At 35.7% G+C, this 72,089-nt stretch overlaps 1 protein-coding gene and 1 long non-coding RNA gene across 3 annotated transcripts; both read left to right on the top strand.

Annotated features, from left to right (window-relative positions):
* Positions 1-37,293: 37,293 nt before the first annotated feature.
* LOC134542887 (uncharacterized) lies at positions 37,294-40,837 on the top strand. Its single transcript, XR_010076865.1, has 3 exons — positions 37,294-38,261; positions 39,661-39,858; positions 40,685-40,837. It is a non-coding gene; the product is annotated as an uncharacterized LOC134542887 (long non-coding RNA).
* Positions 40,838-40,878: 41 nt separating this feature from the next.
* On the top strand, positions 40,879-62,404 carry LOC134543013 (uncharacterized). Of its 2 annotated transcripts, XR_010076877.1 has the most exons (5): positions 40,879-41,024; positions 41,106-41,443; positions 43,735-43,869; positions 47,328-47,403; positions 61,084-62,402. XR_010076877.1 is itself a non-coding variant. In XM_063387686.1 (4 exons), exons 1-4 carry the CDS (start codon positions 41,225-41,227, stop codon positions 61,293-61,295), a joined length of 642 nt encoding a protein of 213 aa, XP_063243756.1. In that variant the 5' UTR covers positions 40,879-41,224; the 3' UTR covers positions 61,296-62,404. The 2 variants fall into 2 exon arrangements, 1 of the variants encoding a protein (XP_063243756.1); XM_063387686.1 differs by having other exon boundaries at positions 40,879-41,443; positions 61,084-62,404.
* Positions 62,405-72,089: the final 9,685 nt, after the last annotated feature.

The raw sequence follows: 72,089 nt of genomic DNA, 5'->3' as shown, positions 1-72,089 counted from the left end.
CCAGATTGAGTACTCCACCATTGATAAACCACGAGACAGGTTTTCATAATGGTTATCCGGATTAAACGACATGTTTACTCGACCGAGGCTCACTCCACACTGAGCTGAGAGTCTGTTTGTCTTTTAGCAATTATACGTATGGCTTCCATAAATAAACTTGCAATGTATTCACAGAGGGTGTTACAACACGCTGACTCACAACAGTTCATGGTTTATTTATTTATTTTATTTTTTAGAAAAGTTTATGTTTCGTCGATAGCTTGAATCCGACATATGGCGCAAGAGGTAATGATTTAGACACTGAAAAGTTTGACTCTTTTATTACTTTTGCACGGTAAATAGAACATAGGTGTCCTACACACGGTGTGTTCAGGTCGTCATCGTCTCCCAACAAAACATCGTACGTTTTCTTCCGACAATGATCGGTTCCGGTACAGCGCTCTATGAAAGTTTCATCATTTTTAACTCTAGAGGTCCTGAGTTCATCAACGGTTGTTGGATGTTTAGCCAGCGGATGGCATAAGTGCACATAACAGTTCTTATCTTCACAGTGAAATGTTGTTAACAGTCTCATGGTAGTATATGGGAATGATTTATCCCAACACATGCAATAATGGATATTATCGCGACACGATTCAAAGTATACAGGCAGACGTTCACAATCCTTCTCAATGTCGTAATATCTAACACGGTATTCGACACAGTGCAGGCTAGAATGCACGTAAATATATTTAGTTTCTTGACAGTCATACATTAGCTGCAGTAAATAGTGAGTTAACCTAGGATCCGCTATTCTGTGTTTCTTCGCTTTTTCTCGCCATCGGCGTGAAGCCAAAGAAATAGGAATGTCATAGAAGTTTCGGTCACTTTGATTATCACTAAAACCATCATCTGACAATTGTTCTGGGTTCGTATCTAAATAACGAACATCCTCGAACAGCGGCATGGGAACGTTCAGATGTTCACCGGAAGCTAGTCTTAAGCCTGCGGGATACGGCCCGCGGATGTGTCTAGACTTTTCCCTCTTGGTCTTGATGGGGTCTCGGCCCCAGATGGGTGGGAACATGGCGGACGTCACTCACCGGAGCTGTTAAAGGCGAAGACGGGCGGGTGGCAGCTGGCGGGCGTGCGGGTGGCAGCTGGCGGGCGGGTGGCGGCTGGCGGCTGGCGGCTGATGTCTAGCCGCGACGGCGGCCGTCCTCCTCCTCCTCGTCGTCGGAGCCGTCCGCAGTGTGCAGGTCGCAGATGTCCGGGTTGCACGGCACACTCCACGAGTGGTTGCCCCCGTCGAGGAATGTTGCGTGTGTGAACGAATCACACGATTCACTCCAGGCAACCACCGTGCCGTTGGGACGAAGCACCTCGAACTCAACAAAACCTTGCTCCTGGCCGGGCCACACCTGCACCACCTCATCTGCGGCCTCGACGAGCAGAGTTTCCGGAGAGCATGGGAGGTGTGTGTCCGGCCGTAGGAGTCTTACGCTGCAGTTTTGCTGAGTGCAAGGCAGCTCTATCACTTCCTTGTCTGCGTCCTCGCGAACCAGGTGTCCCAACGCTGTGCACACGTGCAACCACTGCCGACCGTCCGCCGTCTCGAAGTTCACGCGACCGCAGCCGAGCAACACATCCCGATACAGCGTTTCCGGATTAAACTGCATTTGTACGAAGAGTGGCTTGGAGGGTGACTAGGCTCCCCTACGAACGACGCGTTACATTTATAGCACCGAGGGTGGCCACCCCACCGGGCTCCCCCTCCCCACGAGCGACGCTTTCAATTTATTGTATCGGGGGGTAAGCAAGCAGGGTCTGGCGTCGCTTGGCAATTCTCCAACGCCCAAGCCCTAAGCAGCGCGGCGTTATGTCGTGATGTAACGGGCCGTGCACGGCTATTATCTTGCGTATACATTTTATTCAGTTCTTTCAGTGACGGACATCCGAGCTCGGTCTGAGCATCCTGAATATTAACATGTTTTTTACACAACTTTGCAAGCCACCTTTTTTGCTCTACGCCTGCCACCATTACGGTTCCGCTGATGTGTCCTGACAGGATGTTTTGCAATGAAGTATACGGAAACAGACCGTCATCCCAATGGATGCCGTGGAAATGTCTAGTTAACCAAGAATTTGTTCTCTGGTAATTTCTGTGGAGGTACTTCCACGAGTATGGCAGCTGAAATGTTCTCGTAATTATCTCCCCTTCGTCATTAGCCAGGCTTATCTCTTTTAAGACGAAACCGTGCTGAGAGTAGCATCCCTGGAGGTTGGCATACAGCATGACGTCCCAGGGAAGACTGCATTATCACTTACATTACATTAGAATTTTAATAGATTTGTCTCTCGGGTTATACGAAACCAATCGATCATGCAGAATTAGTGCGAATGCTTGAGTGCCGACGGGAATATTTCTCGTTGTGGTAATTTCTTTTCTACAATCCACGACTCCTCCAATCATCTTATCGTTCTGTTTAGAAACATCAAACACAAGGAGAGGAGCCATATCTTTAAATTTCTCCGGATCGAGAAGTGGTGATGATTGACGACCGTAATATGAGTCTTGAAATTCCGCGTACATGTTATACACCAGCAGATAGCTATCATTAGGAAAATTACTATCCAGGTTTGTGTACGGATAGGATTCCGAATTCAAAAAAACTTTCACATTCTTAATGTCAACATGATCAAACTTTGATTTATCACCGGCGACGTTGTTTTGCCTACCCGTGTGAAATGCGACTATTATATATCTAGGCTTTTCCGTATTAAATGATGTTTTCATGGACCAATGTACCGATTGAGATTGCGGCAGGGCTGGATATGTTTCGAGGCTCCAGGATCGGAAAGCAATGTCTATGTTTTTTTCCTTTTTCAACCATTTTAAGCAAACGAATCCTCTGTGCGGTAGAAACGGTTACATGAGGCATTAGCCAATCGATGTTCGTGAGTGTTAGTTTCACAGGCAACGGTTGCGCTGCCGTGTCTAACACCGCGTTGTTCTGAGAGTTTGAAACAAGTAACACTAATTCTTGTCGAACGTTAACTAAAACGTGTTTATAATCTTCGAAAAATCCCATGAGACGACTCAAAGGCACGCATATTTCAAAATCGCCGTTTGCATTAATGGGTACACTATAGTCTTCAGTCAAGCCCCAGCCGGCCATCTTGGAAACGGCTTTTTCACTGGGCGTTAGCGAAAGATAGTTTTTAATCGTAGTGACTAATCCAACGTCGCGACATTCATCTATCTGTAAATTATTTACCTCGTACGCAATTCTGTTAAACATGTGTAAAATTCCATTTCTGAAAATTTTTGCGTATGTAGCGGCCTGGCCATCCGGTTTGACGAATTTTCCGCGGATTCTTAACAGGCTTTTGCAAGGCAGACAATAAATATCAGAATTCTGGATTGCGATATACGTATCTCGGAATTTAAATCATAAGGACCCGAAATGAATGGCCGGTAGCTATGTATTTCCGTTTTCGTGATATCATTTTCAAATTGAATTGGCTGGTCGACTTGGAGAATGCTGGAATCCATTTTGGAATACTTTGAATCCTAGTTTCTTGAGAAAGCGTATATTTTTACGTGTTAACCGCTTGGCGTCTCGCTGACTACTGGGTCTGCCTTCGAAACCGCCGGAGCCTTTATGAATGCCAAAGTAATTCACTCCCATATTTTTTTTAAATGCAGACGTAACGTTATTTCTTCGCCTCTAAAATCGATGAGCTTCCCGTTTTGGTCGACTATCCTCACAGACAACTCGTGTATTCGTTTAACGATCACCGGAACGTATATGACAGATTTAGGTACTTCGATGACCTTATAACCAGGCGGGACGCTGGGGTAAAACTCGTGTATGCTCAAGCTAGGTTGTCCGTTTAAATAGCTGGAGCCCACGATATTTGTATCTATACGTATGACCGATACAGGGAAAATATTGACCGGTTGTGTTGACTCATGCATTCGACCTGCCACGTAAATTTTAGGTTCAAAACCGAGCATTTTTCCGATCGTATCGCTTCCTGTAAAATTGATATCGTAATTACTATGCATATTACATTGCAATGTATTAGGGTTGCCTCTCAAAATAAATGTCGCATCGTGTGGTAACAGATCTCCGATGTAACTTTCCAAATCTGAAATTTCATAACTTCCGACGGGAAGAATAATTTGAGACACAGGACCATTGTTTTTCGAAAAACGGAATTTGCTGTTTTTTTCGTCAACGTTCAGAATGTAATGGTATGTTTGAAAGTCGATTAGCCCAATCTGCCACTCTCCATTCGTAAGGTCAAGGGGTGGAAAATATACGGACCGTAATTCAGAATTTTTTCCCGTTAATATAAGTGAAATTGACATTTCAGGTTAGCTTGCACTACAGTATGGATCACCAGGATAGGTTGCACTCTGGTATAGACTGTACGCGTCAAAGGCTGGTGTATCTGTGCTGTTTGAAATTATTTATTTTGCTTCTTATACGCGGACACGAGAAATCTTAAACATAAATGACCGCAATTCCACGATTTGATCGTCTGTTGTCTATCGTAATTGTAACTTAACATCGTGCCTTTCAGATACTTTCTTACTGCCGGAGGCGGTCTGAGGTCGCCATAGCTGTCATAATACAGCGCAGTGCTGCCAGACTTTTTATATGCAACCCAGTGAGTTCCTTTTCCTGTCGATACGTCTAGATTAATTATCCCGCACTCGTACTGTTTCGGTTTTAAAGGTAAGTTATCTCTAATGAAAACACCTCGGAAATATTTGATTTTCAACTTGAATACCGCATTTTCTAAATCCGTCGTAGTTAGCGGTCTGTGAGGCAAGGCTAAAATCACCCTTTCCTCATTTTTTTTTACTGCTTTCTTAGTCGCTGCGGCGAGAGCGACCCTTCCCCGCGTGAGGTTGTGTGGCAGGAGGGTTAATAGCGTCCCACCCTTCCCTTTCCCCCCTTTCGCTTCTGGCGGCTGCGGCGGTTGCGGCAGCTGCGTCCTCCCACGCCTCCTCCAACGGCTTTGAATGGTCGTAAAAATATCCCCGCACCATTTTTGCTTCGATTTGTTAAGGCCTGAATACGTCTGTGATGTTGTGCATTTTGTTGCAACAATTTAGTCTGATTATTAGCGGTTGTCACGCTCTTTGCGATTCCGGCTGCGCCTCCGATCAAAGAACCGAGCGCTGCCAGAGCTGGAAATAGAAATGGTATAACACCGCCCTTTTTATCACGTTTATTTTTCTTATTTTTTTTTCTTTGCGATTCTTATGCCGGCGCCTAGTTTACGCTTAACACTCATTATTTTACTTACGCTCCAAGCCGCGATCTTTTCACCTAGCTTAGTTTGAGGGTTCTGTGCAATTTGTTTAGCTTTAAGTGTTAAAATACGGTCCGCTTGATGTCTGTTCTCCAAATCGTTACTATTTGCGTATGAAATATCGTGTTCTTTGCACGCTCTATCTAATTGATTTTTGCCTGGGTCTCCGCGTGCTAAACGTTTTTCAAGTTTTGTACCGGGCCCACAGTACTGATAAGTTGGCAAATGTAGCTCGAAAGGTAATTTATTTATGGCAGAGTTAATAAGACCTTTACCCTTCACCCTCCTTCCAGCACGACGCATATCAGCTTAATGACTTTGGAGGGTATAAATAAGACGGTTTTATACTTTTTACACTTCAGTTGTAACGATGGAAGTAATCCCTCAACATGACAGTCTTCCGATCGAAATTATTCACGATGATTTTATAAGCAAACGGGAACGCCATGGACCGCTGTTGCCGAATACCATAAGATGTATAATTGCCGGACCTTCAAACAGCGGGAAAACATGTATTTTACTTTCGCTTATACAACATCCTAACGGAGTGCGTTTCGAGAATATTTATTTGTATAGCAAGAGCATAGAACAACCAAAATATAAACGTTTGGCGCAGGTATTGTCTCATGTTCAAGGCATTAAATTTTTTCTATTTCGTGAAAATGAAGAGGTAGTGCCGCCAAGCAAAGTGCTACCCAATTCGATTATAATTTTCGATGACATCGGGTGCGAAAAACAGGCAATAGTTCAACAGTATTTTTCCATGGGGCGACATTTATTGTGCGATTGTTTTTATTTAATTCAAACGTATAGCCAAACCCGAAAACAGTTGGTTCGGGATAATGCTAATTTGATAATTTTATTTAAAATGGATCTTCTAAATCTTCAACATGTTTACAACGAGCACGTCACAACCGACATGTCATTCGATAAATTTAAAGATGTTTGTGCTCGCTGTTGGAATAGCAATGATGGTTATGGTTTCCTAGTAATAGGTAAGGATTTTCCTCTACAAAAAGGTCGTTATCGCTGTGGCTTCGATCACTTCATAGTGTTACCTTCGTGAAGAATGAACTTGGGCATCTCCAAATTTGGGAGCGGTGGTAATAAACGTCGGCGACAGTCATGTCTGACTCTTACGGAAGATGGGCACTGTCAGGTTGGCGGGAAATGTTTGCGCGGTGTAGGCGATCCACGTGACGCGGCAGATGCTGCCACAAAGAATTACGTAGATGTAGCTTCCGGTGCCACCGCACATGCAATTAGTACGATGGCGAATAATTTAGAAAAAGACTTTGGTCTACTAAAAAACAGTCTCTCATACGCACAGGATCTTAATAACAATTTGCTAACGTATCTACATCAGTTTGAAAAGAAGAGTACAGATGTTTTAGATAAAATTCGAGGAAATTTACCCGAGAAGGAAGTTTTACACGAGTTGAAAAATCTGGTATCTGTAAGTAGTGATGAGCTGAAAGTTATTTTTACGGATGTGAAGGATCTCGTTAGCTCGTCACGTGACTTGCAGAGGGGAATGGGAAGTTACTTGCGTCAGGCAGATAGCGATACGCGCGAGTCATTTGCCAATATTCTAGAGCTGTTGAAGGCTCTGTTAAGTGGTGGTTGCAATAGGAACTTTAGCGAGCTAAAGAATCTTTTTCTGACTAAACACAACGAGGATTTATATATACACAAACAAAACTTTGAAGCAATCAAAAATGCTTTGGTGTCTACAAACGAAAAACAATCTGATACGACTGCGTACCTAAGGCAGGTTGATGCCACGGATCGCGCGACGTTTACAGAGCTTTTAACACTCGTGGGCGAGCAACCGAAGCTTGTAAGTAAGGAAATAGTGTCCGGTATGGAATTTCAAATTAATACTTTGATGAGTTCTCTACGCGAAGATACTGCTAAATTTATTAAGGAGTCTCTATCGAGTTTTGAGCATAAAGTTGATAGTCTCGTTAGTGGAGCTAATTCATGTTCTCAGTTTCCACATATCGTTAATCAAAGCTTGAATGCAATGATAAATCGTCTAGACCTATTGTATAAACTATTGGGAAGGAAGCTAGCGGACAGACCTGAAAACCAGCCGGCACAGTCACCATCTGTATCGCTTCCGGTTTTAAGAGGTTCGTCGGTGAATTTGTCTGGTGTAAGACCATCTTCAAATCCGCTTCCGCATATTACCCTACCGGTTGAGCTTCCCATTATACCCACTACAGCTACTGAGCTTCAAAGGCATAATTAATGTATAAAAGCCTCTATTTACACTGACATGAGTCAGTCATGGCTTCAGAAGCAAGAAAGCTCCATCACGTCATACAAAACATTCGTGAAAAATATTTGCTGGCCAAACGCGCGCGCCTGGCGCGGGATGCAGTTAATGAACAGGTATTCAAACCGATCACATCGCATCTCGAGAGTTCTTCTGCTGCCGCGGATAATTTATCGGCCGAGGTGAAAAAAGAATCCGCTACACCTATCGCTAAACCTGAGATTAAGACTTTCTCCAGCGAAGGTGAAGAAGATGATGATGATGATTTACCACTGATTGTTCATTCCGGTAAACACTCGGCTGCGTCACGTGAGCCGTTGGGTGAGGAAGCCCGGTCCTACCTAACCGCATTCAATTCTAAAATAAACGATACGACCTACGGAATTTACAAACGCAAGAATCGCTGGTTCTTGGGAAATACTGAAGTTTTTTTCCTACCTAATAATTTACTTCGCATAGATGATGAACTAATACAACCTTCGCCGGGATTATATGAGCTATTGTTTTCGAAAGAACCTAAGGTGTATTCAGAAGCTGCATTGTGTCAATACACACGCTTGCTGCGGTCTACTAGCGCGTGTTATAAGAGGAATGATGCGTCATCTAAACGTTATAAAAACACCGATCATGAAAAGTTCGGGCTCATTAAGGATCTTTGTCCTGTCATTGCTTCCCATGAAGGCAGTGGTTTAGTTGAAAAACTAGATTTAAATCGTCGAAAGGAATATGTTTACTGGAACTCGGTAAATGAATAATGTGATCGGCTTAGATTATTACTTGCATCGCAACAATCCGGGAACACGAGCCATTCCAATGAAGTGTTGGCCATACTAGAAGAACTCATTGAATCAGGCTACATTAAAAAAAATTAAGTAAAAAAAAATGACTGCCAGACGCGGTATTGCGTTTGAACTTCACAAAAGCGCACGCAAAGTCTTTCCTCGGAGACGTGTAATCACTAATGGTCTCGGCGATCTTTTACAGATCGATTTGGTGGAAATGCAACCTTATCACCATGCGAATAAAGGATTCAGATATATATTGGTTGCGATTGATGTTTACTCCAAGCGGGCTTACGCGGTTCCGGTACTGAAAAAAACTGCGGAGCTTGTGGCTTTAGCTATGAAACGTATTCTAAAGGATTCTGGAGGTTTCACTCACGTGCACTCAGACCGCGGTACCGAATTTTATAACAGAAGATTTCAGACATTCATGAAAGAACACGGAATCAACCATTATTCAACCAACAGCGAGCTGAAGGCCTCGGTAGTTGAACACTTCATTAGAAGTTTAAAATCGCTTTTGTTTACGGAAATGAGCGCTCAGGGAAACTATAAATGGCTACTGCATGATTTAACGTAAAAATAAAAGTTTGTTTCAAGTTGCCTCTCAAAGTATATGCAATCTATCATGATTTAACGTAAAAATAAAAGTTTGTTACAAGTTGCCTCTCAAAGTATATTCATTGTATCCTGATTTAACGTAAAAATAAAAGTTTGTTTCAAGTTGCCTCTCAAAGTATATTCATTCTATCCTGATTTAACGTAAAAATAAAAGTTTGTTTCAAGTTGCCTCTCAAAGTATATTCAATCTATCCTGATTAAAAGTAAAAATAAAATATTCCCCTGTTTTTTAAAATTTATATAAATCGTCCTCTTGATAGGATGCCTGAAATTTGTGTGACGTTCTACAGATCTCCCCAACCCCAAGACAAATGGAACGGATACCATCAGCATTGGCGGCCTCTTTCTTCGAGGAAGAGGTGGAGGAGGGTGGGGGGACCAGTATACCAGCTGACATTGCGGCGGCCTTCTTCGCAGAAGACCTGCTGGAAGGGCCGTCGTCTCCCCCTCCTCCTCCTCCTCCTCCAACACCGCCGGCCAAGACTTCGCCGCTGCTGTTGGTGGCGGGCCCCTCTGGGACATGTCCCTGGGGTCGGCCGCTAACAGCCGACGAAAAAAGAGGGGTCCGGCTACCTGCTACGAAGCAGAAGGTGCCGGCTCTGCCTAGCGGCGAAGTCGTGGCCAAACTGATGGCTATGGACGCCCAGCGGGGTAGGGGAGGGGATAAAAATTATATTTTTATTTTAAACTAAGTAATATCGTTGTGTTGACTACATTATTTCAATACCCATTATGTGTTACTTGTGGCTGGTAACTTAGTATGCAGAAAATTGGTAATACGTGTAAAGAACTATGCGGTCATGGTAGACTGCTGTTAATGTTTAAAACTCGTTTTTGTTTGGAAAAATAAACGTACTATTTAATATAATTTTGTAGCAATGCACTACTCGTAAAAAAAAAAACTGCTGTGTGAAAAAATAATATATACATACATACATACATACATACATTATAGTTGAACAGAAACATTTACGTAAACGAGACTATGGCAAAATATTATTATTATTACAAGTTACTTTTACCTGGTATTAATCAAATGGCAGGTACAGGTAACTAACACACCAGGTAGACGTAATATTTTCCGAGACTATGGCAAAATATTATTATTACAAGTTACTTTTACCTGGTATTAATCAATTGGCAGGTACAGGTAACTAACACACAAGATAGACGTAATATTTATTTTAAGTGTTGGGGAAAAAAATATATATTTTAACTTTGGAAGAAATTACATTTGTATACAGTTCTCTTCGGCTGCGGCGGCCGCCACCCCTCTGCGAGTGGACAGCTGCCAGTGTATGAGTCATTATTTAAATAAAAAAATTGACAATGGGGGACGAAGGGTTCGAAGCCGTCTTCGGTTGCAGCCGCCACCCCTCTGCGAGCGGCGTCCCCTATGCGGACACCTGGCTGTCTGAGTCATTATTTAAATAAAAAAAATTACACTGGGGGGGACGAACGAAAGGGCCGTTGGGAGTACGCGCCTTCGTCGTCTGCGCGGCTCCAACACCCCTTGGGAAAACATATATTTTAATTTTTTTTTTAAATATATAATGCCTATAAATGCACAATACCTTTTCTTTTAAATGACAAGTGACGTAATAAACATACTTTTTTCTATCGATCCTATCGAAGTTGGCTCACAATCGATTAGTCAATCCCAATCTTGAGCCGGCAACCGGTGGCGCCATACATACTATAATATTTTCACCTACTACACACAAACCCCCCCCCCCCCATCCTAGTTTTAATTCGCTGAAATACGTAAAGTATAATTTTTTTTATCATCATGCTATAAGCATTAGTAATGCCTAAAGCTTTTTTTATTTTTTATTATTATTATTATTATAGACAGACATGCTACACACCAAATTAAGCATACTATAACTATACTGGTCTAGTACTATAAGAAAACATGGCTACACTTCAGTGTGTGTGTGTTTTTTTTTCAAAATTTGGCATCTACTACTACTACTACTACTACTATAGTCATAGAGTAGTGGCTAACGAAATAATACTTTCTTTTATTTTCGAACTTGAGAGAAATGCACAAAACAAAAACAATGACTATAAATGGGGAAGAAAAAAAAAGATGGCGGCCTGGTATGCTGTGCTACAAGATGGCGGCCTGGTGTGCTATGCTACAAGATGGCGGCCTGGTATGCTGTACTACAAGATGGCGACTTTCAGCAATCGATTGTCATACATATATATAATATTATTTAATTTTTTTCCAAAGTTGGCTGTTCTGGTTACTTCCTAGCAGTCGAAATTATTATTTTTTTTCCAATGTTGAAATAAACATGGCGGCCGGCCCGTTTTTTTTAAATTTCCCGCTTAGCACTATAAAAAAAATAAAACATGGCGGCCGACTAGCAGCTGACACTATACATATATTTTTTTTAAATTTCCCGCCGTTTAAATTGGCCGACTAGCACTATAAAAAAATAAACATGGCGGCCGCATAGCAGCCGATGCGCCTCGTTTTAAATTTACTGCTTAACACTATAAAAAAATTAACATGGCGGCCGCCCGTTTTTAAATTTGCCGACTAGCACTATAAAAATATATATATATACCTTCTCTTTAAAAAAAATATTTTATAAGCATATATATACAACATCTGAAATTATTTTCTCCAATTTGGTCTCGTGGTCCTGTAGTTAGCATGACGGACTAACGATCCAGAAACGAAGGTTCGAATCCAACCGTTGCCACCGCTCACAGTTTTATACTTGTAAAAATAATTCCGGCGCGCGACACTAGCGCTACCTACCTCCCTCATTTAGAAACATACACACACCCTCACCCTCTACCTCCCCCTCCGCAACGAACACGCCCGAAGTTACCCGACGAGATATAGCGATCCTACCGAAGTTGGCTCACGATCGATACATCCAACCACCCTCCACGTGACGTCACCTACCCAGACAAGCACCTGTCAGAAAAACACCTGTCAGAAAAACATCTGTCAAAAAAACATCTGTCAGAAAAACACCTGTCAAAAAACACCTGTCACACCTGCACCTGTCGGACAGGTGCACGACAGGTGCACAACAGGTGCAGGTGCACCTGTCGCTTTGTTTATAGTGTCCCAGAACCGGCGTGCTCCCCCTACTTCGGTTGAGTAGTTAAGGCGTGAAAGCGTAACAAACAAACAATCAAAATCAAATTTGCATTTATAATATTAGTAGGATGAATGAATAAAAGTGCTAATTGAACGGAACAGGCCTGTGTTTATTTTTCATAGTCGTTTACCTATATTTGTTTAAGTCATTGACATTTCTTTCAATGAAATTAGATATGTGCCTCCCGAAATCAGATACTAAAATAAAAAAAGTTAATTTAGTTTTGTTTATGAATAGGTTGAACGAATATTTATGCTTGTGTATACGAGCACAGCGACTGCTTGTTGTCGACGGAAATGTTTGCAGGTTTTACTGTATGGCTAGTCATTGTGATGCCTCAGTGGGGCGCCTGAGATCCCGAACTCAATGTCGTAGGGTCTTTGGAGAAGAATACCTGAATTTCTATGTTATGACAGTTCTAAGTTGTGTGTTTCTATGTTATGATGTTTCTAAGTTGTGTGGTTCGGCGTTGTGTGTTTCTACGTTACGTGTTTCTAAGTTATGACAGTTCTAAGTTGTGTGTTTCTAAGTTGTGATAGTTCTAAGTTATGACTTTCTACGTTACGACATTTCTAAGTTATGTGGTTCGGCGTTACGTGTTTCTAAGTTACGTGTTTCTAAGTTATGACAGTTCTAAGTTGTGTGTTTCTAAGTTGTGATAGTTCTAGGTTATGACTTTCTACGTTATGACGTTTCTAAGCTGTGTGTTTCGGCGTTACGAGTTTCTAAGTTACGTGTTTCTAAGTTATGACAGTTCTAAGTTGTGTGGTTCGGTGTTGTGTGTTTCTACGTTACGTGTTTCGAAGTTATGACAGTTCTAAGTTGTGTGGTTCGGCGTTGCGTGTTTCTACGTTATGTGTTTCTAAGTTATGACAGTTCTAAGTTGTGTGTTTCTAAGTTGTGATAGTTCTAAGTTATGACTTTCTACGTTACGACGTTTCTAAGTTGTGTGGTTCGGCGTTGTGTGTTTCTAAGTTACGCGTTTCTAAGTTATGACAGTTCTAAGTTGTGTGTTTCTAAGTTGTGATCGTTCTAAGTTATGACTTTCTACGTTATGAAGTTTCTAAGCTGTGTGGATTTAGAATGGTAACATGCGGTTTTGTATTGTGGCGAATGTTTTCATACGGTCTTTCATTCTGTCCCTACATAGTTCACGTCTTGACAGCTAGGAAGAGATGAGTAACTCTCTTCACCACTAGTGCTATCTATTGGTAACTTAAAATACTACATTTTAAAACCTTGATATTTTATCAACTATGGCATTCCTGCACAGTATGTGCATTTTACGATGAACCTTTTTATGAAAAATACATTTTATCTTGTATATCAATTACACACATGAAAAAATTGAGCTTGTATCCAACCAAAAAAAAAGAACCTAAACGTTAACTAGTAAGCCTATTATTTGAAGGGAAATCCAATAAAAATAATATGCTCTGAATTAAAAAATGAATTTTTACATCTAAATATAAATGTGGAGGAAATACCGCTCATTTTACTAGCAAGTGACTTATTAAAATAGAATTGGTGAACTTTGAACAAAGAACATAAATATTTCAGCAACTCAAGCTTACTGATTATTTTCATTGCATGGTTTTTTAAACTGGAAAACATACTTATGAACCATCTTATGAACTGAATGATACTTTAACTATTAAAACTGCGTTATTCAAAGAAATATTTTAATGCTGTTTTTATTTCTTTTATTTGAGAATGTTTCGCTAATTTGGTCATTTTCGAAGGGAAATTATTGTACATAATTCATTGTTCAATAATATTTTTGTGCGCTGAAATAATACTCGCAATGAAATGAATTCATGACTATGGTTAGTTGCTACGTTATAGTAAATGCATAATTATTCCATAAAACATTGAAAGTTAGCCATTTATGTATGAATATGTTACGAGTTTATATTCTGACGAAAGTTTGAAAGCAACATGATTAATATGCCTTTAAATAAAAAATTATGTAACATTATCTACTGCAGGATTATATAATCATGCAAATTGAAATTTTTATATTTAATAGATTTTTAGTTTAACTATACAACACAACAAGACATTTCTTCAACAAATTGTTATTTGTAGGTATATTAATAAAAAATAGCATAATATTTTTGTTAAATTCGTAAGTGTTTTCGGATGGTATGTGATCGTGGCTTGGAATATTCAATAAAACATGCATATTTTATGATTAGAGTTTCGAAATTATATTTGACACTGTTGTAGCGACCAGGCATTGTCTTTATGACATTTTTACATAAGAGATTGTATTGTTTAAGAGGGTCAATAATTTAGAACTAATTTTCCTAAGCTGACTTATACTATCCACAATTCATTAATGCTTCAGAATTTTATTTTAATAGTTAACCCTAGACTCGTTATTCTGTACTCACACATGAGACATTTGGTTTTCATTTTATATGAAAACTAGAATGTAATTAATTGTAAGAAGTTTTTGTTTACGCAACCATAGAAAATAATGATTTTTTTTAGTATTATATTACATTCAACGACTTAAATTGCATTAAACTAACTGTAGAATAATTTTGAGTATGTCTTGCAACCGTTGAACAATATACACGTGCAATATTATATACGGTTGAGGCCATTGTTAAAGGGTGTCAACCACTAAACATTCAATATAGAAAATTTATTTTCAAGGGCGTATTTATAAATAAAAATTTATTTTAAAATATTTGTTTTTTAATGACATTATGGCGCTTGGAACAATCGGTTTTAGAAAGTGCAGAATGAATTTTTTCCAAGGCAAAAATCAATTAGGCCAGATTATATTAACTGAATACATTTCTGTATAGACTGATTCATACGTGCTGCACTAAACAAAAATGTGCGTTTTTGTAGTAGGTTTTATGTGCCCTTATTATTAGTGTAACTTCTCTAGACACAAAAATTTTGTACCGGTTAATGTAACATCATTAATAAAAATAATGTAAAAATTCTAAGCCAAAAAAAGGCCTACGCATTTTAGGTAGAATTCGCAGAGCGAAGGTACCTATTGAGGAATTCCGCGAGTCACGACATACAGAAAATTTCACTATATTTTCTCCGATCTAGGTCCCCAGACCCCAAAAATACCCTCCGTTCAAATCTTGTCCGCAAACTTTCAGGCGTATTTATCAACGGATCAAAATGAAATTTGGCATATACACTCTTTGGGTCGAAGATGGGCCGGATAAGTTTTGTAGTTTAAAATTGGCGGAGTAGTGAATTTTTGGAAAAGTCGTAATTATCAACTATTCAAAATGAAATATGGTATACACACACTTTGGGTACATATCTCAGTCGTTTTCTAAAATGGGCCGGATCGAGTTTGGTGTTTAAAAAGAATACCGGTGGTGAATATTTCGAAAATATTTAACAATTTCTAATTGAGGTAAATATGAATGTCTAATGTATTGTTGGATTGGATTTATATCCCATACATATTGTTGAAGCCACAATTAATTAGCAATATAATGTTAGGTACATTGGATTTTCTAGAAATATTCATAAGAGTTTACATTGTTATAATTCTGGAATTTTTCAGAAAGTTTTTTTTTTATATTGGTAGGCCATACTGCAAAATTTACCTTTCCGACTGGCTGCCATCGGGAATTTTTTTTATTCATACAAATGAATATTTTCAAAGTGACTTTTCTGCATGTATATTTGGATTCGTTAACAATAAACAAAAGTGAATACAATTAATTAGATTTAAAGGCGTAAATGCGCATCCCGTCCATTTCACACTTATCTTATTCGTCACATGGGCGCGCGAAAACTAAAGTTTACGCTTTTGTTTTACAAATACAGTAGTCTTGATTCTTTTTTTACCACCTGAAATTAAACCTGATTCATATGCAAAAATAATTTTCATTACGTCAGAAATAATTTTAACTGTCTTGTTCCCAGCCTCCGACTTTAAATAACTTCGCGGATGCATTTCGCTAAATATACCTAATGAGTCACTCTCTGCTTTTGTTTTCGTTTGGCGAATAGAATGATTTTAAATAACTACTTGCGGTAAAATTTTGTTCAGAAAAAATTTGTAAATTTTTATTTACCTTGAAACGTATTGATTTTTAGTAACAAGCCACTACAATAATAGTTGATGAAATGGACTTCACGCTAGTAGCTTGCTATAAAGCTAGGCCCTTCTTAATAATTTATGTATTTTTAAGCTCCAATAAGTAATCAGTTTTTCACATTGTTATGTACACGCGTTTCTTTACATTTGCGAACACGTTATGCGTCACCCTCTAATGTACATATTGTTACGAACATGAGACACGGCCAGCCGGCCAGCCTTGGTAGACTTGAGAATTCGTCCCGGCCCTGGCTGCACCCCCCACCCCTCTTCCTCACCAACAGCCGCGTGCCAAGGGATGATGTGTGTCGTACGCGAGGATACCTGCGCTCCCCCTCCCTATTGTGCCGTGCCACTCCCCTCCCCCTGTCCCCAGCCATTGTGTGAGCTGGCGTTGCGCGAAGGTTCCCTGACCTCCGTGAAGCACCCCCAGGTGACAAAGGCACCGACGAGAAGCTTCGCGCTACCGACAGCGCCGGAATTTTCGAGTTCGCAGCCGTGGGAGTATGCTCGGCGCGGCTGCCCCCCAGCAGTCTTTCGGAGGGCGACGGCCCCAACTGGCGATAAAGGCGATAACCGCGCGAGGTCGGCGCGGAGTCCAGGCGAAGGTGTGAGTGTTTCGGCAGTGAGTCGGGAGTCTTGGCGGGCAGAGCCCCAACTGGCGATAAAGGCGATAGTCGCGTGGAGTCGGTGCGGAGTCCCGGCGAAGGAGTGAGTGTTCGGGTGACGGGTGACAGTGCGGAGTTCCGGCGTGAAGGCGGCGAGAGTGGACGGCGCCGGCGATAGTCCTGGCGGCAGTGCGGCGCGAGAGTCTGCGAGGGATCGGCGCGACACCGGAGCGGCGGCGCCTGGAGCCCCTGTGTTGCAGCGGCCGAAGCTTCGGTAAGGACAGCAACGTGCGGAAGGGCGAGCCACTGGGGAGTCAGACCCCAGTGTGCAGGAAGAAGTGACTCGGCAGAGACGTTCGGTTATTTTTAGTGGAATGCTATCAAGAGTTATTGTGTCGTGTTTTCATGTAACTAAGAGTGTAGATAGTAGTTCTAAATAAAGACAGTTGAAAATTAATTGGGCTATCCTTACGAACCCCTTCCCACAACAGGTGGTCGTAAGAATATTTATATATGTGTAGACGTTCTTTGATAACCAATTTTTACCATACGTCAATAAGTACATATGTACTGCAATGGTGGCTATACTAAGCTTGGAGGCTGTGATGTGATACATAAACCTATTATCACCAAATATATGGTTTATTGTGTTTAACTGAATTTTAATATACCTCGGAAACATTTATAGTGTGTAGAACCAAGAATGTGTTTTACTACAGAAATATAAGTATTCCAAATCTTCTCTATCACTGTGTTGTATTGTGTTGTAAATGAGAAATGGTATTTTATATAATCACGGGAAAATTCCTAACTAGGGAGTGGTTTTCAGTATCAATTATTCAAATTTAAAAAATTCACATTAATCACTAATAAAACCGTAAGGGCACCACTTCGTTAACATAAACGAAGGTATTATTCTGGAATAAGAAAATTATTTACCAAACTGGTTTCACCACGAGACCGTGAACAACACGTAATCTAACAATATTTCTCACAGGGTTACACAACAGAACATGTGCAATGAGATATTTTTAAATACGGCTAATTATCACAAGTGCCATTTGGAGTAGGACACAACTGAAGTAAGGAAAGGTACTCACGCATTATTTTAGGTAACAATAGAATATTTCTTGTTTTAGATCAACATTACTTTAAATCATTTTATTTAATTTCGGCTAGTTTATCAGGTTTTATTTACCATGGAAGACAATTCCCAGACCAATAGTTTCATACGAATGGAACTAATGTTACTCAACACTTAACGATCTAAAATATTACATGAAATATCGGTTTTGATTTTTAAAGTAATAGATGATTGTTCACTCATTCTTAATTGCAATAATTCATGTTCGTTGCGACATGTATTTGCCTGTAAGCCTTATGAGATTTGCCGGCTTACATTAGGAGCTGTACTTCACTTACAACTTAACACACCTCTGCTCAAATTGTCTTTAGATATCTCCCTATGTAACTATTTATAGGGCTTCCAGACCAACACTTTTCCATATTACGATGGTTGATGTGTAGCTAAATATATCACTATAGCTGGATAAAACTTAAGCGACACTATTTCCATTCAATATGGACGCTGCCTCAAAGGAAATTTTTTTTCATTCAATTCGAACATAGTTCAACTTTATTGACGCCAGTGATGTCATACCGTAGGTTAATTAAGATCTAACAATTTAAAAAAGTAGTAATTAACGACATTATTTTTGTACAATCGCAAAATTAAAGCAAGAGTTTCTGACACTGTTTCAATTCTTATAGAAAATTTATATTTAAATCAATGTAAACCGTCAACAGACTTGCTTATAAGTAAGTGACCATGCTCTGGGTTGCATGTACACAAAACAACCGTAACCCTTTCCAACGTTTTGTTTGACTCAAATACATAGGAATAAGTTTAATATATTTTGATAACAATACGAATGTAGCAGTTACGTCTTATTTTCATTTCGAACGCCTATTTACGGGCTACACCGTACAACATAAGTTTTAATAGAAATATTTTATTCAATAAACGTTCACCTACTGAAATAAATTCAAATCTATATTCGCTAAACCGCACGAGTCATTCAGTGGTTTATGCTTTTTTTGCAACAAAAAGACGTCGAACGTGCCCTTGTGCGTAAAATCAGTTTGTTTGTCGGATATGCAAATAATGTAATAACTTAATATCCTAGCAGTAAAGTAAATAATTTTTTGCAAACAACATCGATATTGGACGTTGCGCTGGCCGCTTAATGACTCAATCTATATTAGCTTTTTTTGACAACGAAAGGTCCTTAATTATAAAGTATCTATATGTTCCGTGGGTGTCACCTATTTAATTTAATAACATTTCTTACTAACGAATCCTAAAACGTCGTATGAAACTGCAAAATAACCGTTATGAAAGTGGATAAAACTCTATTTTAAACTACACGCTATTTCGATTTATCCGCAGCATTGTCTCGCGAATATGATTTTTCTCTCCAATTTAAAAATTTTTACTAAACATTTTAAGAGAACTGATTTCTTAGTTTTAAGTGACGTAGTATCTGAAGAAAAGATATTTACATAATGGTGAATTTTAAGTCAAGAAAGTCGCTGTAGAGTTCAGAAAGGGTTAAAATTGATTTAAAATAGGATATTATGCATTTCATTTCGGTTCCTAAACCAGCATATAATTTCATGTTACAAAATATAAAATTAACTGTTTCTAAATCTACCAATATATACTTACGAAAAATACCTACGATAAGATCTTACGTGATTTTAAGCAGTACCTAGTGGTTTTCATGCTATTTATGCTAAATATGTAAAAACATATTGCTACGTGCAACGTGAAAAGCTCAAGGACACCTCGCTCAAGGTCACGGCCCGGGCAGGGCGCCTGGACATGAGCCGACCTGACCTCCTCCTGGGTCCCTTACACTCATCGGCAGCTACTGTGGTCAGCATAGTCCGTGCTTCCCCCCTTCCCTCCTTCCTGCACTCTTCATCCTAGCCGGCTGTCCCCTTGTCGGAACACATTGTTTACACTCTAAGTTACTAGCATCCTCCATAACCGCTGAGTGTAACCGTGTTATTCACCGCCAGGTGACAGACGACGCCCATCGAGAAGGTTCAAGGTGCCGACACGCGGGGAACGTTCGAGTTCGCGGGCGCGAGACCTATTTAAGCTTGGCGCGGCCGCCTCCGAGTAGTCTTGGTGGGCGAGAGCCCTAGCTGGTGATAAAGGCGATAACCGCGCGGGGTCGGCGCGGAGTCCCGGCGAGCGAGTGGAGTGACGGGCGACAGTTCGGAGTTCTGGTGTGGAGGCGCCGACAGTGGGCGATACCGGCGATAATCCTGGCGGCAGTGCGGCGCGAGAGTCTGCGAGGGATCGGCGCAACACCGGAGCGGCGGCGCCTGAAGCCCCTGTGTTACAGCAGCCGATGTTTCAGTAAGGACAGCGACGACTGGAAGGGCGAGCCACTGTGGAGCCAGATCCCAGTGTGCAGGAGGAAGTGACTTGGCAGAGAGAACTGGTTATTTTTCTTGGACTGTGATCAAAATCTAGTGTGTCGTGTTTTCATGTAAATGGGTGTGTAAATAGCAGGTTAAATAAAGACAGTGAAAATTAATTGGGCTATCCTTACGAACCCCTTCCCACAATAGGTGGTCGTACAATATAGTATGATACACAGATAGTGTTTTCCAGGTTTTTGCAATAATATATTTGCTTGATGAATATAAGCATTACCCAAAACGTCATAATTTATTCAAAGGAAGCGGGCTTATCTTACCTAAATTCATAATAAAAATAGCCTATATACTTTCTGATATTTTTGCCACTGATAGATCTAGTGAAAACCATAACCATTAAAACATTAAATCCGAACTCGGATTTTTGCAATTGGGAAAAGTGGCGGCCGTTTAACTCTGGTTTTCCCGCTTCGCTCCATTCCGCACCTCATACCACCTCATTCATGTGGAAGTGGTGACCCCACCATAATAATAGCCTATAAAATGCACCATCTCATCTATGCAGTACCCTGCCTCGGCGGTCGGCGTGATAGGTTACGTGTCCATTTTCATTATTCTCACCACAAGTTTCGTTTCGTTTACTCCATTTTACCAAATCTAATGTACAATAACTTTTTGTGGGTTTATTATTTGAAACATATTATTATTAGCAGAGTCCCCCTCCCCCTTCCTACACAGCCATTCTGTTTGTTCATGTAGGTAATGAAATAATGCATCTACCTTCAACCACAGTCTGGAAAAGCATTTTTGTAACACTTAGCATGTTTACTTCACGTCTTACCTACTGCATGAATCTGTTTGAGAAGACGTAATACTAGTGTAAATGTTATGCCACTTTTTTCCCTTTTTAACACGCTTTCATTAGCTTGGTATGTATCTATGTAACGGAATAATTGAACGTGATTTTCACCCACTTCAAAGCGTCTGATTAAATTGAAACTTCGCACACTTATCGAGGGCTGATGACAATACACTAATTTAAAACATTTGTCCGATTATTCTGATCAGGATCGTCAGGATTAACGATTTACCACGGAATCTTTTAACTTAATTTCCACCCACATCAAAATGTCAGATTAAGTTGAAATTTGCACATTTATCAAGGACCGATTACAATACCAGAATTTAATAAGTTTGAACAGGATCACCAGGATTATATTAAATTTATAATTAGGTAATTTTTTTTGTACTGCACACAAGGTAAATTGTTTATGTATTCTTTTTGCTTAATATGTACCTAAGACACATGTAGAACTTAGTCGCGTAAGGTTTCTGGATGGTATTCGTATTGAAGAACTTGATTGTTTAAAGTTGACAGGAAGACTCCAATGTAGGCCTAATGGTGATGCACTGTATTAAATGTTGAGATTACGAAATGAATCATAGAACTACATGATGACCTGTTTTCACATATGATGTATTAAAAGCCGCTTCTTCCTTACTATGAAATTATCGTGTTTAAAGATACATAAATACAAGTTTAAAACCACTCTTTTGTATCTAGCTGAACTAAAAGCTATAAACTAAATAATAATTTAAAAAACTCGAAAAGACGGCGGACCCACATTATAGCCTACATCATATATAGTTACTGCTTTCGTGAGCATCCAACGAGCAAAATATTAAAACTTTAAAAATATTCCAACTATCCGTTAATATTTTATGATATAATTAAAAGTAATGAAATAAAATATGACAACTTAATAAATATTATAAAATCCTGGTATTACAATTTTTAGTTCGCATTGAAATTTAGTGATAACGCAGTGAGAATCATACTGTAAATTCGCCAATAATTGTTAGCTTGTATATATTCGACGCCATGTTGAATGAAAGAATTTTGTGTTGAAATATTTACTGTTAAATCTCTAATATTTAATCAAATCAATAAGGTTAAGGGTTTTTTGTAGGAAGTATTACCCACCAGACAGGCTTCTGTCCTTTAGGCAAAAAAATGTATTTAAATCATTGATTTAGGGTTATAATGTGTTTGTTTTAAATGTTTTGGGCTAATATTTAATTTTTAAAAACTCTACATTAAATTCAGTGTCCAATATTTGTATTTTCAACATGAGAACACATGAATATGGTCGTTACCGAGGTAAGTTTTTTACACATTGCTAAAAGACTCACTCACATTTTATTTTTAAATATTACATGGTAATATTCTGTGTACATTTTAATGCTATCTATACCATCATAAACTTTATCTTTGTTATGTTAAAGTGTTTAGTTTCTAATTGATTATGCAATATTAGTTAATTTATATATGTTACAAAGTAAAAGAATACGCAACACCTAACTTTGACACCTATAAAGGCGTTAAACTAAATAGGCATTTTATACAAGCTAACGTTAGACGATGTTTTGGACAGCAGTGAGGTAGGTGCTAGTCAGACCGGATTATCGCATGCTCGATGTCTTGTGTAAGAGGTTGAGCCGGATGCAGCATTTCACAGAAGACAGAAACCCCAGCAGATGCGACACACCTCGTTATTGCTACTACACTGCTGTGACAAGTCGACGCCTCACCTCCCAGCCCTCTCCCTTCCGGTCCTTCAACCTTTCTACTCATTCTCGCTATGTTTTTGACCTGCTTCGTTAGGGAGGGGGATCCCAAAATTCCTAAGAATGCAAAGCTCCTTGCGCCCAAAACTCTGAGAATGAAAAGATCAAGGTGGGTCGTAAAACCACCCAAAAATAAAAGATGTTTTTGGTTGGAAAGAGGGCGGAAACCCCCACCCCACCCCACCCCAACCCTTCCAAATTATGAATGTGGATTTCCCAGGGGGTTACCACCAGATATATAGTAGGATGCATTATGATTAAATAATGTGTTACGTCTCAAATGTGAAGTAAGCGGGCGATCCTCGGCAAACGTTTGTGTTCAAACAGAAGGGTTTATATAGATGCCCATGTGTTTGAATGTAACAGTTAATTCTTAAAATATTTTATTTGTTAAAAAATTGTACATACATTTTTGGGGTTTTTATATCTACCACTCAAAAAATCCATAGCATGTGTATTGTAAGAGCTGGGAAATTATGCATATGTTTATCTTGACTTTATGACGCAAAATTAGCCTGATGTAGTCCAAGATTATCGACGAACAAAAACGTTAGTAATTATCTAATAACATCGTTTAATAATACTTAAATTTTTTTAAAGGTTTTTTTAGGTCATGAAAGTACGAATAACACAATATTTTATCAAAACCTATAAATTTAATAAAGTACCCAGATCCTGAGGCCAAGGAAATCAATAAGTAATCTTGATTCTAATATTGCTCGGTAAAAAACTAAATGTCTTTGATTTTATACTGTGGGATTGGTAGTGTCAGAATCGTCTGTGCCCGTTTGCAGAGAAACTAATAAGGCATTATGATTAACCTGGCCGTGACATTTCTGTTAACTTTAATTCCTACGTATGACACGTTCCTTATGGTTTATAACATATGGAACGTTTGCCGCCGTATATCTTTGGCGTCATGCCAGTAACGTTGCGGATTGTTAAGTAAAAAGTCAAGTTTATCCCTGGCTAAGGTTCCACAACATTTTTTTTGGCTACCCAGTATGTTGTAATGATAATCACAATAATTCATTTTAACCCTCATGGTGTTTACTCATTTACCTAAATAAAACATCAACATAAGCTATGAAACAAATATAAACTCAATTTTGCAACTAAACTACGAAGTTGACGAACAGAGAGCCAACCAGGCAGCACAACCGATTGCTTCCAAAGGGACTTGAACCCGTGTTACTGAATCTCATTCTTTTGTTATCTACCGCATTGTCCTCGACATAACGTGGGTTCGGGTCCCCGCTGCAAAAATACCTAATCATTCGACTCAAACTCTCTTTAAAGTCATTTGACTCCCTTTAATTTATACCACAACCAAAAACTTAGTTTTCATTATCTTAACGCAGGAAGTGAGGCGGCATTCTGCAGCCTGGAACTCTCATCCGGCCGGCGGCTCCATGCTCGATTCTACCATTTGGTTATGAGGCTTGCAACTGCTATAATTAACTACATTACAGTTGCAGATTACTCTGTAGCGATATAGCCTGATCAATCAACAAGTCTGAGCTAAGTCCTAGAAAACTGTTTTTTATTGTTTCATTAAAACAATCCTTAATGCATTTACACATATAGACTGTCGGAAAACGTACCTATTCGATACTACCATTTTAAAAATTACTTAAAAGAAAACACTGAAGATAAAATGTAAATTGAAATAATCAGGAAATACTTAGTTTATTTCATCTCAGTTTAATAATAGTTGTTTATGGAGAAAGCTGTTCTATTTCACTAATTTATAAAGCACAAATATACAATTACTTAACGGCCAACATAACTGGCATTAGGGTGTGATTCTAAATAATCTGTTAAATTGTATTAAACTTCAGATCTAAGACTTGTTTGATATTGTTGAATGAAATATAACCTTCTACCTTCTATTCTCACATACATATAAACTATCCACTACATTATATTGTCACTGCATGTTTGATTAAACTCTTTGCGTTATCTATATTTAATAGAAGTGTCAGCGGACCTGACATGTGATAAAAAAAAATGTATTTCGAAATGTTAACCTCAATTCTTAACTGTTTCCTGAGCTACTGCAGAAAATGATGAATTGTGTTTACAAATGTTTTCAAAATATTTTTTTCTGCCCATTTATAGAGGTTTTATTTCAATTAAGTCTATCATACAATGATTTAAATATTTATTTCGAGTCAAGAGAGGTAAAATTTTTGTTCCCTTATGTCAACATGAAATAAATCCACAATCAGAAGCATAAAAAAATTTTGAAAGACATTCAGTGTGCATTTAAATGTACCTCTCGAAATAATTTCATCATTTGCATTATAAGGTAGCATTTGACCTATTAAGCGAATATATATCCCTTCTTATTTATGATTCGCTCCGACCCATCAATGTTATATGCCGAGGTATAGTGGTTGTAGGGGCGAATACCTTTAAGGAAAAAACTGTAATTGAATGAGTGAACCCAATATTAAACAGGGTTTAATATACTAAATGTTCAATGTCCTATTTCGAGTCATAATGGAATTAGGTTCGAATAACTGAATTAATAAGAAAATGTATGTATAAAGGTCATTAAAATTATTGAAACCACTTAATATAATGTACTTCCTAAATTTCTCAACTTAAATAGGCTGGACTCAATACGCATTGTTGTTGCGCAAAAGAGATAGATTATAGTGAGCAAGCTGTATTTAATATTTAATGAAATAATGAATAGGCGAGAATCAATTTACTTTGATGCTACACATTATTGTTTTTTTACAAAAGATGAATATTAAAAATATCTGTATTTCAAAAATATATAAGGCAAACTGTTACAAAGTAAACAACAGCGCGACTGACAAGCAATATAAACAATGAAAATATTTTTTTATATTCCACAGATAAACTGGGTTATTTCTACTACGTGAAAAAAAATCCGTTTTCCATTCATATGAATAAAGCAGTCACAATGCGAATACATGTATTTGTGTTATTTAATCAAATACATTTATAATGCATATTATAAATGAATGTTATCTGTCTTTACTCCTTCTTGTGAACTTTAACTATGCGAAATTTCTCAATTCTCAGTGCTCACATACTGTTTAAAAAGGTGTAAAAAAATTTTCCTTCACGTATATTAATATAGTAAGATCAATTTAATTTGTTTGTTTGAAACTACTGATCCGATTCTGACAATTCTTTCAATATTAGGAATCTACATTATCCCTCAGTGCTATGGGCTATTTTTTATTCCGATAAAGACTTGTTTTTTAGTAATAAATCACAAAAACTGTAATTGAAGTAAGAAAAATTCATCTGGTAGAGTGATATTTCTTTATGACCAACAAGCCAATTCCTCTTTTTCATATCTATTGTCTCCATGGCAACAGGCTTTTGCATTGTATCCATTACTATTGTCAAGGCAGTGGCGCACCCATGAGGAGGGGCATGTATAATGAGAAGTGCAAGAGTGTTCTGCCTGTAAACATCAGCAGCGAAGCACGGATACTCCAGATGGCGCTGCGACCTATCAACTTATATACTGGTCAACCTATCACCATGAGGCGATGAGCGGGGTACTGCTTATTTAACAGAAATGTGATATTTTTAATGTATCTTCCTCTAAACTCAAGCTTATATCCAACGAAGCGAGCGGGTGAAGAGTTAGTATACAGATATATCATACTGTTATGGACACGATAACTGCCATAATTTTGCACAATATCACAAACATCATACATACTGATACATAAAATATAATAATGGAAATTCTTGGTTGAGTTCTGTAATGGGCAATGTACGACAATTTGTCTTAAAATGGGGAAGTATCTTTGAAAAACAGAAAAATTGCAATAATTTACATTACACGATTAATATCGCGGCCGTTTTAACCAATAGGACTTGCAGGAGGAATCCCTAAAAATGTTGTCTAAATAAATTTTTGATTAAACCAAACATTACTGTATAGGGGTAAAAAAACAAGGGTTGAGGAATAAAAAAATTCATAACTGTCTCGGTAGGCACGCTATAAAACCCGTTCAAAATTTATATAAATCTTATAACTGTTATAGAAAACTTTTGCCAGAAACAGTTTTTAATAAGACGAACTATTGCTGCAAGAGGTTGAAAAACAAGAGTGTTACTTTAAACCAATTCTTGATCTACTGACTATGTACACTATTGAATCCTTTCGTACTTGTTTCAACTTGAAATCTTTTTACAAATTTTTTAAATTCAATTTTTTATATCACCTACCATTACTCCAATGGTAAAAAGTAAGGCTGAAGAACAAAAAAAAATTCATAACTGTCGATGTAGACACCCTAACAAATCCAAACAAATTGTTTTAAACCTCTTTGAAGGATACATAAAATCACATTTCCTTTATTATTTTCCAGAACGTTTTCGGAAGAAATAATTATTTCTAACCTTACCTTCACCTGTAGGCTGTGCCAAACAGTTTTTTTTAGCTTAACTTATGATTGATTTTAAAGTATTTAGTTTATTTATAAAGAAAGATATAATGGGGATACAAGAACGTACTAGCTTTACTTACTTCCTGACATGTTTGCAGACATTTCCTAAAGTGTGTTATGGTATTCCAATGGCTGATCAGTTATTTACTTTTTTAGCTAGTTGTTAGGTTAGCTGCTGTGTCATACGTATATAGAAAACATTAAATCTTAGAGAAAACCTGGAGATCCGACAAATATAAGATGAATACTCAAACACACACAAAGAAAATCAAGCCTGGCAGTATTTTGTTCCAATTCCTTGCATATAATTCGTTGTGCTGTCAGTGCATTCAACATTTGCTGATTTTGGCTTGGTTTTCTGTGTGATTGTTTGTTTAAGTATTCATCTTTAGTTTGTCGATTCATCAGACTTTCCCTGCAAACCACTTCCCCCCCCCCCCCCTCCTTGGCGACGCCATTGGGAGTGTGCAAGGGTTTCTTTCGTTATTTCTTAGTAGGATGCATTTAGAAATATGGGTACTGTCGATAATCACCAATGGTACGTCTGCTACAGTTTCCAGATTTCGCCAAAAAAATTATTAGGTATCCCACCAAATTTGTGTGGTGTTGCCAGTGGTTTTAGTCATGCGTGAAAAATACAACAGCTCTTTCTGGAGCCTCCATGACTGTTCTCCGTTGTGCCTGATGCCCGAGTTCTCACAGATTGCGGCACAAAGAGATTAAGTTTCACGGCCATCGTGGCTCTGTTTTGTATAAATACTTAAATTAAAATACAAATGTAAAAGTCTCAAAGTTTCTCATGAACTAAGCCCTAGCCTCACTTGTTACCAACTCCTACACATTCAATTTTTGGCTGTATCAACATTTGACACCTTTATATAATTCGGATTAAAAACTATGTAACTTTCAAGCAAGACCTAGATGATTTAAGAAATAATAAAAATGAAGGTAGCGAAAATAATTGAAACTTAAATCAAATTAATTTTTCATTTTCGGATCAACGCCCACTGTTCGCAGGCGGCCACAGATATCGCTACTGAAAAAAAGTGCCAAAGCTCAAGAACATTTTGAGGTAGTATAATCGATATAAGGTAAAAGTTGCTTGTGCAACCTTACTATTGGTGGCTGGCCAAATGTCGCGGAAAAAACGATGAATAAGGTTCACAAACGTCGTTTGTAGCTGGAACTTGCGAGCTAGGAATTTCTGAGAAAACTGTATGGTAGATAAATTTGACTCGTGTCACTTATAATTACTGAATGTTGTAACACCGAAAAGAAAAAAAAGTATATTTGAATTTTGCGATAGCACGCAAGACGAATTGAAATGTTATGATTTCCCAAATAAACTGATATTCTCCGATGAAACAACTTTTTATTCATAAGGACGAGAATACTATGTACTATGTAGGGTAATATAGTTCGCTATAAAACTGTGAAGTAAGAAAGATATTCAGGGATCATGAGTTTATTTGCATTGCCACTAAGAAAATAGTATGTACCAATATTTTTCCCAGCTAAAAAAACAACAAAACGTCGCAATTAGGTGAAAATGATGCAATTGTGGTTAGGTATTTCCAACTGAGTGAGGATCGTATCAATACTGTGATTCAAAATGATGAGGACCCACCCATTGGGCTTTGGATTCGACATTGTGAACTGAAGTATGCCATTGCCTCTGTGAGGCACACGACATTCTCCGGCTGCCATATTATTATTATATTTTTCTTGACATCTACTGTTCTAAAAATCACTTCTTGTTATTCATTGTAATTTTGTTTAGTTGTATCAAGCTCTAGTTCATGAATCACATTGCTGAGAAACCACAATGAACTTAAAGAACGCATTAATGCAACATTACGAACAGTTACCAGTGGAACATTACAAAATAGGTGGAACAAACTCGATCACAGATTACATAATTGTTTCGTTATGAAAGGTTCACAAATCGAACATCTGTAACTTTTAATAATCAATGGGGAATGGTTTTTTAACAGTCACTAAAAAAAACATGACCCGTTTTCCTTATTTTCCATATTTACTTATTATAGTATGTGTAATGGTAGTTACTGTTACTTATATTATATGTAATGGTTTTGAAAACATATTTTTTTTTTAAAATCTGGTCTTTCGGTTATGCTAACCATGCGTTGAGGCTTTATAAAAAAAATTTTTTTACTGATCAGGACCGACATTAAGTTATTTGTACGATACAAGTAGCCAATGCCGAAAAAATATAAAATATGACTACCGACTGCGGTAGAGTGCTTCGTAGGCGGCACTAGCATGTTACAGCTCACCAAAAAACGCAGTATGTGGATGTACTGATTATATAAATACTTAGTTAAGCCGAACCTAATGCAAAAACACTCGAGAGATAAATAATTTTGAAGTTATTTTGATTAACTTCTCTTTAACCATTTTACGATCGACTAATTTAAAAATAATCCCAGCTAAGTAGCAACTTATCTTAGAAAGTGAGGCCTTATAAATAGTTTTATTAATTTATAGACTTCATAACCGCGAGATTAGTTTATTTTCACTTCTTGGATATTATCAAATATATTGTTTCTCAATTTCAATGCTTATTTTTTTCATAGTGTAAAAAGCAGACAATCTTTAGTGTCTACTATATTGAGTTTGCATGCGTCTAGCAAATAACACTTCAATTATCGATAGTTATAATTATTACTACATTTTTTCTGGTGGTCCAGAGAATATTTTATTTCGAAACATAAGTAGATACAGAAGAAAACATAAAAATATTCTAATAATTAAATACTTTCCCATAAAGCATAATTAGAACATTAAGATAAGACTAGCGAGAACACACATTCTCATATTTCCAGTTGATGACATGCCATGAAAGTTTAAGAAATATGAAGTGAAAGATTATTTAATATTTATTAAGTTCCATGCTCTAGTTTTTCCGTTGAAAATGTTTTTAGGCTTAGGTCTGTGACGTTCCGATAGGTTTAAGTTTGAAAACTTCTAAAGATGTGTAATCATTATTTACTATTGCTGCTAATATGCACTACAGAATAAACTTGGATAGAAAAATTATCTTCAATTGAGCTATTTCTACCTCCCTTCCTTTACTCAACAAACAAAAAATTTTTGTCTCGCTGAACACTGTAAAAATTACTAAGAAGCAATAGTCGGCTAAAAATAATGAAATCATTAAGGTAGCCTATACTAAAAAAATATCAGAAATATACATATGTCTGGGGGATTCTCTTGTAAAAACAGCAACTGAATGATTTTTAATTTAAATGAAAAATTAAATGTAACTGGGTAATAATTTTATTATACAAATAGGAGTATTTTGCCAAGTACATGAGAATTGAGTATCCAGCATATGTATGTTTATTTTCTGCCGGAGCAAACATATTGGAAAAAATAAAATATACAAGTAAGAGTTGAAAGCTCGGCTCCTGAAATTCCACTCGAGAAGATTTCATTCGTGTACATGGTCATTCTCTGCCAGTTCAGGTAGCTGAACAAGCCTAATCCCCGAAGGGTGGGGGAGAGGGATTTTCCGAGCAGACAAGCGGTGTATATAAGGCCCTGGAAAACCATTGTCGAGACAAAATGGAAACACTGACAGGTCACCGGGCAGGTTGTGTGACATACGTCCACGAGAACTACGAATACGTCAAAGATAAAAATGTTAGGGACATTTCGTATTTGCGCTGCAAAGATAAAGGGTGTAAATCGCGAATTGTGTGGAATGGTTTTGAAATCATCTCTAACGTCAATACACATAATCACGATCCAGATTTGAAAGAAATAGAAGTGTTGCGGTTAAAGCAGGCTCTTCGAGAACGTGGAGCATCGATGACGTCACGCATTAGCTACAGAGAAGCATATGATGAAGAATGTTTTAGGTGAGTACTATTTCATTGTGTAATTTATTTGGCTGCTATATTTACAAAGAGTGACTGATTAGTTCATATTCCTGTACGTTTGAACATTTATAGCTACTCAATTTACTAGTCATACTATGTATGCAAAGGATATAATGCTTTTTCTTCTGATTGAAACCATTTTACTGTGTATTTATGTTATTCATGTTAACTTAAAATAGCTCGCTTTATCTTAACTAGAACTTCCAGTTGGAATTACTTTATTCTATGAGCACGATGTAGGCCCTACCTACTTCGAGCCCATTATAGTATTTAATGAAAATGTTTCAAAGTGCACCTGCTAATCAATTTTAGATAGGAAACCTTCTATATTTAGTTGAATTGTATTTGTGATTTTGTTGTTAATATCATCACATTACCGTATTTCAATACATTCACTTATCGTACTTATTTCATCTACGAAACTCACTGAATTGTCGGAGTGATACGTAAACATATATAACGAAAGCGTATGGGTGTTATGGGCTAATGTTTAAATTAAACTTATGAAGTAAAAAAATTCCAAGCAGTTAGCCATTATAATGTACCTTAAAGAATCATTATAATTTCCATAAAAATCATAATTTCAAACTATATAGTTACGTATTTTACGTTTGAGATATTTGAAGTTATTTGTATTCAGTAAAGATATCACTTTATTCTAGCACATTGCAGTATTATTGAGCATGTGTCACAATTAAATACTGAAAGCATGTAAATTGAAACCTTCTAAATTACAAATGAGAAAAAGGTATGTAATACTTTCCCACAAGCCATAGTCATGCAAGAGCATTTAACAGGTATTTTATTATTTTGTCAAGCAAATATCTCTAGCTTTGCAGATAATATTCATAGTTTAATATTTCCATCGCCAGTTTTACTGCCTTATTTGCCTATCGGCTACTATAAGCATTGCGTTAACAAGACGTTCTTAAATGTTGTTTATTGCTACGACTAAAACACAATTTGAAACAATGAATGTTGTATATGTGCTTTTATTGTATTCGTGTTTTTTGATAATAATTTTATAAATTAACTTATGTTACTTGCATAGAACTCAGTATTTAAGGCATAAACTATGTTTCCGAATCGTATTATTTCCAGAGAGTGTTAGATAGAAAATTACTGTCAGAGGTTTTTAACCAGTAATAATTTTTTGTGTTTATGTTTTTATTGCTGAAAGCAGGAACTGCATTTTTAGGAAGACATAAAATTCTTAGTTTTATATTCAAAATGTTTGAATTTGTTAATAACACTCGATAATATAATGAGGCTTTATCTTTCACCAATGAAAAAGAAATAATTTTTTTAATGTACTGGTACTCTCAAACACGATTTCATCTATTTAGATTAAATTCACAAAAACTTTGTTATCGGTAGACGATAAATTAATCAACTTGGTTCTCAACTACCGGAAGAAATTTAAAATTAACATTTTTCTAAATAATAAAACGTAATTTCAGCAGTAAATGAATAGTGCACAATATTCGTCTATGAGTATCACGTGAGCTTAAAGCGGCAGTCACAATTCCACGACAAACACGACACGAAAAATCAGATTAAGCGTCGAACCTACAGCGTTCCAGCACGACAGTTACTATCATAGGGTCAGAATACTACGACAGCATTAGCACGATAAACTCTAATATGGTAATCGTAAAATATTTTGAAGTCACATGCGACCATAAAATTCAGCATAGATGCGCCTGAAACTGTGTAAACCCTATTATTTTCTAGCCTGAACTTTATCAATTAATAGTTATTCGCTTAAATAATCCTTTATTCAATTCGATTTTGAAGAAATTTTGCATAATAAATTGGTCATACACAACAATATTTCTTTATAAAGGCGCACTACAATAATTGTAATAATTGTGAAAAAGTACCTACACGTAAAATTAAATTTCAATTTTCTGCGTAAAGATTTACCAAGCAGGTAAATATTAGTGATTTTTACTTTTGTTTGAACATTTTTACTTTCCGTCATGCGGCAAGACACGACGAAATTAGAAAATGAATCTAATACTTGCGGGCCGTCGGGGCGCGAATTTTGAGTTTCATTGGCTACTGAGCGTGTCGGGCCTGTTGTGTCTTGTCCGTCGTGGCATTGTGGCTCCAACTTTACTGAATAAATGCAACAGTAAACAAATGTAACACCCTACAGATGTCAATATCATTAAAATTCAAAATTGAGTATATATTAACAATCATATAAATGATATTATTGCTTTATTATAAAACTTAACTTCTTCCGAGTTAAATCAGTTTCGTGAGCTATTGGGTTTTTTAAGGGTGCTCCAATTTTCCTCTCTCATTCACTCCGCCAATGCTTTAATGTCATCTCATCTTATCTAATGACCCTGGCGTCAACTAACGAAGCCATAATTCATTTGATTTTCTTTGAAAAAAATATTAGAAAGTTTTATTACCACAAGAACTGCGAGTACCTTTAAATTTAGTTTACATATTGAATTATAAGGGCGTATATTGTTCGAAGAGAAACATATGTACGCACGTAGAGGCAACCCACGTGACCCAAATACAAACATCTGATTGCCGGTATGGAAACAAAAGGGAGTCTGATTGAAATAAGTAGGTGGTCTTTTCTTGTGACATGTTCTAGGGTGCTAAGAGGGTAGTTTATTAAAAATTAAATTTTTTCTTACACAATTAAGTATTTTTGCTTATTATTTTAAATAAATAACGTCATAATATAACTACCGTTTCTTGAAAAAAAATTTGTTAAAATTTCATTACGTATTAATTTAATAGTTATAAGAGACTTAAGGAACATTTTTACTGTCAATCCTTGCAAGAGTATGTAATCGTGCTAAAGTCTATACATTTAAATTAATCGCATTTTTTGTAGCCTTTGAAATGTTTTCCTTAATTTTTTGTATATAATTAATAAGTCAAGAGATATTTCGGTATGCCCAACCCTGAAAACCTCATGTTCGAAGGATTATAGGGGAAAATTATTTTTTTCATTGATAAATGATATACACATATTTATAAGTAATTAATTAAATAGACTACATACAAACTATTAAATTAAAACTATACATAACACGGTTAAGAACATACTTTTAGTTCATGCTTGTGTTTACATAAACATTGGCCTTAAAGTTTCATTAAACCATTAAGTAAATATTTATTATGTATAAGAATTTTATAAAAATAAACGATAGGCCTCCACATTGAAAAAACCATTACCCACGTGTTTAAACAAGCATTTCAGAGTGTTGCATCGGCAATAGCATATTATTATGTGTGTCACGCCTAAGAAATTGTGAGCTTATGCGGGAATAATTTTCGTAAAAATTTTAAATGTGTCATTTATTACGATTCTCGTGAAGGTGACAACTTATAGGCGCAAGAAATATTTTCATCTCCAAAGGGTATGACTGCAGTGGTAGAGAACAGTTATAGCGTTATAGGCAATAGAGATTATAGAGTTACTTTATGGTACCGAATTCGTTTTCTCCGTCTGGACAACCAATAACAGGCAAACATACAAACAGACATTAGTTTTTATTATTGAAAATAACAAAAACATTATTGTGTGTGATTGGAATGAAATTGCGTTGGTAACTAGGTATTAGCCGTAGTGTAAATCCACCAATTTCGGATATCTTACCTGCGGAAATTGCTTAATATTTTCAGTATTATGAAAATAAATAATAAAACAAAAATTTTACATGCTACATACATATGTCGCTTATCTGGTCAGTATAATCTCATAATAATCGTAGGGATTTTAGATTTGTTTCAGTCCATATTTTTCGTATTTATGTCGTTATTTTAGGGCAAGGATACTTTACCAGTATTAAAAATTTTATTCACGGTTTCGGATGATAAGACTTTAATTTATATGTACACTTAAATGCCCAAATTTTCTTACTGTTTTATTGTAAAATACATGGTTCATGATAACTACTAAATACTGTTCATGGAATCAAGAAACAGATACACGTCGAGCAACGTATTGTAGTACTTATAAGACTTAAATTTAAATTACTTATTTACTAAATTTAAAAAAATTAAAACCTCAGATATTCACGTGTCTTTCCACTATATACAGATTACATTTTTTTACGCTTGATCGCAAATGCAAACTACCGATTAACCCAAAACTAACGTATATATCAGGCGTCTAACAGTCAGCACGCAGGAAATTAGCTGCCATGCAGATGTAGCTCGTATAATATTACGAAACGCGATGTGTGAAGAAAGGGCTGTTAAGAAATGACATAGAAGTCTAAGTTTGGTGCTGGACTAGCACGCAAAAAATAATACATTATAAACTATCAGAAATTAAATTCCACAATATATGCAGAAAATATTGAAATTTATTCATGTTAGTGGCTGGTTGGAACATGAAATTGCTCAGGAAAATAAACTTTCTTGAGCTTTTGCTGAAACACATCATTATTTTCGAAAACGTTTGAACCTTATCATAGTATTCCTTGAAACCAATTGAATTATCTCAAAAAAAAAATTCTTAGTTCTCTAAACGTTCTCATTTTTTGTTATAACTCTAAAAATCTCAAGGGTCATGTTAATAACCGTGTTTCTGATGAGAGTGGCTTTCGAAAAAACTAGGTACATTAAGAACAGATTAGGTTAATAAAAAACTACAATGCGCTTGGCGTCACGTGGAAAAAGGGCTCTCCCTGAGTAAGTTTTCACCGTTCTTCCGATTTATTAGTTGGGTATAAAAAGTGTCGCAGTTCACACATGCTAACAAATTAAATGCAGTACACTGAGTTTTGCAAACTACCCTGAGTTCACTTTAACTCAACACCTTTCTATACGTAGTTTGTTTTGACAAAATAAAAAACAAATCAGTAACTTCATCAAGGTTACATGTCAAGTAAAGAAATGAAAATCGCCATGTAGCTAGCTTCCCGCCCTGAGGCAGGGTCTACAAGAATGAGATGAGGCTGACACTCAGTGGAGCCGGCTGCCCTACCCGAGGGACAGACCTGTCGTTCCGGCCAGCCTACATGTCAAGTACCGATCCCCAATAAATGTTTCTTTATTTAGTTGGCATCCGTGAAACTTTCGCGCCCTCATAGTCATATTTTATTACTACAGTCACTATCATAATTCTGGGGGAATTACTCGCTATAATATAAAATGTTGTGGTCAAGTAGGCCTACTTGTGTGTTAAATGCCGAGTTGTATACCTGCGTGTGCATTATACTATAGACGCACAAAATATGGGCATAATATTGTAGGTACAACCGAATGAAGTAGCGCAATGGTTAAATTTTTTCAATTTTTTTGCTTCATTTAGCGCATTCAAGACGTGTACACGTTCTCTTTGCCATTACAATCCGATAAATACACAATACAAAAATTAAACAAAGAAACATAAAATTACATACAAGCAAGAACAATAAAAACTATTAAATTAATAATGAATGGCTAGTTAATGACATTTAAGTTTAATAATTTAAACCATATGAGCTCATCTATATTGCAAAAAAAAATTATTTTTTTTTGTAATATTTAAAATCACAAATTCTTACACACGTTTTTTCACTTCTGCGTTGGTTGAATGGAAATTTATAACTGCGCAGGCAGTTTGGGTTGAGTATTCTAGTCGAGTTTGCACCAGAGAATTTAATGAATTTGACATAACATTGGTCACACACATGGTTAATTGAAGTTCATGATTTGATTTTGATCGAGGCCCACGACTGCGAATTGAGCTTCAAACATGTATATCTGATATAAATATTTAAAGAAGAACTTGTCTAAGTATTTGGTGTAGGTATAGCAATTAGTGTGCTTAGTTATCATGTATGGATTTAGTTGTAGCCAATTCAGTTTTCCATAGTTAGATTTGAGTAATAACGTAATTATAGAATATATGAAAAACGAATGCAAATATTTTGAACCTTGCAGCCTTTTTTCAGATGGTTTATGTCATTTAGACTACGTGACAATAATCGATCAAATGTATAGTGACTGCACAAGTGTGTAGCTTTCACGCACATGACAATAAATTCATTAATAATTATATAGTGAACAGAATTACACGATTTCAATACAAACATCAGTCACAAAAGCCCTCCAGAGATATGTTTCCATACATCATAATCTTACATCTTTTAACAGAGTTTAAGAATACAATATTCGCATCTTCTGAAGTGGCCTATCCATGATTACACGCTGTTATTATTTAGAGATGAAGAAGTTATTGAAATTAATTGCTTTTTATTGAATTCAAATACGATTTTATATGACATCGCACACTCTAACTGCTTCAAATTTTCTATTCAGTTTCTAAATTTCATGTACGATGCTGTATGTACTGGCGACAATGAGAAGTTGTAAGCATAAAGTTGTTGGTTTGTATAAGTTATTAGAGGCTTGCGATGTAGTTGAAGGGCACGAAATGGAAAGGACCTGTGATAGACCCTTGAGAATCGATGGCTTCAATAGCGTTCCATGGTGATCGGCGTTTATCACGCGTGGCTATTTACTTTTACTGTGTATAGGGTTTAATAGCAAGTAATTTTCCGAAATAAAAATTTGACCAGCGTGAAATAGTTGTATAGTAATGAACCAATGCATAATAATAAGTGAAAAGCTTATGTGTTTTGTTTTATTATATGTGTTATTTTATCAGATTTCCGCTGGCAAAAGAAGTAGTAGGATTCCCATCGGCAGAAGAGCTGATGAGGCGTGCACGTAAAAGAATTGTACCACCCCAACCACAATCACTACAAGAGTTTGACGAGATGATGATTCTTGATCAGTGGAAAATTTGGGGGAAGTCTCTAAGTGGTGAACGGTTTTTTCTTAAAACCATTGTTTCCACCGATGGTGGGGTGGCCGCTTTATTTGTCTCACCACATTTCAAGGATTTGCTAGGTACAGAAAATTCTAACGTTCAGGCTGATGGCACTTTCAAGTCTGTGCCTCTTCATCCTAGAAGCGAACAACTATTTACCCTGCACGTGGTAGATACTGAAAGGCATGGAGGACTTCAAAATCAGGTATACTTTCCAGCGTAAATATGCACCTACCTAATTTTTGTATTAATTAAAAGTAATTTAATAACCTTTACATGTACTAAATTTCAATCATCAATTCTGCACTTGTGAGTTGTACTTCATAGAAAGGCAAATTACCGCAGACAGAGAAAATCTGTTAAACAGGTAAACACAAGGTATTGAAAATGTGTTTTTAAACCTGGAAATGCAGAACAAATTATTATATCTTAGTTACAAAACAGTATCAGCGGTTCTTCTTTCTATTTAATATAATGTCTCTAAACTGGTATGCATTGTAATCAAATATGTGTGTAATTTAAATTAATCTCATCTAATTTTATTAACAATTAATAAACGTAAATGACAAACTATTGTCTTTTAATTTTAAGTAAAATCTTGGTTGCATTTCATTTTCTCCTGATCAAAATAAAGATGCATTGTCCCCAGTTTGATCAAATAAATGCATTCGTCTTATTTTAAAGTGGCACACTTGGTTATGTAATTTTAATGATAATGATTATTGTATAGGAAAATATTTAGTCATTTCTGTATGTTATGCATGTTAATGTAATTTTGTCTTAGTAACAATTTTATACTAATATTCCTGTTATCTTGATAGACAGTAGTTCGATGACGCAGGAAAAAATGTTAGGACAAGAAAAACACGGGAAACTCTGGGAAATTGACTGATGTAAGAGTGTGGGAATCCTGAAATAGAGAGAAATACCAACAGAAGCACGATATTTCCATCATTAGCAGTATTCCTAAAATTAGTAAAACTTTAATATTTTACAAATATTACGAAAGGCCTAAGGTAACATGGAATCCAATATAACGGATATAAATTTTGTTTTATTTTCAGTATTTTGAGAGTAAAATATGATCTTAGTATATACGTAACAGCTGGAATAAATTAATGTCCAAGTTTTAAACATTCGTGTAGGTGAGCTGAATATCTGTGCATTTAATAAACTTTTCCATAAATACATCAATGACGCAAACGACACAAAATTTCACATGAGACGATGCCAATTAAATTTTTGGTAAAGTCAAATAAATTCAGGCTTTATATAACCTCATTTAATCTAGGCAAAATTAATTGACAAGGAACGACAGTTGTAAATAAAAAGCAAACCGTGAGAATTGCCTTTTCGTCACATCAATCGACTTATAGATATTCGTATGCTCAGACATTACATTGACATTATATGTATAACTCTATTGAATAAATATGGAACTATTTTCTGCATCATAAATGTTATTCATGAAACAATGTAAAATATTTAAAACAACCGGTTTCCTGCTTAAGAATTTATATGTAGGGAAACAACTTTTATCTTGTTTTTATAAACGAGTTATCATTAAGGGGGTATTTGTTTACTAATTTGATTTATTACTTCAGATATACCCTGCAGCTTACGCACTTATGACGAGAAGGACAACTGAAGCGTACGAAGCCGTTTTACGAGGTTTAATCGAAGAAGTGCCAACATTTAAGCCAGCAACTTTAATGAGCGACTTCGAACCCGCATTGCGCTCTGCCTTTCGACGTGTTTTTCCAAATGTATCAGTGAAAGGATGTTGGTTTCACTACGCCCAGGTAAAATACCATTCAATTATTTTAAGTTTTAATAGCTGTGCTGTTTATCGTCATAAATCAATTAATGCATTGATTATGCAATCAAGGATAAAACTGGTGCAGAGCACTTAATAGCTAAAGCAAATTGGGATCGAATACTTGGTGGCATGGTTACAATACAATACACCACACTTTATGCATGCAATTCTAAGAAGTAGAATGTTAGGGCCAATGCAGTATTATTATTATTAATAATGATTTAAGTTTTCAGAGGTGTCACATTTATGTAACATAGGATCTGAAATTTAACTCCAACTCACGACTAAATATAATAATAGTTCTTGACCACTCAGCCAGTAACAAAATATATTGGAGGTCCTATTGTTTAAAGCTGTTGTCACAGTCCTTTCATATGGCTGCTTGGAAAAAAAGGTGAGGTTCATTTTAGTTTTATTTTATGGATCAATTGTGTATAGTCTGTCATTGCAAATGCAAAGCATTTTTCTCTACAATACCTTTACTGTAAAAGTGAAGTCTTTTTAAAATTAAATAACAGGCATAAATATCCGTTATAAAAATATTAAATTGCAGCTGCTGCAGCTTCAGTAATCGTTTTAAGAAGCATAAATCTATTTACATGAAATTTAAAACTGACAGCACTTGAAATTGGTCTGCTTTCTAGCTTGGAAACTTTGAAGATACATTTAATTTTTTTTTGTCTCTGAAATTTAAGCTTTTATGTTTGTGTTGATGTGTGTAGGCTATAAGTGTGCATGTGTAATATTGTACTGAATGACTTTCTACCCTAAGAGCCAGATGGTTGGACACACATTCTGTATGTTCAAAGGCAATTTTTCGACGCGCGCAACAACTGGGAATGGCGAGAACCATCCGCTCTGAAACTGGAGAAACGGCTTTGAAGATGCTTATGGCCTTACCGTTACTACCCACAGACAAAATTATATCTGGAGTACAAACAGTGGAAGAATATTTGCTGCAGGAAAACATGATGGTTACTTTTCAAAGACTCACACAATACATAAGAGATTTTTGGATTGGTGTGGTGACGCCAAGTGTTTTGTCTGTAAATGGCCTCGAGTGGAGGACCAACAATGCCGTTGAGTCTTTTTACAGAAAGTTGCTTAAAGCTGTAGGTGGGCCCAGACCGGAATTTTGGCATTTCATCAGTAAGTAAATTTATTTTCATAGTAAATATGTTAAGAATGTTATAATATTTTCCTCGTTTGTTAATAACTATGTTTTTTCAGCCGCTCTTAGAAAACAAGACAGTTCGTTCCATACTACAAGGCGAAACGTAGAGAGGCAGGTGGCAGCCCAGAGAACGCGGCGTCGATCGTATGTGCGGCAGGACGAAAACATTCAGCAAATGCAGGGGGAGCTGTCTGAAGAATCAATTTCTATTAAAAGATTCCTCCAACGAGCATCCTGGACTGTGAGTTCGTTAGCAGAACGACTTCTACGAACATCTTTGGTGGCAGCTGTAATGGACGATGAAGTTACAGCTGAAGACGAATTCCAAGATGACACACCACCAGAACATCTTCCTGACATACTGTTTGATGGAGAGGTTACCATCACAGATGAGGTGAGTTAATTAAACATTTAAATACATATTTAGAACAAAGATAAAACTTCATTATTAGAATACATAATTCCCTAGTTTATATAGTAACAAAGCTTTACGCATTTTATAAGTGAAATGTTTTATTGGTAAACCGTATAACAAGATAAAGGAAAATCTGCGGAAAATTGTTACATCCGTATTACCAAATGTACTGAAATAATTTAAAATAGAGTCTTTTACTTTTTTAATAACACAATGGCAACTTAATTTCTTTTGTGATGAATCATGAAATAACTATAAATTTAGAAAAAAAGGGCTATATATAATATTTTGTAATGGAGTATTTCTCACCAGTTTGATTGAAACATAATTTTATTTGCGCGTTAATTTGAAGTCGGCAATTCCATGTATAAATATTTGCAATATTTAAATCAAACATTATATAACTTTAAATAACATTAGTTTATAAAAATATTAAAATAATTTAAGCAAACTTTAATGCCATGTTATTAATATCATGGCTTTACATTCATTGGTAGATTTTCAGGCAGGCTAACACATTCCAATAATTCATAGTTTATTATATCTTAAGTTTATGTCGTCTCTAATGACGTTGTGGTTGTCTAGTTGTCTACTACAACTAAATTCTGAAAATTCTCACGTTCATAGTCGATTACCAAAATTCTTTGTATCACACTTCACAAAGATGTGACGTTGACCGGGGCTTTCCCCCAATGACCCTGACCGTCCTGACTCAGTTCCCCCCCCCCCCCCTTCCCCGCGTTTGTAGAGCCGCAGTGCGTGGGCATGTGAGAGTTCAAACAGTGCGCCACGACCCCGGAAGACACCCGTTTGTGCAGTGCAATATTCCCAGTTCCAATTTAGTAGGAATTAAAATGAAATATATATTTTTCTTTTCATCAAGTGTATGTGGTTTCAGCAGACTGACTTGAAGTCCCCTGTTGTAATGTGATTTGAGTGAAATGTTTTCACTTGACAAAGCCGGAACCGGAAAAACGAGCGGATTCGAACTTGACCGAAGAAGGAATTATTTCAAACTTTACTTATTAATGAATCCTATTTTATAATCAGTAACGAAAGCTTTGGAGGACGTGCTTTATATATGTACGTGTCTGTGTTTTTATCAATAACGCATGGTATGAATTCGATAATCATAACGGTTTACTTATTCGGCGCAAAGACGCCTCGGTGAGAGCCCTCTGCCAGCTTAGTCTGACGTCATCACCGGCCGAGGTATGACGCACCGGAGACTTCATACGTTGCCGTCACTGAGCCAGTAGTTATGTATTTTATTTTAATTGTTCTAATTCACTTTCTTAATACCATAGAGTCCTACCTATGGCGGTATTCATTAATTAAGAAAACGAATCCTTGATTCTTGTGAGCTTTGATATAAAGTATTATAAATATTTTAGCTTGTGGCATTCAGATACCAATTATTTTTATTTATTTCATTTCATAAATTTTAATGTGCACTTAAACAAAATATAATCATATAGAATTCCTGACAGAGTGTCATTGCGCTGTTAGGCGAGGGTATAATCAGGGTATAAACAGAACAAGAATACGCCAGAAATTAAGGAGCCCGCCTCGTCAGGGCGTATATGTGTTGGTGAGGTGAGATGATAAGCGTGACTCTCGCTGGTGTTACTAGCGCGGTGTCGAAGCGATGACCATTACACTAAATGGCGACTAAATGTAGATAAAGGTGGAAGTGGAATGCAAGGCCGTTAAGTGGTCTCAACAATATTAACGGGCGTTTCATGACAAAAAACTACTCTGGAAACACGTATTTTAGCCGTTTTCACTCTCCTAAAAATACAGTTTAAAAACGAAATACAGAAACAGAACTACTTTTCCGCCCTCACCGCATTCTTATATGCTTTCCGTAAACAAAGACCACTCGGATATATTGAGTAGTTTTCAAATCGCGTTTGTTCTACTGAAGCTCTGCACACCGTATGTGTGCCTTGTGTGCCTCGGTAGGCGGCGCCCTTGATAGCCTCAACTGAAGTTAGATGCAGTGCCTTGAGTAAATACATTTGTATTCTATGTTTCATACCCAATTTTTTTTTTTTTTAGCTAGACCAGTATGAAATTCGTATTTTGCTCAATTTCTCTTTAATTAAACACTCTATGTATACAAATAATAAAAAAAAACCAGCATTAATGTTTGTTGCTTGCCTTAAATACCCATGTTTTCATGTTTTGTATGCATCATATTCAAATTTATTTTTTATAATTGGTGTTAAAAAATTCAAAACATTTATTTGGTTATTGCATTGTTACAGACCACAAGCACATCCAGCTTGGTGGAAGAGAGGACACCAAATATTGGAAGAAGATATCGGCATCGTGAACCTCCATATCAGAGACCAAGAAACACGAATGAAGAAGCTGGAAGTTCGTTTGAATCAATTTTAGAGGTATACAGTCAAACAGTACTAACGAAATCATAATAGTGATTTCTAATAGTATAATATTAAATTGTTTCTGTATATTTTAATGCTTTGTATTCAATACTGGTAGATGTTTCTATTGTCCTCTGTGGATGATTTGATAGTGCACTACGAGTAGCATGATATGTCACAATTAAATTGGCTGGTCATAGCAGATAATTAAAATAAAAATCTGTTAATAAAAGGGTGAACTCACAAGCACGTAATTTTGCTAAGTTGGGTTTCAGGAGCGGATAATTATTTTAAGGATGAAAAATGTAAAATTAATAATGAATTTCATCCTTATTTTTAATGTTACATCAAAGTGAAACCACTGAATTCTACCGATGCGATGTGTAAAATTGTTTGTTAGCATGCGAATCATAGGACTGAAATATTTTTATAGCGTATAAGAAACAATTACAAATAAAATATTAAATGACTTTACTAACCTCCAACACAGAATGAGTTATAATTCGACTGATAAATTTTAGCTGTTAGTACAAAACTCATCCCTGCGTTGTAGTAAAATCATTTATTTTAAATATTTGAGCGTAACAACATTCTTATGTAGCCTACATAATTCTAACACAACCTATAACAAGGCGTTATGTTTATTTTTAAAAACAAATTCAAGATTATATCAAAATCTTTATTGAAATTTTTCTCTCTTAAAATTTTATTAACACGTACAGAAAACTACGTGTGATTAAATAACATGTGAAAAAAATTATGCCTACATACCGCAAATAACATTTCAATTATTTAGATCGTTACTCTTGAACAAAGTCTAATAACTGTTTTATGAAGTTTAGCTGTAACTTACTTCTGATTAAGCCACACAAATGACACGTCATCACAGTTGGAAAGTAAAGGCCTATTTCTGGTCTCAAATCAGCTTACAGAGCGAGGTGGCACAAATGTAACATATTGGATTAAAATTCTAAAGATCTCGGGATAAATTCCTGTTATGTCCATCCGATTTTGGTATCCCATGGTTTCAATAGATTAGATACTTGAGGCAGAATATGCAAAGTATTCTCATAATAGAATATGGCCAATTTTCTCCCCAGTTTCCATGGCCTGTATATTGTTTGTCCTAATAACATTGCCGAACGAGAAGTAAGAACATAATTAAAATTATTTTAGGATCATTATTTTGCATAAAACCAGGGTCAATTAACTATAAAAAATCAGATTTGTGGGAAAGTAGCTTTAATAAATTAATCTCAGCTGTCGATAGGGACGCTTTAGTTCATAGAGTTCTAACTGCAATATTTCGACAGCTTGACAGAAGAAGCTGTTGAATGTTCGATTTTAAAATAATTACTAAGTTGACATTTTCTGTATGAGAAAATTGTAGGAAATTCCTTATTTGCATATTAGAAAGTGAATAAAGTAATTCCGTATATGACATATATAGAAAATCAAAGATGTTTTATTGGGAAATCACAATAAAACCATTTTTGGTGAAATATAACTTTATTCCGTGCATCTTAAATTTCAAGAAATTAACTTGTTGGGTAGTACCTATTTTTGAGAGAATGCTATAAATTTAAAAACTATTGTTTTATTAATCCATTTTCAAGATCTGTTTAGATTACATTCACACAGGAAAGGAAATATTTAATGCAATAAACAGTTTAGAAACTCTTTCAAGCAATTTTCGTGTGCAATAAACAAATAAAAAGGTAATTAAATATTTTTCACAAAAAGGTAAATTATTTTTGCATGTTAAAGAATGAATCACTGGTTGGTTACTTCAGCAAAGGAAGTGTGCAATTTGAAGAATTAAGAACACATTTTACACTCAGTAATACAATATACATCGGGAACATTACAACTATTCAGCTTTGAAATTGCTAAAAAATATAGTGTAACCCTTCATTACTATCCATCTTTAATTACCCTTTTAATTTTTTTTCGCCATTTGAATTTACTTTTGAATTGGCAGTATTTTGATACATATTTGATTTTTTTACTGTATTGTTATTATTGGTATAACACTGTATAGGGTAATCTTATTTTGATTGAAAGCACGGTTTACAATTTTTAATTTATAACCCTGGAAAAAATTAAACAAAAGTAATTGCACATAACTAAAAAAAATCATTTTTTGAAAATGTTACCACACAGTAATTAAAACATGAACGTGCTAATAAATTTACTATTCTGCAATCACCTTCGCTGGCTGGGACGATATTTCATTATTTTTAAATTATGTCCTTTCTTTGGAAATTAATAACTATTAACTGATCTCTATGATGTTATTCAAACAGTATTAATTTATTTGTTGCTATATCATTGGGTTTTATGCAATAAAAATTTGGAGGATTTGAAGCAAATTAATCCAATTTAACAGATTATGACGGGAAATTCATGATGGTACTATCTATTTCAACTCAATTACCTGTGTTTGCTTGTTGCTTAATGCTCGTCGTATTAAAATATGCCATGGGTGATATAAAATCAAAGGGAGTTGAATGATTGAAAATAGAACTTACGCATAGAGTCGTACTAGATTAATTTTTTTTAATAATTGGTCTTATATTTTTTAACAAACCCAAATAATAAAATAAATGCATTGCTGCATATTTACCAAAAACCAACTTTATAATCTCGTAGGTAATTTTATTTTGTGAACTTTATAAATCCATGGTTGACATACTTAAAACTATTAATTGATAAATTGCTTGCTGCTTATTAAAAATTGTTGCTATAATGAAGTACAAAGAAAACTACAGCTGGAACGAGCAAGCATTATTTATGTATTTTATCCACAACTTAACGCTAAACTGACTGTCACTCATTGCGAAATCAGCCATAATTATTTTATTTTTTGCATTAGGTGACATGATTTATTTATTGAAGCTTAATTTTAAACCAATCACTACTTTAGATTAAAAACTTGTTTTTTCGGGATTAAATACTGAATTGTGGGGAGCTTTGAGCTATTAGGCTCTATTTGTAAATTAACCGTGTCTTATTGGTTACTCAGACTCTAGTGAATAAAGGACAACTAGATTACTTCTTTACAAATTGCCATTAATGTTTTGGAATACAAGATCTTGTAATTTATAAAATATGCAATGATCATGCGTACGCCACAATGGCTTTACAAGAAGCGTCATCCATTTCAATAAAAAAAAAAGTGTTAACACCAAATACTTCTTATTTAATAGGCCATAGCATTAACGGATACAAAATTTTAAATCTACCTTGATTTATTCCGATTGAAATTATTGTAATTTTTTGTATTGTAAAAAATATTTCATAGTATCTTTCAATATACATGTCTGTCGTATCTTGACGTTTATTTAACTGCTTTCACTCAACGTGTAAGCACAGGGGGGAGTTTATATGGATTTTAAAAGGGTATATCTTGTGAGAAAAGTGCGGTCACTATCATTTAATGTTTAAAATGTATTGCTTTGTTCTCAATGAAGGTGTCTCTTCAAGAAAATGGAATGGATCAAGAAGTTTCAGAACGAGTTGAACAACCTTTATCTGAAGTAACTACAAGTTAGTACATTTGTATTTTCTATACAATGATATCAATTCAGTCACGTATGATTTTATGTAAGTAAACTGCAGTGTTAATTACTGCTAAATTCTTAAACTATGACAAAATGCATGAGTGTGAATCATGTTAAGTAGTATAGGAATGGGCATCCGAGGACAGGGTCCAGGGTGAGGAGCCGAGGAGCCGACCGCCATCTTGGATTGTGACGTCACGGCGGCCATATTGGATGGTTGTGACCTTGACCTTGACCCCTACGGCCATTTTGGATCCGCCATCTTGGATCCGCCATTTTGGATGACGTAATTGTGTGTTCTCGAAAATTCCGGCGATGTGTTTTCCGCCATATTGGATGATGACGTCACCGTTGCATTTTCCGTTACGGTCGCCATCTTTAACTTTTATAATTATTATCCGATTTTAATGAAATTTTTTTTTAAAAATTATAAAAAAAATTAAATAATAAAATTTTAACAAAATAATTATAAAAAACATATATTTACGACACGGAGTTCGGAGTCCTCGGTTCGAACCCGACGAGGTCAAAAAAAAATTAAAAATGGCGACAGGCTCCTTCCTCAATGGTGGGTGCAGGCATACTGACTCCCACCACTTATGTCAAAGTATACATATCTTCACCTAGTATGATGTCATGTCCGCCATCTTGAAATTTGGACGCCATCTTGAAAATCTTTATTTATTATCCGATGTTAATGAAAAAAATTCCAAAATTCATCAAAAAATTAATGTATTTGAATTCTGTTTGAATATATCGATGTACGTCCTTGGTTCGATTCCCGACGTGAGTAATGGGTCGATCCTTCCTCCATGAAAGTTACCTAGACTGATATACCACCACCAGTACCAAGGTATATATCATCAACTGGTATGACATCATGTCCGCCATCTTGTCTTCATCCGCTGGAGACCACCATCTTGTTTTCGTCTGCTAGAGTGTGCCGATACCATGTAGTATAATTATCTGGTCACCATACTTTTGTCCTCAACTGTTGAAATTGAACATTGACCTTGAACTTTGACCTTGACCTTGAAATTTGACCTTGACCTTGAAATTTGACCTTGACCTTGAAATTTGACCTTGACCTTGAAATTTGACCTTGACCTTGAAATTTGACCTTGACCTTGAAATTTGACCTTGACCTTGAACTTTGACCTTGACCTTGAAATTTGACCTTGACCTTGAAATTTGACCTTGACCTTGAAATTTGACTTTGTCCTTGTCGACCATCATGGATACGACATTTAATGTTCAGTACATGCTACCAGGAGCGACCACATGCTGGAGTACACCATCTTGTGCGTGTACTTGTATTATAGAGTACATTTCCATCTGGTTAATTTTATTCTAACCCGCTACAGTGCAGTAATCATTTATTACCGAGGTGCCCCCCGCCATCTTGAAATTCGGCCGCCATCTTGAAATCATGTAATAATGTAGCTAGCTTTTACAACATAACATATGAGGAAATATGAAGGTGGGTAGTAAAACTACGTGGAACATGAGTTTTTTTAGTCAAAATGAGAAAAAAATCTTTTTTTGTAAATAATTGATGAATGTTCATACATAAAAATACGAAGTACCTAAATAATACTTTTAGTGGCTATTCAACCATTATGGAGTACGTATAGTCTAGTGAAGGTACGATACTCAAATATCGATCTCGATCTGAAGGACATTGTACATACTGTAGAAAATACTTTGATAAAAGCTATAATGCTCGTAGACATGAAAAGAACGATTGTGTTAAAAGTCCATTCCGTCAAATACTAAGTTGTGGCAAGTGTGGTAGGCGGATGACACGAAGAGAGAATTTAAAAAGATACTATAAAACTTGTAAAGCCAAGCTCGTTCAGGAGATACTGTACATAGATGGAGACGATATGCTCGGGGACAGTATCTCTTACAATGAAATTGATCGACCTAGTCTTAAAAGCGATTGTGTTAAAATCTCTCCAGGTCTTGAGAAAGGATATAGCTTAAATGGTGTTGGAGATATAAGTAAGGTAGAAGATAATGAAAGTAACATCTCCAGAAAAAGTGACAAGACGTCTTATAGTAGACTTCTACGGACTTTGGAATATATTTTTGGAAAATTAACAAGTAAGCTTGATGCCAATGACGGTACTCCAATGTCAAAAAATTCGAAATACTGGGATATGCAAGATGAAGATGTTAGTGTGTTTGATAAAGATGTGGACAGCAGCGATGATGATGATACAAATTATCATAATCATTATTACAACGATTTTCAGAATATGTTCAGCAAACAATCGAAGAAGATGGTGTCATCAAGTGAAATTGATTATATATCGTGGAAAGACCCGAACGTGTTGGTGAACAGGTTGCGACTTTTACTTGTTTCGCAAGATGACGAAATTTTATCAGTTATCAAAGAAACGTGGGCTATATTTGATGAACTTAGAATTTCAGGGTATATATAATAAGTTAGTAATGTGTATTGACTGATGAAATTTTATACTTTTGTATTTTTGATATAAATATAATTTTAAAAATTGTTATTAAAATGTGTCGTTATTCATGCCCTAATAAAGTTCATGTGTTTGCTACTTCAAAGAATTGAGTCGTGTATGAATATATTTATATATGTATCTGTGTATGTGTGTGTGTGTGGATGATGGAAAGTTTGCATTTTACTGTATGTAGATGATGGAAAATGAGTGTCGAAGAAGGAAAGAGTATGTAGAATTAAGTATCGATGACGGAAAATGAGTGTTGAATTGAGTGTCATCGATGGAAAATGAGTGCCGAATTGAGTGTCGATGATGGAAATTGAGTGTCGAATTGAGTGTCGATGATGGAAAATGAGTGAGGAATTGAGTGACGATGATGGAAAATGAGTGTCAAATTGAGTGTCGATGATGGAAAATGAGTGATGAATTGAGTATCGACTATGGAAAATGAGTGCCGAATTGAGTTTAGATTATGGAAAGTGAGGGTTGAATTGAGTGTCGACTATGGAAAATGAGTGCCGAATTAAGTTTAGATTATGGAAAGTGAGTGTTGAATTGAGTGTCGATGGTGGTTAATTTGCATTTGTGTGAATGTTAATGATGGAAAATGAGTGTTGACTCAAGTGCCTATGATGTATTATGGGTGTCGATGATGGAAAACGAGTGTCGAATTGAGTTTAGATTATGGAAAGTGAGTGTTGAATTGAGTGTCGATGGTGGTTAATTTGCATTTGTGTGAATGTTAATGATGGAAAATGAGTGCCGAATTGAGATTAGATTATGGAATGTGAGTGTCAGTGATGACAAATGAGTGTAGAATTCCTTGCATCCAGCACTGTGTATGTGTAGCTAGGTTCTGAAGGTTCAATGGATTCCTGGTCCTATATAAAAGTAAACTTTGCTAACATGTTCACTGTCAGGCTTATTTAATTAGCAGTCGGCATGCTGTTAAATATTCGAATGTAAATAAATAATAGGATGTTATTTGACTTCTTTTAGTTTATGTGTGCTGGGTGTAGTCGAGTAGGCTGATATAAGTAAGTGAGGAGCTTAATGTAGAATGGTCATGTGTTGACGAATATGTTGGTGACCTACTGTATGTGCATAAATCGAATGCTAGTGGTCTGATAATATTTAGGGTTATTTACGAAGATTTTTATCGATGTGTGCTATGACAAGCTTAAAATGTTTAGTAATCTTGTAGAGTAGGTCTCTTGTTTCGGAGACTTTTGTCATAAGGCTTAACAAGGATCGACTTTGAAGGCTTTGAAAATGTATGGTACTGGACATGTCTTGGCTGTAGCTATATCAACACTGAAGGTCCTCTGAACTGTAGATGAGAGGTACAAAAAAAATTGACTTTGGACCTAGCCTGGTATCGTATAAATTATTTTAGTCATGTGTTGTAGTCATTTGGAGTCAGTTGGATGTTATGTGTAGCTCTACATAATAATATTTAAATTTGGGTACCTACTTTAAATTTTGTTTGGGTTGTGAAAGTTCCATTGATTACAGACTCTTGCTCCTCTATTAAGTCTAAATTAACCGTGTAAGTAGGATGTGTGATTAGTTGATTGTATATATAATTTAAATTCTCATTCATTGAAATTCCTAATTTTTTTAAGTAATAACAATGGATGATGTATTGACTTGCGTATTATACAAGCGGACACTGTTATTTAAGCGAGTCTTAGACAGCAGGTCCCTCAGTCCACCTCTTGTAGTGGTACAGTGCAGATCTGATGAATTTGCTTGACTGCATATAAGTCCGATACATGAATATTGATGTGTATCCGAACTCAATGGTAGCAACGTCGAAATCGGTACAAATCCCAATGGTGACGGGGTCACCGACTGCAGAGATCTTGACGGAGGGTCTCGCGTCTTCACCGGGGTCCCTGACGACGGAGGCGATGATGACGAAGCAGATCCCTATGACAACGATGAGGGCAGCTCCAGAGATTCCGATGGTAACGAGCCTACCATCTCTAGAGATCTCAATGATGGCTGTATCTACTGTCTCTTCACTCCAAGAGACCTCAATGTGTGCATTAACGAACGAAGAGGAGACTACAATACCTGTAACTACTCCGCATTTGGTAAATAAAACATTTTGTGAGCAATTCCCAGCTTCTGCATCAGTCGTGTATACATCAGATTCTTTGGCATCCAGTACAGATGATCTGTCAATGTTGACTGGGAAATCTCCAGCTCATGCAACATACGGGACTTCGTCGCCTACAACAGCAGTGCACATTGAAAGTAAGATACTTTCCTAGCCGTCGGTGACTCAAGGTCTAACGACGAGACATCTGTGTACGTACTGTGACAAAAGTTTTAAATACCGTCAACATGCAAGAAGACATGAAAATCATGTCTGTAGAAGAAACGCTAATCGTGAGACATTTCCGTGTGACCCGTGTGGTGTACATTTCACAAACAAAAGTAATTTGATTAGGCATTGTAAAAGCAAAGTTCATTTGCAAGTTGTACATCGGGGAAGCGATGTTAATTGCGATGAGTATCTGTATCAGTGCCGCTACTGCGGTAAACGTTTTGAACGAGTACGAAGTACACGCATCCATGAAAGGCATGGCTGCAGAAGAAATCTTGACCGTGTAAAATTTCTGTGTGAGAAGTGCAGTGTACAGGTTACACTAAAATTTTACTTGAAAAAACATTATAAATTTTGTAAAGGAAGGTCTCTAGCATAATTTCTGGCCCTCTAAGGTGTTACACTCCTGAACTGATGTATCGTGATCTGTATGAATTATTTGTATTTTGTCACTCTTAATACGAACTATAATAATTTATTTTAATAATAGAATTAAAGAATTTTTTATTTATTTTTCCCTAACCTACATCGTTTATCTTAATGCAATAAACTACATGTGACACGTAATTTAGGTTGGATATGAAATGTCCGTTTTGTCTTGTTTGTGTGTATTATTTTTTTATCAATAATGATGAAGTCTGTTTTTTTTTGCTAAAATTATCTTTGTCTGAGTATGTCATCTGCATTCTTAAGATTTTTTTTTATGGGAGATGTTTTGGTAACGTGCTGGTACAGGTAATGCCGTAACATTAGAGCAAATCTGATAGGAACTTGATTTATTATTTTTGAGAAATAATTTATTACTTCCCGAAATAAAACTAACAGACTTGTGGGAAATTTATGGTCTTAAATCGTAACCTGTCATATATTGGTGTATACTATGGTGGTGATATTAAAAAATTAATGAGTGTTTATCAATTGATTACACTTCGGAGTAAGCTGGTGCACTGGATGGGCTGTATCTGTAAGATTCTGGATACTTGGTAAGCGGTTCTTCGTCCAAGTTACTCACTCCTTCGTTGCTGATTACTAACATGAATTTTTACAACATGGAAAAAAAATTGTATACTGGCTAAGGTCTTGATTAAAAATATTTTGACGCTTATAATTATCAGAGTATTGAGTATGGTATGTGGAGTTCGACTCCTCTCGTATATGTGCTACACATTTATTTTTGTAGGTTGCAAGATATACATTCGTAGGCTGATTTTCTGCTCTGGTTCGGTGATGTATACTTTGAAGTGGTTCCAGCAAGTACTTTACGTATGCTGGATTATGATTTCACTGGAGTTTTACGTGTACTAAGTTGGAAGGCTAGTGGTGTGATGTATGCATGTCTTGAACAAAACATATGAGTGTCGCAGCATTCTGCAAGCTTGCAATTCCCGCGCGAGGGGTCAATGTTCATTTGCAGGTGATGGTAGGCATGTCTCGATCGAGAAGTCTCTGCCTCTATCCTTGAGATTTTTTTTTTGCGGTTGGCGTGCTTGAATTTATGTACTTTTGACTAGTCGTATGTGAATAAGTTTAAATTCGTATGCATTGGAACATATTTTTCTACATGAGGTAATAAAAATACATAGATGCTACATTGACTGAGATAGGTATCGAACACATGGTTCTTACCCTATGAGTGACTAGCACTTGTTTGACCTATCTCCACTAACCCTCGTTTACTTTGTGATATAGATGGGACATGGTTGTTTTCAGACAGATTATGGTTAAAATGTCTTGGACAAAGTGTCCTTTGTAGAAATTACTATGTGTGGTAATTATTTTATTCGAAGTGGTAATTTAATAAAACACGTAAAAATAGCGTAAAGGTTTTTCTAATGTGTAAACAAATTAATGATAGGATGGATTTGTATGTATAAATGGTGGTATACTACATCTCTTGAAGAACACTGCATGGTATATATAATGAAAGACTCTTGGGCTCAAGAAACTATACCTACTATAGGTGGAAAGGATGATACGGTTTCCAAGATTAAATGAAAGGAACTTTGATGATTTTTTTTTCTATATACTACAATTATTTAATTGAGTTTGTGATGATGGGTTGAAGGATTAAATAATAAAACTGGACTCATAGGCTTTTACAGAAAATGAGAATGGAGCTCACAAGATCATAGATTGTGGTAAATCACTGACAACTGAAATGTGGAAACGATATCATAAAATGAGTTATATTGATGCAGCTCATGACAATATTGATGACAGCTATGATGATGATTTACATCTGTGATAGTGACACGGACGCGGAGATTTTAAGACAAATAATATTATTAATATAGAAAAGATGGAAGCCTTAGCACGCCGATCGTGACGAGAAACAAATATTGAAGGATGTTGATGGTATCGGGAAGACTGAAACTAATGAAGGTATCAACACTGTGAAAAGTGAGAATACATTCAAGCCTATATTTAGCAGATCCTCCATACTTTGTATAAATGGTGGACTCCTGAAAAGGAAGCATACAGGCGATGAAGACACTTCGACATCAACGATATTGAGTTCTTGCAGTAATCTGGGTGAAGACGTTGTCTTCTACGGTGATTGCTACAGTGACTCTGAGGCTGTTTACAAAGGCATAGACTGTGATGCAGAACCTAAAGCTGACAAGATCGAAGAATGTGGTGGTGTCCTGAGACCGAAGCGATGGAAACGCCGTGTTATAATAAATAAATCTGATCAAGCTTGTGATGATCGCTGGCTAGATGATGAAAGTAACCCTGAGGATGGTGTTAAAACGGAAACACCAGAGATCATAATATTTATAATAAACAAGCAATGAAGATGGTGGCAGAAGAGATTGATTCCACATCATGGAAAGATCCAAAAATATTGGTTGACCGGCTAAGACTGATGGTGGCATCTGTTCGTAGAGGAAACTACTCGCATATCGTGGAAGTATCGTCCATACTGTAAGAACTTCGGAACGCTGGCTACATACAATAATCATTTGATTAACTGTCATGTGTGTACTAATGAAAAATAAAATGAATTATTTATATTTTAAAAAAGTATGATTTATTTCTTGTATCCCGATTTCCAAATAAGCCTGTGTTTCCGCTACTGTATGTGTGATCATTCCGTTTCCTGTGTGTACTGTGTGTACGTTCCGATTTCCTGTGTGTACATTGCGTTTTCCTGTTTGTACATTTAGTTTTCCTGTTTGTACATTTCGTTTTCCTGTTTGTACATTCCATTTTCCTGTGTGTACATTTCGTTTTCCTGTTTGTACATTTCGTTTTCCTGTTTGTACATTTCGTTTTCCTGTTTGTACATTTCGTTTTCCTGTTTGTACATTTCGTTTTCCTGTTTGTACATTTCGTTTTCCTGTTTGTACATTTCGTTTTCCTGTTTGTACATTTCGTTTTCCTGTTTGTACATTCCGTTTTCCTGTGTGTACATTTCGTTTTCCTGTTTGTACATTTCGTTTTCCTGTTTGTACATTTCGTTTTCCTGTTTGTACATTTCGTTTTCCTGTTTGTACATTTCGTTTTCCTGTTTGTACATTTCGTTTTCCTGTTTGTATATTTCGTTTTCCTGTTTGTACATTACGTTTTCCTGTGTGTACGTCCCGTTTCCTGGGTGTACTGTGTGTACATTGTGTGTTGGAGCCGAGTAGACTTGTATCCATGTAGCTCCATAGACATGTAGTTTCGTAGCCATGCGGTCTTTTAGTCATGCGGTCTTTTAGTCATGCAGTCTCTCAGCCATGTATAACTCGGAACCAGCTAGATCCTTTTAGACTCGTAGCCTTGTAGCCTCGTAGTCTCTTAGACTCGTAGCATTGAAGCCCAATATCATTGGAGCTGTTGAAAGAAAAGGCAGTTGGGGCATTTGGAACTGTTGGAGCTGTTGGAGCATTTGGAGCTGTTGGAGCTAGGAAGTAGTCGTTGCACGTCTATGCGGGGCTAAATGTTTATACGATTGCTGGCTTTCGCAAGTGATTCTGTAGTATGATAGAAATTGTGTAATAAATATTATGTTTGTAAACGACTTTGTGGTGTTTTATTTCTCGAACCTTATGCTTTTCTGGTATTTAAATTAAATTTATTTTAGCTTCGTCCAGGATCGTACCAAGGACCTTAGACGACCTAATTAATCAGTATATTGATTGCAAATTTATTTAAAGAATTTTTAACTTTTTCCTGAATTTTTAGTTTACTTATTACGAAAATTCCAAGATGATGGTCTTGATGTCGGATAGGATGATGGTAGTAGAGGATTTAAAGTCTCTTAAGAATGTTGAACATGGTTTATTGAAATTATTATTATTTTTTCATAAAATTAAACATTATTGCATCGTTCGAGTATCGAACCAAGGACTGGAGCGGATCGAATCAATTTGTAAGTTAATGAGTGATTTTTTTGATGAATTTTGGATTTTTTTCCCGCTTTTCTAGCTACATTATTACATGATTTCAAGATGGCGGCCGAATTTCAAGATGGCGGGGGGCACCTCGGTAATAAATGATTACTGCACTGTAGCGGGTTAGAATAAAATTAACCAGATGGAAATGTACTCTATAATACAAGTACACGCACAAGATGGTGTACTCCAGCATGTGGTCGCTCCTGGTAGCAAGTACTGAACATTAAATGTCGTATCCATGATGGTCGACAAGGACAAAGTCAAATTTCAAGGTCAAGGTCAAATTTCAAGATCAAGGTCAAATTTCAAGGTCAAGGTCAAATTTCAAGGTCAAGGTCAAAGTTCAAGGTCAAGGTCAAAGTTCAAGGTCAAGGTAAAAGGTCAAGGTCAAATTTCAAGGTCAAGGTCAAATTTCAATGTCAAGGTCAAATTTCAAGGTCAAGGTCAAATTTCAAGGTCAAGGTCAAATTTCAAGGTCAAAGTTCAAGGTCAAGGTCAAATTTCAAGGTCAAGGTCAAATTTCAAGGTCAAGGTCAAATTTCAAGGTCAAGGTCAAATTTCAAGGTCAAGGTCGATTTTCAAGGTCAAGGTCAAAGTTCAAGGTCAAAGTCAAATTTCAAGGTCAAGGTAAATTTTCAAGGTCAAGGTCAAAGTTCAAGGTCAATGTTCAATTTCAACAGTTGAGGACAAAAGTATGGTGACCAGATAATTATACTACATGGTATCGGCACACTCTAGCAGACGAAAACAAGATGGTGGTCTCCAGCGGATGAAGACAAGATGGCGGACATGATGTCATACCAGTTGATGATATATACCTTGGTACTGGTGGTGGTATATCAGTCTAGGTAACTTTCATGGAGGAAGGATCGACCCATTACTCACGTCGGGAATCGAACCAAGGACGTACATCGATATATTCAAACAGAATTCAAATACATTAATTTTTTGATGAATTTTGGAATTTTTTTCATTAACATCGGATAATAAATAAAGATTTTCAAGATGGCGTCCAAATTTCAAGATGGCGGACATGACATCATACTAGGTGAAGATATGTATACTTTGACATAAGTGGTGAGAGTCATTATGCCTGCACCCACCATTGAGGAAGGAGCCTGTCGCCATTTTTAATTTTTTTTGACCTCGTCGGGTTCGAACCGAGGACTCCGAACTCCGTGTCGTAAATATATGTTTTTTATAATTATTTTGTTAAAATTTTATTATTTAATTTTTTTTATAATTTTTAAAAAAAAATTTCATTAAAATCGGATAATAATTATAAAAGTTAAAGATGGCGACCGTAACGGAAAATGCAACGGTGACGTCATCATCCAATATGGCGGAAAACACATCGCCGGAATTTTCGAGAACACACAATTACGTCATCCAAAATGGCGGATCCAAGATGGCGGATCCAAAATGGCCGTAGGGGTCAAGGTCAAGGTCAAAGGTCAAGGTCACAACCATCCAAGATGGCCGCCGTGACGTCACAATCCAAGATGGCGGTCGGCTCCTCGGCTCCTCACCCTGGACCCTGTCCTCGGATGCCCATTCCTATACTACTATGTTAGTAGGCTATAAGTCAGTGAGGTCCTCATCGAGTATTATAACGCACTCTATGATGAACTGCACCAACAATAATGATATCTTTTATACGGTTAATAAAAATTAAGCTTCCTAAAGGGATTAGATGGAACAATTATTTGGCCAGCGAGATAATTCGCAACGTCCGTGGATACCAACGATATATTGGTCGAGTATAAAACTTGCTTACTACCTAAAACATGTTCAGACATAATAAATTTATTTTTACAAGTGTTTGCATGGAGCTAAGGGGATGGCATTTTTCGCGAATAGATCTGAACACCTGTTAGACTGCAAGAAGGTATACCCGCGCAAGCTGTTTCTTCCTTGTGATTTGCGGTCGTCTGCAAGAGAAGACGTTGCTTTATTTGACCGGGCCACTCAAGACGCGTTTGCTTCCGTCACTGAATTACTGTCATTGATTGTATTGTAACAATCGACAAAATAAACTCATCCAATCACGACACACAGGCAATGCTATAGTGTTTTAACTTTCAACTAGTCTCTGAATTTTTCGCGAAATATGCATGCCCCTAAGCTTGGCTTATTGTGTACCTAAGTAAAACATGTGTAATTATTTACCCTTAAGATTGTGATGTTACAGATTTATGATAACAACTCTGTATGAAGTTAGGTTAACACAATTCAATCTTCTAAATCAGATATGTTGCCACACGTTTCTATTTACGTGTGCAGAGAATTTGATGTAGAGTATAACTTATCAAAGCTATTATAATTTATTTAAATTTTTGAGCAGAATTTATGGGATACAGAAGTTGTTTAGTTTAAAAAAAAATTTAAATACCTAAACCAGTTTATAATACACGTATCTGCTTGTTATGGTCATTAAAAGAAATTACTCACTCTGAGTAAGATGAACAGCAAGTTGCACGAAGGCACCTTTTAAGATCTCAAATGACCCATTGACGCACCAACATCCAAATATTGGCAAATAAACAATTTCATAAGATTGAACTCAACTAGTAGAATAAAACATTAGTACAAAATAAATTTACTGCCCGCTCGGTTGATATTTCTTTGCGAGTATTTAATATTACTTAGACAATTAATTATTTTCTTTATTTTCCAGTATATTTAAAATTTTGAGGTGATGTTTGAAGAAAGATTACATGAATTCATGACGATAGTGTGACTTTCGAAAAAAATTTTTCCAAATAAATTCGTTATATAGTCTCCATACCCAATACCATGCCAGGAATATATACATAAAATAAAGAGGTGATAAATCTCTGTCCATTTCGTTAATGGGTAAAATCGGACCAGTGAGGAAGAAAGCAACAATAACTTCTAAACTTTTAAGAAATTGGATTTCATTTTAAGTAATTATTCCTTCTTAATATAATACCAAAAAATTTAGTTTCTAAAGTTTTTTTTATAACACCAAACATTAGCTCTATAGGTGAAAAAATAGGGGTTGATGGACTGGAGAATTTATAACTTTTTAGGTCCATTTTCACATCTGTTAAGTTTTATTAACTTTCGTAAATTCATCTAAAAATAATATGAAACAGGTTTTATACAACCACCCCTTACTATAACGAGAGACTTAACTAAGATCGTAAAAACCAAACATGCATGGCTCTTATAAGAAACAATATTGAGGCCATAAAAAATGTTTTAGATATTGTTAAATATTACCATTATCTTTTTTCTGAGATATTTTTGATAGCAGCAACCTTCAGTGCAACATGATAATAAATTGTTTTAATACATAATTATGGAAGTAAATGCGTATTTTATTTTCACAGGAGTTTTCGCTAGCGGCGCAGCACAAAGTTTTCAGAATGCTCCAGATTTCCCTAGAATATTCTTCAAGATTCTATAAAGATCCGTGTAACGAAGTATGACATTTAAAATCTACCTGAGCGTGCAGCTGAGCCAGAAATAATTTTTAACCAGCAGGGCTAATATTTGCATGTATTGTTAAATAGGCGTATATACATTTCATAACTAGAGACCCGGAAAATTCGCGGGTTCAATGACCTCCAGGATAGAATCCAATGTCCTCTACACACTCGGGCAAATGCCAACTGTTCGTTGGCTGCTGACTTGTGAGTCGTCTCGACTGGGTGGCCTGTTAATCGACACTTCTATGAGTGAGGGTCTCTAATTGACCCTCAGTCCTCCAGATTAACAGTGAACCAATGACAGAAGCAGCACTAAGGTATATCTATTGGAATTTTAGCATAACACGAAATGAACCCGCGCATTTTCCGGGTCTCTATTCATAACATAATATTTCAATGTTTAAAATTTCTATATGTTTATGAATGTACGTGTAAAGAGTTTATAGTACATACAATTTTCTAAGACTAATATTTAAATATAATTTTATACTCGAACGAGTTTCAAAAACTCATAATAGTAGTCGATAATCATGAATATTAGTTATCAGCACCCACTATGCAAATCATGCATCTTCATTTTAATATAAGACACCGTATTTCGAAATAATTAGCTATAGGGAAGTACAATATTAAATTAAAATAATACTCATTTAATTTATTGCTATTGAGAAAAAAGTTGTGTTAATGAAGCGAAATGAATTGGAATGAATAATATAATTGTGTCACTACTCTAATATTTAGCCTAGGCTATATATATGCATATAAACTTTCTCCGCCTGATAAAACAGTGTTTTCTGGGAGTTAATGTTAATATCGCAGTAATAAAAACGCCTTAAAAGAGGTTTGGCCAACAGCCATATTGAGCAAATTTAAATTGTCTCTTTTCAAAAGCTAAAAAATACCTTCAAACGTCAATATGTATACTATAACAATTTAATTTGTTTTAGAATGTATTTTCATGAAATAGAACATGCAAAGTAACAACACACTGACACTAATGCATCAATATTTTTCCAGGGTTGTGCATGATTTGCAACATCGGCGAGCCAACTAACATCATTGTCCCTTGTCACCATCAAGGCTTGTGTGACGAGTGTGTGGCTGAGCTTAGGAGGAGAATGACTTTACCACCTGAAGAAGACGAACTGGGGGCATTGAATATAGAATATTCATTGTGCCCCTACTGCCGTACTCAAATACACGACTTTTTACGAATCCACATTGTGTGAAACTGTAAATAACGTAATTTTTTTTTTTCGTTTAGATTTAACCACCATTCTGTACATCACTTACCCAAACATAGTATATTTCTTGTAAAGTTCTTAACTGCCGTAAGTGTGTCTTAGGCCAGTTTTTTGATTGATACAACGGTAAATAATTAATTTCAATGGTGTTAAATTATGAGATTATTAAACATTATACAACTTACAAGTTTTAGAATCATTAGAAACTTAGATATTTGTTTATATGAGTTTCAGAAAACGGCACCTTAAGATAATATAAGCTTCTTCTTAAAATTTGATTTATTTATTGACTTCTACATTTTGCCGACGAAGAAACCAAACCCAGAAATTAACAACAAATAAAAAGCCCATGGAAAAATCCCATCATTTGACAAGATTTATTTCGGAATTCAAAGTTACGTTACTCCAAATACGTTCAAATATGTTTCAATTTACCAACGTCACTTGACACGGTACTGTTCTTTTTATCCCTAGCTGAACGCAGTGAATGAATGCAAACCCGAATTCTGGCATAACATAACGATCTCGACTAATCGAAATTAGTCACTGGTGCGCTGAAAAGAAGCCAGTAGTTGAAGTAAGCATACATCAAAGATATAGTATGAATGGATTATCAATAAACAATTCTGATAGAAAAATCTTGGGTTTGTAATTATGTTTACTAGCCTTTTATTTTGTTAGGCGAATGTTGTTATATTGGAAAATTTTACATTTAAAAAAACCACTACCCAAAGATTTATGACTAATCGAGGTAACTGTTGCAAAAACAGCGTCTGTGGTAGGAATGTCACACACACACACATATATAATATTATTTCTCAGGTAATAATGTGCGAAGCTTGATCCATTATACCCCTATAATCAGCGAGACGCTGAGACACCTTGACCAGCATCCACAATAATATATTAAAAGTTTAAAGTGTGAAGAACGACTTCGTTAAAAAACATCCTTTAGTCTTTTAGGTTAAAAGTGATACATGCAGTATATTTTTGTAATAAAATACTTTTTTATCATTTTGCAACATAAAAAGGTTAAACGAGAAAGGAATCCAACACAAAAATTTATTTTTTTATTAAAAAAAATTTTTTCCGTTTCTTTTCACATGCAGTTTATTAACACTTTTTTAGTTAATTTAATATAAATGGCTGAATGGGCTGCAAACGAGTCGAATTTAAAGTTAAAAAATTTTCAGGGTTGTTCGCGGGCTCGTTACATTCCCGGGCTTCTGTTAGCACAGTTTTATGATTCTAAGTGTCTATCCCGTCTCGGTCAGGAGAGTTGTCACTCGATGGGGTGTATACGCTACTATTATTGCAAACTAACAATTTCCCCCCCCCCCTTGTTTTTTTTAACCAAAATACGTGTCATTCACATTCATAGCTGATTATTTTACTTGAAGAAAACTGTAATTTCACTTTCAATATCCAGCAAATTTTATTCATGTAACGTTTACTTAATGATAAACGTGCAAACCAAAAATTGTTACATAATCGAAATGGTGACAATTTAATCATTCAATTCAAGTTCGTCAAATATAGTCTGTCCTGTAATGTGGATTCTATTAATCGGGAGACCTCGGCAAATAGTTTTGTTCAAATACAAACATGTATGATGAAATTTGTCGTACAAGTGTGTATGAATGTATCAGTTGATTATTAAAGAAACTACTTAAAAAACATTTTCAGAAATATTTTGTACTTATAGACACCAATTTTTAAGAAGCCGTTTAAAATGCGTTATATATGATGAATATTTGAGTAAATATATCGCGATTATTAAAACCATTAGTGTCGAAAAACGAATATGTTAACATCCGCAACAAAAAATATGTTAACCCGACATTCTTAGTTTAACATTCGTAACAAACACCATATTTTAATTAAATGTGTAAGTTTATTACATACACTTTAAATGAGCGTATAAACATCTCTGTAACTTAAACTATAGTGGCTAATTTCTGGAACATAAGATGGGAATTTATGGGCTATGCTCCTTGATCAGGTACAAGTTCAGTTCCCGGCTGTTATGAATCAGGCTGAAGCCGTTCCTGGCCCTTTAAACATGAATATGCTTTGTGCGCAACTTTAATTTTACATTAGTTTTAAACCTTATTTTCCATATTCCTATTTGAACTAAATTGTTATTCCCTCTGTTTAAAGAAAAACCATTGCTGAAAAGGAAATTTAGTTAGGAATAGTAAATAACTTAGATGATTTCTGTGGAGTTTTTTTGCAACGGTTATGTATTTAAGATTTACGGTTTTCATGAACTAGCAAAAGAGTTCCTGGTCCATGCATCGGTAGCATTGATGTCGCAATTCCCACGTGTAATCGCATTTGTGCATGTATTAACGAATTTGGTTTTGCTTTAAAAATGTCAGTGTTTTTTACTATGGTTATATTTTGTTATGATGAAAAATCTTTTTAGAATAGTTACAACATTTTTATCAAAATGGAAGTGTTTTGTGTTAAAAATGTATATAAAGAATAATATTGGGTTTTTGCAGTCAATCGTGTGCATAGTGTGGTATACAAACATATTTCGTGGTTAAGGTTATTAAAAGAGTCCATCAAATGAAAAAAATCTTTTTTTTGTGAAAATTTGTTGTTTTGGTTCAATGGGTAGTTTCTGTTTGTGTTCATAGCTAATTACTGACTGATATTTTGTTTATTTGTGTTTAAATATTAATATTTTCTTCTATAATATAATTATATTCTATGCTAATGTGTGTATTTATTTTGTAATTTTTTTAAATATAAAAAGAAAAATTTACTTATATATGTTACTTTGTCTTGTTTTTTAAACTGTAGAATATATAAATATTTAAATAATTTGTTTTTTACTATACCAATTTTTTTTATTTAGGTTGTGTTTAAATGCATCATACAATAATTGTAATAAATCTATTTCAACACTAATGTTTTATGCTTAACTCTTTGACGCCAAACTGGTGATTTGTAAGTTACATCATAAGGTTTTTTTTAGAAAAACTTCAAATATTATGCGTTTTAATAAATAAAAATCTAAATTAAAAATGTATTTTGGAAAAAATTATTTAATCCCGCCCTTTGATTAATTTTTGTGACCAGCCGCTACGAGTGCTATTTGAGTGTTTTAAACACCGTAGTTGCAAATCCATAGATTAGTTTTGTCTTAAATTTCATATTACCACATTTTATAAATAAAAAAGTTTTTCTGATTGGTTATAAAAAAAAAGGATCTATTATTTATATATAGCCTTTCTGTCAAGACGCATGGCTACGTTTCCCTATACGTTTAAATAGCTATCTGTTAATAATTATAGCTACTCTCGTAATCTTACGGAAAATGATGTAGGCCTATGATGTGAATAAGGTTGTTTCGAAATTAAATTTTAACAGTCATATTTGAATGTTAATTTGGTAAGCGTATTCACGTGGCCTCTGTTCTTGCAGTACCACTTCTTATTGAGTTCTGCTATGTGCGCCTTGTCCGGAACACTAACAGAAGGGATGGGGAATATTTAATTTTGTCTCATGTAGCGGTCGCGACTGTATCTGTAAGTCGCAAGGCCAGGCCACAACCCGCGATAGCGAAAATACCACGTCACGTCACGTCACTAGAGCAACACTAGAGCAACAGCATGTCGTGGGCCGCATGTACCCGCAGCAAGTCGTCGTCTGTGGAGCAGCAACTCGCGACACGCCCAGCGCTGCTTGTCCAGCGTCACACTAGTACTTCCTCAGCGCGACGCGCGACACGAGCGTGGCCAGTTACTTTTCGAAATAACATGTGAATTCAACCTAAATGATATCGCCTATCGCGAAATAACGAACAAAGCAAGAAATCACTATTTCATCGCACCGAAGTAGGGCACTGCCCAGTTTCTGTATGTTCAACATTACTATATAAATGTGCAAAATATATTTTTAAAGTTTCCATTAAAAATATATATTTTTAAAAAATGTCTGGAATATAAAGAAATTTTTCTTAATTTCAGAAAATAACTTCTATAAAAAAAGGCAATGAAATATAAGCTATTTTGGTTTCTCTGAGATTACATCAATTCAAAGTTTGTTTAAATTAATGTCATACTATAAATATTAATAAAACTTTAAAACGAGATTAAAAAAACTTAATAAACTAGTATTTCATTAAAAACCAAACAAAATCATTGTTCTTCCAGTTCCATGCACGAAAACCCGTAAATAAATAATATTTGCGTTAAAAATATCACATCCTCATACATTACAGATTTGGTCATGCGACTTTGCCGCCACTAACTACCAGTGTACTTCGAATACATATTTCATTTTGCCCGTAATAACAATAAGCCTTCATAGTTGAACCGTCGCCCGGCGAAATGCAACTACCGATCCCTTATGATGCCTTATCTTTATGGCATTACGTAAGACGCCTTAATGCGGCCGTCATAAGTTAATACTGTTACGACTCGCTGTGGGACATAAAGGGTTCGTAAGGATAGCCCAATTAATTTTCCACTATCTTTATTTAAAAACTGCTCTTTACACTCTTATTTACATTCTTTTTTGTGCTGGTATCGGGATGTAGACTGCTATCAAATTATGAAATGACAATATAATAAGGGACTCCGAAACATAAATTTCAATTTCAAGTACGTCGTAGGTTGTGTTAAAATCTTGGACCCCTCTCGACATAAATATGATGCGTTGCTAATTAAGGCCACAGACAATACAGAGTATTCTCAAGAAAACTATTAGTTAATTCATTGGCAAATAACCCCTTCTTCCACTCTCCAACTTGCTTTTGGCAATGAATCAGTCATTCAGTATTATCTGAAGTCGAATAAATGTTTGGGTGCAAGCACTATTACTTAAAATGGTTGTCCCAATCACATCATACAGTGGTTACTTTTAGAATGAAGTAAATAGAAAAAGCAAAACGTCCGTAGTAGGTAAGTTACAACATTTTTCCTATGGCAATGGTAACTTAAAAGTCTGTTGATAAAATACACTACAATCTTAGGTGATGGAAGAGAAATACCACGAGAGGTAGAGAGAAAGAGAGAGAGAGTTAAATGTGTGATTCAGACGTAACACTGACAGAGTGGATATCTGGACAGCCAACAGAGAGCCGCATTTTTGGCCGCACGAGTCACGCTGAAATTTGAACTCAGTTAAAACTTCTGTGTAGCGAAAGAGCAGAAAACACCATTTTGCCTAAATTTCTACAAATCCAAGCTAAAAATAAACACGTAAACGGGAAAACAGCCTTCCATAATTATATCAGCTATTTGTAAAAAGAGTAGGTAGTAAATTACTAACCAGTAACGCATCCAAAAATATGTAGGTATATTTTAAACGAAAATTGTTGGTTTTTTAATGTAGTTTGAGAATATGGAAATACGTTGTGCAAACCACAAATTAATTAAAGTTAAAAAGACAAAAAATATAAAAATACTGCACAAATTTAAACATAACAACTCATACAATTTCTTTATTATCACACTTCAACTAATGGGAATTATTCAGAAATGCACTAACTTACGCGTGACGTGTGACCTCTAACGAGGTAGAGTTGGTAGGACTCTGTTAAGGTTAGTTCTACTCGTAGTAGAATTAACCTTAACTCTGGTTCAAATTCATTTTATCAATCTTGATTTTTTTACCAAATTTTTTCCCCAAAGAACACAGCGCAATTGTCTAATGAACTCGCTGTCACGTTGTAACCTGCTGTCTGGCTAAACTTTTTCTGCATCCCCAATGAACAATGCTTGTGCAATATTATTCAGAAAATAAAAAGGAAAATTGCAGCTTAACTTGTACTTTTATGTAAAGGGAAAATTTAATTTCTTTGTTCCTGATCTAGCCCAAAAATGTGCAACGATTTTTAACAAATATGTTTACGAGATTTATTAACTATGAACCCATTTTCTGAACATTAACATTTCTATTTTCTCTATAAAAACTATATTCAACTCAAAGTTTTGACGTGTATTTTACATACATATTGTAGGTATATTCCCCAACACTATTGTTAGTTTAAAGAGAAGAAAGCCTTATTACGCAACAACAGCATTATATGAGAAATTAAAATTTTAAATCAATAACATTTTTATTATTTGGCTCAGAGTTCCGTAAACAGCGACGGCAATAGCAGTAACGGAAAAATTATATTTTAAAAACTCGTTTTAAATTTATATTTTTTAAAAGAAGTGTATTTAGTCCAATGTTAAATCATTTTATTTATTATAAATATACAAACAAAAAAATAATATTTTTATGGACACTTATATAACGTATTCATTAAAAACCTGAATAAACTCAATACATCGTTCTAATGTGGCTGGAAAACCATTTCCTGATGTCCATTCAGCGATATGTAGAACTGACAGCACTACCTATACTTTGAGATGTGAACTAAAAGAAAATGTTTATGTAGCCAAAAGAGTGCAGCACTGAATGCAGGCAGTGTAAACAAAATATTTCTCACTACAGACTTTTCAAAATATTTATGCCTTTTCATACAAAATTCTAAGTGACATGATTCGGTGTTGTGTGTTTCTACGTTACGTGTTTCTAAGTTATGACAGTTCTAAGTTGTGTGTTTCTAAGTTGTGATAGTTCTAAGTTATGACTTTCTACGTTACGACATTTCTAAGTTGTGTGGTTCGGCGTTACGTGTTTCTAAGTTACGTGTTTCTAGGTTATGACAGTTCTAAGTTGTGTGTTTCTAAGTTGTGATAGTTCTAGGTTATGACTTTCTACGTTATGAAGTTTCTAAGCTGTGTGGTTCGGCGTTACGAGTTTCTAAGTTACGTGTTTCTAAGTTATGATAGTTCTAAGTTGTGTGGTTCGGCGTTGTGTGTTTCTACGTTACGTGTTTCTAAGTTATGACAGTTCTAAGTTGCGTGGTTCGGCGTTGCGTGTTTCTACGTTACGTGTTTCTAAGTTATGACAGTTCTAAGTTGTGTGTTTCTAAGTTGTGATAGTTCTAAGTTATGACTTTCTACGTTATGACGTTTCTAAGTTGTGTGGTTCGGCGTTGTGTGTTTCTAAGTTATGACAGTTCTAAGTTGTGTGTTTCTAAGTTGTGATCGTTCTAAGTTATGACTTTCTACGTTATGACGTTTCTAAGCTGTGTGGTTCGGCGTTGTGTGTTTCTACGTTATGAGTTTCTAAGTTATGACAGTTCTAAGTTGTGTGTTTCTACATTACGTGGATTGTTACGAGTTTTCTTAGTTATACATGTTCTACGTTGTGACTTTCTACGTTATGTGTGGTTCCCGGGTGTGGCAGGAAACCCGTGCGTCACTGGGGAAGGGGAGATAAGTTGCCAAGTGGTGGGGGAACAATTTACGGGCAAACGGATTCTCAAGACAAAGGACAGAATGAAACTTACGCAGATATTCGTGCTGGTTTGTATGAAATATAATTCGAGTATTCACAAACACAAAATATTATAAAAACGCAATACAGTCTCCTTGAGTTCTATGGGGAAATACATTTTTGTTTAGTTTAAGTGTTCCAAGTTACTTCCAAAATTAAACCTTCACATTAAATAATGTTATAAAAATCTACAGTTTTTCACTTTTTACAATCGTATTCTAACACATAAAATTTTTTCACCCGTTCAGATGGTAAAACAACGAGCTTTGAGAGACGCACGTGTACACTTACAAGGGGCCATCCATAAATTGTCACTCGAATCATGATTTTTTTGCCCCCCACCCCCACCCGGGACTTGTCACAGATGGTGTGACGTCACAAATTTTCCAATTTTATATATTGAACTAATTTAATTAAAACAGCAGTTTTAAAATTATTTTTACTCTCATTAAAAATATGTTTTAAACAAAATAACATTAAATCAAACATTTTTCGCTTACATTTAAAGTTTCGCATTTCAATATTTTATATTTGGACATGTGACATCACGAAGCTTATGACGCCTCCTACCCCTTGTCACACAATGTCACACTTCGTCGACCACCTCCCCTCCCCTTAACGCGTGGCGTTATTTAGGGATGGCCCCCAATGAGACCGAGTCTTAACAGTTTCAGACAAGAAACTCAAGAAAAGGTAAATAACAATGTTTTCAAATAACCTTTAAAAATCACACAAGACATCTTGTAATTATGTCCTCCATATTTAATGTAACGTATTCCGAGAACACTGAAGTTATTTGTATGGAAGCCAACGACTTTATTTTTATTACACGTTTCACGTTTTCACTTATGAAACTACCAAACAGTGAAAGCACATGAAATTTTTTAATGAAATTATAAAGAATTGCTTACTTTGACATAAAAATTAACATTGCTTATAGAAATAAGCCAACTGTAAATTGTTTCGACATTTGTATTGTTTCAAGTTGCAGGGTCGGCGATGTTAGCGTCAGGCGTATTTTACCTATAAATTGCCGCAGTTTTATTGCACTTGTTGCATGTAGGATGTAGCGTCCTGTGCGTTTGCTTTTCTTGCGAAGTTTATAACATTAGCCTTGTAGTCAACTAGTGAACACCTTAAGGTGTAGTCAAATTATATTTGTTGATTTTATTTAATTTCAGACACCCGTGGTCAATTATTAAACATAATTTACTACAGTTACATCCAATTGTTAAATTTTCATGTATTTCACACTTCTTCCACGTGAAAAGTGCCACGTATCTACCGCTCAAGCCCGCCCCACAATGTGTAATGGAACTTCAAGAAATTTAGGTTTCAATATGCGTTCGCTGCTTCCACAGTGTGTGAAAACTTAACAAATGGTAATGAAGTGATTGAATTTCACGGTTACGAAAAAAATAAATTAATTACGATAAAATAACCACGGTCATGATTTACACACACACGCCTACACGCACACACACATGTATATAAACATAATTATATAATTAAATATAATTAAAAACAAAGTAATGATTCTGGAGGCAAATTGAAAATAATGTCTTATAATAGCGAACTACATATTAAAAGTTCTCAAATAAAATGAAAACAACAGCATACTCTGTTTATTAATTACTGAAATCCAGCGCTATTGGACGTCTACACTTTCAACTACCATGATTCATAACTGCATTTGCTTTACGAGAACTTGCAAAAAAATCAGTGTAAAAACAACAACATACCGGATTAGCATATATGAATGACCGGATGTAAAAAAATCATATTTTCAAAGATATTATTCCATCAGTGATACTGAAAATAAAAAAAAAGAAATTCCAATTTCTTATCAAAATCGTTCACTTCATGGCAGCTTTACCTTAGAACTCGATGATAATCGGAAAAAATGATAAGTGTTTATAAACCAAGTATACATTAATAGTTAATAATCAGGCATTGATATGTTTACATCTCATGACCTAACTTCGTATTACGCTTCATATCCTAGTAATTTCGTCATTGTAGATCCACAAAATGTACTTGTACTAGACCCCAATTTACATATGGGTCAACCGGGCATTCGCCCAGATTTCCAGTTTTTGAGCGGCGAAAGAATTCGTGGTACGAAAAAAATTGGACAAAAAGGTTTGAGGGACGAGAAATAATGCCTAAAAATATAAATTACTAAATAAAATAATTTAGAAAAAGATTTAAAATTTGTTTGATAGTATACTGTAACTCATATTTTATTACGGTACGTATAACAACCGTATAAAAATGCTACAAGCATTTATTAAATTTAAAAAAATACACACAGCCTTTGTCTTTGAAAAACCTTTGTATTTAGTTGCATAATATGCTGTTTTAAAACTTATTTAAATAAGCTTGCCATTGAAAAGTTTTATTATTTTTGCGGGGAACTGGAAAGAAAGGGGGCAGCTAAAAATTATCTTCCCAGAGCGCTGGCTCCTGAAATCGGGGCCAAGTTAGTACATAATACAAGAGCAACCAAATTACTAAAATTGTTTACGATGAAATGTACATATTTTCCACTTTCCCTACAACCAATTCTATAGATTTTGGTGTAAAGTCAAAATCATCCTCACAACGAATCAAGTGAAAGCTTACATTCGAAAATATCTTAAAATAAATGTATTGTATAAATAAAATGGAAAGGCTGTTTGCAAAACAATCTGTTATTCACAAATGCAAGGCTACGCACAGTTAAAACATACTTGTTTTTCCAACACTCAATCCACTTAGTACTAAAGAACATATACTGAGAACTAAAATTAACCTAGCCAAACTCAAGAACTAATTATTCTTAGATGACGCTGAGGGCACTATTCATTTGGTTAGAATTCGTATATAAGGAGTATAAAATCTATATTGTAACACAAAAAATTAGGATAGGTTCGTAATATGGTAATTTTATAAAATAGCAGCTTCTTGTAAATAAGGCTAATACAAAACCGTGAAGTGGAAGATTCGTTGCGTAAATTCAGAAGTAGTAATATTCATTTGGTACGTAAGTAAAACTTTATACGCAATTAATAAAGGCAACCTAACTAACCTTTAACTGTATTTACTATTCAACTTGTTTTCCAGGAGCCGCTACTCTGTAATTTTCCCCTAAAACATTCCGATGTGGCATACGAGTAATATATAAATGTGACGTCGTCCGACCGAAGGCCACCCTAAAGCCCGACCTGCAACCGCCAGTATGCAACCCCGCTAACGGAACGCGCCCCTAGCCATGGCCCACCCGAGTCAGGCGAGCCACCAGCAACCAAGGTAGAACCCGGACCCCCCAAAATAAACAGACCGTCATTAAAACCAACCACGTTAAAAAACAAACATAGATTATTAAACAGTGTTACGTATTTATTTGAAGTTGGTCAACGAAAGTGCGACGTAGGAGTGCCCGGGCAC

This window comes from Bacillus rossius, assembly GCF_032445375.1.
Source record: "Bacillus rossius redtenbacheri isolate Brsri chromosome 9 unlocalized genomic scaffold, Brsri_v3 Brsri_v3_scf9_2, whole genome shotgun sequence".
In the NCBI taxonomy this organism is placed as follows: Eukaryota; Metazoa; Arthropoda; class Insecta; order Phasmatodea; family Bacillidae; genus Bacillus; species Bacillus rossius.
This window is presented reverse-complemented; position numbering and strand designations above follow the sequence as displayed.

Coding starts and splice junctions, on each gene's coding strand:
- LOC134543013 (XM_063387686.1), top strand. CDS start 41,225: ATGCAGGGGGAGCTGTCTGAAGAATCAATTTCTATTAAAAGATTCCTC. Junction 41,444..43,734: donor AGGTTACCATCACAGATGAG/GTGAGTTAATTA, acceptor GCATTGTTACAG/ACCACAAGCACATCCAGCTT. Junction 43,870..47,327: donor CGTTTGAATCAATTTTAGAG/GTATACAGTCAA, acceptor TTCTCAATGAAG/GTGTCTCTTCAAGAAAATGG.